Genomic DNA, 72,089 nt, shown 5'->3' on the forward strand with positions numbered 1-72,089 from the left:
CACACGTGTAGAGAAAGTACAGAGTAAAGGCAGCCCCAAGGTTTGTTTGTGTTTTTTTTTTTTTTTTTTTTAAACATGTTCTCTCGGGTTAAAATCCTCTCTCTGCTCCGCGCTCGCTGTCTTAAGTGCACTGATGGTTCACAGCAGAACGTAACGTCTCGTGCCTCCGTTCAGGAATCTCCCTCCCTCGCAGTCTGTAGCGAGTTAACTCCGCGCGCGCGCACACACACACACACACACACACAGAGCTCCTTCGGTAAACTGCCCATTTTAAACGGCTTCGTATAAGACGGCCACTGTTTTAATCGGCCGTCTTATACAAAATTTGAACGTCCAAATGACGGCAGGACGGCTCGCTGCCTAAAACTACGAATTGAGAGGAAAAACAAAGACTTAAATAAAATAAATGGCTCGTCAACTACTAAATTAGTTGTTAACGATTTCAATCGTCAACGTAGTCGTGACGTCGTGGCAGCCCTACTTAAAACCGAAATGCATCCGCAGCGGTGCCGTGGTACGTGGCTTTGGAACCAGAACCTCCTCACGCTCCGTGTGATTTGTGATTTGCCCGGTACGCCAGATAACCAGTCCAGCCCTGGCGTTACCGGCATCACTGGTGGTCAGCACCTGTGTGGGCACAGACAACCCCTGACTCCTCGCCGTATTGCGCTCTGGGATTCTTCTGCACGCAACTCCAGTAACAGTGGCCTTGGTATTCAAAATCGGTTTATGAGGCAATTGTCGACATTTCCAAGTTAATCCTCACGTGCCCTGATTGCACCATTTTCAAAGTCCTCTGACGCTAATGCAGCCCACTGTTAGTGCCATTTTACGCATCACTTTGTGCATGCTTTAATATCCGTGCATATAATTGCAAACACGTGGGTGTGGCACAATAGGCCTCATGTTATCAACGTTGTGTACGGCGATATTTGAGTGTATATGGGGTGTACGCCAAAGTGGCTGCGCTACTTGGCATTTATCAATGTGGTCGTTGGCGTCCGCGCTGAAAATATACACCAGGTCGAGAGGTGGTGTAAATTATATGCCAAAATGAACCAGCACTGGAATACACATAAAAATGAAAATGATCAACATGATAAACAGTGCCATCATACAACTCAATGCATATGTTACATAAATAACACTTTCTTGATTATCCTACATAATAATTAATACAAATCCCGCTTTTGCGGGATTGTTGGTCTATCGAGCACGATCCGTGGTCACAGCGCTGACCGCAAAGAAAGCGCTGCTCGCCTTTTTCTCCAGACTTCAAGCCTGCAGCCAGAGCAGCACTGAGCTTAACTTTATGTGGTGTGATCGTTTTAGACTATGAAATTGATAATTACAACTGTAGTGTTGTCATTCCCTTCGCCCGTGCTGCAATCAGGTTTTGTCGTCTCCATTCGTTTAACATAAAATAAATAAATAAATTTTAAAAATAAAGAAATCTGAAAAATTAGGCGTCTTATTAATTGAGCGATCAAATATCCACATGTCAAGAATTATTGACATTATTGAGATTATTATTGACTTTTGATGTATCTGAACATGAGTGTGGAGATGGGTGTAGGCCTTGTTTTTGTGCATATGCACGCTTTGTATATGAGACCCCAGATCTGGTTCACACGTCAGGTGATAGTGAGTGCCAGTCTGCACCTCACTTTCAAATGAGCGTGATTGGGACACATTTTATTATGATAAAAATTAAGTTCCTTTGGCTGCTTGCTTGTTTGCTCTCAGGGTCGCCATAGCAAATCCGAGGTGGATCTGCATGTTGAATTAGCACAGGATGCCCTTCCTAACACAACTCCACATTACGTGGAGAAATGTGGTATGGGTGGATTTGAACCGGGTAATCTTCCGCACTGAAACTAAGTGCACTAATCACTTGCCACTACCCCTTTTGATAAAATGTAAAATATACATTAAATGGGATTTCAATGTTAAATTTAGACAGCTACAAAATCTGTAATCTAGATCAGATCTTGATCAAGCTTTGTCAGTCGATAAAGGATATTATTATATGGTGCAATCTGATTGGCTGATTTCCGGTCTGATATTTTCTGATATCAGACCTTTACCATGACAAGCGGTCCGGCTTGTGTATCCGATTTGCGACTTTGTTTACAATTTTCACTGCATGAAATAAACCTAAACAAAAAGTGAACAATGAAAATGGAAGAATTAACCCATTTATGCTGTTTTTTTGTAAGTGGAAAAAATTGTATTAGTACCTTTGAGATTTTTTATTGTTAGTAGAAAATGACAGTGATACAATTCGGCAACAATTGTTGCCAGTGGGGCAGAACGGGTTAACAGCAAACAAGCTCGAAGCGGAAGATGAAAACACAGTTTCTGTCAGTCAAAGACAGATTGAAAACTTTGTTACAAACCAGAACGCTAAAAACACAATTAGAAAAACGAAGTCAGACATGAACGTATTCCATAAATGTCTAAACAGCATCAGAAAAAACATACAGATTGAAACCTTACCAGCTAACGACTTTGACCATCTGTTACCAAGTTCTTCATGGAGGTGAAGAAAGTGAACGGGTGTGACTACGAGCCCAAAACCATCAGCAGCTTTTATATTCAGGCAATACCAGACATTGGTGTCTTTATAAAATAAACAAATTATTAACCTCACTTACTGGGTCTGTACAAGAAAATATCAGACCTCAGTGTTTTTTTCACATAATGTCAATACTTCGGTGGTCTCAAATATGAAAGAAATGTGAACTTTTTTGACACAGTTTATACATTTATTCAATGTCAAAGATAGGGATTTTTCCAAATTTCAGTTTTTTTTTCTGACTTTGACCTTGAAAATTGAATTAGTTCTTGCCTATCACAATATGAATCTTCAGTAAAAAATTCATAGTGATATATGAAAAATTGTGGCTCCAGGTGTTTCACAAACAAACAAGGGTGAAAACATAACCTCCAACTTTGTTGGCAGTGGTAACAATGAGAATCTGTAATATATATTAATAAATCATTCTGGTTGGACTCTTGCATGGTGGCAAGTTTGGGAAGACATCACCTGTCTTTATACAACAAAAGAGTGGCACATTTAATCAGTGAATGTCCTCAAGAATGAAGCATAAGCAAGGAAAACAACAATAATAATAATAAAAATACAGACCAAATAAACCAGTCAAATAAGCCATGACTGAAAAAAAAACCCAACAACAACAAAAAAACATGATTTACACTGTGCACAAAAGGAAATTCGATCTTGTTCTGTGGGGTCATGGCACTAAAACAATCACCTGTTTCTTCTACAAGCCTTTATTATTTGTTTTTGTCTTCTGCAGAAAGTGACAAACTGCACATTCCTTCCATATAAGTGACTCACCTGCCGTCTGACAGGAAAAACTGGGCACACCTTCGGGCCCAATGTACCAAGGAGGAAACAGGGAATCTTTGTCATCTTAAGATGTTTTTACAGCACATTGTCATAGTCACTGAAGAGCTGCACCAGACCACTAAGAAAATTATTAGTTCAGAAGATGGCTGATGTTTGCTTGATTTTGTTCCACATCACCGTTTTCTTTTTGTTAATAGAAATAGGACATTCTCAGGAAACAAATCCAAGGTCGGCAGGTGCATCTGCTCCTGGACATGTCATCATCGGAGGGATCTTTCCTGTTCATCAAGCTGTGGAAAAAAGCATGATGTTTGAACCCCATGTCTGGCCATGTGTCAGGTGAGTTCAAACCACATGATCTTTTTAAATGTGTTTTTTAATGATTAAAAATATATTAAATAAAAAAAATCATGATTTGTTGTATCATATTTTTTTTTAACATTGTGCAATTTAATATCACAGTGAAAACAAATCTCCACTACTCAATCTAAATAAGATATAGCTATACATTTGTGCTCAAGCGTTTACATACCCTGGCAGAATTTTTGATTTTTTTTTTTGGCCAGTTTTCAGAGAATATGAATGACAACACAAAACTTTTTTTTCCACTCATGGTTGGTGGTTGGGTGGTTAGTGGTTAATCCTCACGTTCCCTGAACACATGCTCACATCTGATTGCACCATTTTCAAAGTCCTCTGACGCTAACGCAGGCACTGTTAGTGACATTTTACGCATCACTTTGTGCATGCATATATCCATGCATATAATTGCAAACACGTGGGTGTGGCACAATACTGTGCCACAAGTGGAAACACAACTGTGTTTACACTTTTTAAATCATAATGACAACAGAAACTACCCAAATGACCTTGATCAAAAGTTTGCATACTCCAGGTCTTAATACAGTGTATTGTCTCCTTTAACATCAATGACAGTTTGGAGTCTTTTGTGGTAGTTATGGATGAGGCTGTTTATTTTCTCTGATGGTGAAGCTGCCCATTCTTCTTGGCAAAAAGCCTCCAGTTCCTGTAAATTCCTGGACTGTCTTGCACACACTGCATGTTTGAGATCTCCCCAGAGTTGCTCAATGATATTGAGGTGAGGATACTGAGCTGGGCACTTTATTCTGCTGTAGCCAATGACAGGTTGACTTGGCCTTGTGTTTTGACTCATTGTCATGTTGGAATATCCAAGTATGTCCCATGCGTGGCTTCCAGGCTGATGAGTGCAAATTTTCCTCCAGTATTTTCTGAAAACATGCTGCATTCATACTGTCATCAATTCTGATCAAGTTTCCTGTGCCTTTGTTGCTCACACATCCCCAAAACATCAGTGATCCACCTCCGTGCTTCATAGTAGGAAGGGTGTACCTTTCATCATAGGCTCAAATGTAACATGAATCAAATGTAACATGAAGACAAAAAACTTCAATTTTGGTCTCATCACTCCAAATTTGTTCTCTGTGCTGTTTGGCGCACGTGTGTGCGTTCGATGCCAATTGCTCCTCAATATTTACATGTTCTCCATTTGGGAAAAACCAGCATGTACAGTACTACGTATTTGTGTATGTTACCAGTACGTAAATGGTTAAAAAAATTCTGTGTAACATCTTTCTGTGTACTGTAAATATCTCATGTTACAACGTGGACATCTTACAGACAAGTGATGCCTATGTGTGTACAATTTTTTTTGTTGTAGGTACTGCTTATATTCAGGCACACTCAATAGTACGGAAATTATGGTAACCACAACAAGAAGTGTGAAAAAGCTGACAGCTGATAACACAGAGAAGCTTCTTTTCATCAAAAAGAATCTGCCTGTCACATTTTCAAAACAGGCTTAGTCCTCACAGACAGAAGTGAAGTTACTGATGGACAGTTTCAATTGTGTTCCTGTAATCTATGACTCAGAAACCAGAAATGTCAGTGCAGCACTGGATGAAAGATGCAAGGGTCTGTCAGGAGTGCAGAAACTCACTGACCTTTTACACACACACACACACACACACACACACACACACACACACACACACACACACACACACACACACACACACACACACACACACACACACACACACACACACACAAGATTACAAGAAAATGGATCACATGTGAGGATGGTAAATGGATCACATGTGAGGATGGTAACCATTTGTAGCGCTTCAAACCTGTTTGTGTCAACTTGTGTGCATGTTATCAGGCCAAAATCACTGGGGTATGTAAACTTTTCATCAGGGTCATTTGGTTAGTTTCTGTTGTCATTATGATTTAAAAAGAGTAAACAGTTGTTTGACAATAAATGACTTCACGCAACCACTAACCATGAGTGAAAGAAAAGTTTTAGTGTTATTCATATTCTCTGAAAAATGGCCAAAAAAAAAAAAATCAAAAATTCTGCCAGGGTATGAAAACGTTTGAGCACAACTGTAAAAAGTGAATGTCTGTGGGTAGGGATGAGTATTGATAAGATTTTAGCGATATCGATGCCATTATCGATTCTGCTTATCAATTCTGCTTATTGTTCAGATTCCTTATTGATTCCTTTATCGATACCTCTTGTGAATTTTCTGTGTACTAAAAGTAGGCTTTACAGGTTTTCTATGTCAACAACTTTTTATTGAGTCAAAGTAAATAAATATGAAATTTGTCACTGGATCCTTGATCTCTAGACGTAAATAAAAGTAAATAAAATCTGTAGTTTTTGTCAAAAGCATTTCCTTTCAGACGTTCTGGCATGAATGTCTCTCTGTACCTCTGAGCTGAGTCGGCTGCTGCATGTCAGCGCAGGACGTCTCATTTTGGGAGGAAAAAACCTTTTGATCAATTGCAGTTTGTTTTTATTACAATGTTTGGAAAGAGGTTTCATTTGAATTAAACTGTGTTTTGCTTTGAATTTATTAATTCTGACTGGACTCTATTGTTGTAACTTGACTCAGCAGAGAGCCGCGCAGCGTTTGTTGCTGTGTGAACAGAACGAAGGACGATTCTCGTTTCTTTCTCACAAGACAGGAGTCCCAGTTAGTGACTTTAATCTGCACAAAAGTGACTCATGAGTGACTAATTTTGGGATGAAAGTGGTGAAAATCAACAAAAAAAAGCCGAAACCCAAAATTAGCCCCCAACACCACCCACACGAAAATGTTTCAATTCCAGAAGCTCTGAAATGTAATCTGGGACTATTCCAGACAATAAACTGCAGTGAGTGCAGCATCCATTTAGTGAGAAAAAAAAACTTTCCTTATTCAAATTCATTCCAGTAGTATTCTGCTCTTACTAGGATGCAGCAGTTTTCTAGCTTGTCAGATAGTTCTGGAGGAAATCACTGAATAAATTAACAAAGTGAAAATATGGTTTGACCGAAACCAATTGTCATTAAACTTAAATAAAACAGGGATGAAGTGAAGGTGTAAGAGTCACTAGATGTTCACAGGAGAAGAGCCGCACTGCAGAAACAGCTGATTACAGACCCTGCATGGGTTCTGTAATCAACGTAGAGACATGATCATTTTCCCGACAAACACCCCCAAAAACAACGGCTGCTCTGAAGGACCGATAAGGGAACCGTTAAGCAAAAAGGCTATTGATGTCGGTGGATCGAATCATTTCTTAACGATACCTGAAAAGAACCGTTTCTCGATACCCAACCCTATCTGTGGGCGTGGGTTAGGGGCAGATTGTTGATAAGGGCGATTTGGGCAATGCCCTGCCAGATGGGAAAAGGAGGGATTTTTTTTCTGTCTGAGTCTACCCCTGTTACTGTGGCTATCAGTGTTCCAGACTGTCTGATCTGCCTCTGAATGTCATTGTCCAGTCAGGTCCCATCCATTCTGTTGTATTTTCAGTCACGTTAAAATTAGCTGCACCACATCTCTTCCAGATTCTCATGTAAAATCAATATTTTTCACAAACCTGAGCTTTCAATGCAATCTCTACATTTTCTGGGTGTGCAAAGGGGTGGAGGAGTGGGGAGGGGTCACAGGAGTTTCACTCTGCTGGACGTTTCTTACTGTTACCAAGTCATTTGTTATTATCATCATTTATTTTGTGTTATTATGGCTGACAAAATAATGTTAATTTACATTCACTACAGCACCTATGATGCATTCATTTTTAAAAATTGTGATTAATCGTACTTTGCTCTGTTTTGTTTAAATTTCACTGACTTGGTCTGTAGATAAAGTGTTTTCGAGAGCAGTAACTGGGTTAGATGTCTGTGCCTTTGGACACTTTTTTTGCACGGATCAGAAGGATTTAATTTTTTTTCTAATATCCATCCATACATTTTCTTCCGCTTTATCCGGAGTTGGGTCGTGGAGGCAGCAGCTCAAGCAAAGTCGCCCAGACCTCCCGATCCACACACATCCCCCCCAGCTCCTCCAGGGGAACCCCGAGGTGTTCCCAAGCCAGCCGAGAGATGTAGTCCCTCTAGCATGTCTTGGGTCTTCCCTGGGGCTTCCTCCCAATGGGACGTGCCCGGAACACCTGTCCAGCGAGGCATCTGGAAAAGATGCCCGAGCCACCTCAGCTGGCTCCTTTCAATGTGGAGGAGCAGCGGCTTGACTCCGAGGTCCTCCTGAATGACCGAGCTCCTCACCCTATCTCTAAGGGAGCACCCAGCCACCCTGCGGAGGAAACTCATCTTGGCCGCTTGTACTCGCGATCTCATTCTTTCAGTCATGAGCCAAATCTCATGACCATAGGTGAGGGTTGGAATGTAGATTGATCGGTAAATCGAGAGCTTTGCTCCCCTACTCAGCTCTCTCTTCACCACGACGGTCCGATATAGCGACCACATCACTGCAGATGCTGCACTGATCCGTCTGTCGATCTCATGCTCCATCCGTCCCTCGCTCGTGAACAAGACCCCGAGATACTTAAACTCCTCCACTTGAGGCAAGGACACGCCACCGACCTGAAGAGGGCAAAACACCTTTTTCCGGTCGAAAACCATGGCCTCGGATTTGGAGGTGCTGATTTTCATCACGGACGCTTCACACTCGGCTGCAAACCGCCCCAGTGCACGCTGAAGGTCCTGATTTGATGAAGCCAACAGAACCACATCGTCTGCAAACAGCAGAGATGAGATTCTGTGGTTCCCAAACCGGACCCCCTCTACACCCTGGCTGCGCCTAGAAATTCTGTCCATAAAGGTAATGAACAGAACAAAGGGCAGCCCTGGCGGAGGCCAACGTGCACTGGAAACAGGTTTGAATTACTACCGGCAATGCGAACCAAGCTCCTGCTGCAGTCGTACAGGTCCCATCCATTCTGTTGTATTTTCAATCACGTTGAAATTAGCTCCACCACATCTCTTCCAGATTCTCATGTAAAATCAATATTTTTCACAAACCTGAGCTTTCAATGCAATCTCTACATTTTCTGGGTGTGCAAAGGGGTGGGGGAGTGTGGGGGGGGTCACAGGAAGGTGGCAAGTCTCCTGGGGTGAGGGCCTTTCCTAAGCAAGGTCCTTAGCAAAGGGCCCTGGACCCCGTACTCCCGGAACACCCCCCACAGGGTGCCCCGAGGGACATGGTTGAACGCCTTCTCCGGATCCACAAAGCACATGTGGACTGGTTGGGTGAACTCCCATGAACCCTCGAGCACCCAATGGAGGGTGTAGATCTGGTCCAGTGTGCCGTGACCAGGATGAAAACCACACTGAATTCTGAATCCGAGGTTTGTCTATCGGTCGAATTCTCCTCTCCAGTACTCTGGAATAGACTTTACCGGGGAGGCTGAGGAGTGTGATCCCCCTATAGTTGGAACACACCCTCCGGTCCCCCTTCTTAAACAAAGGGACCACCACCCTGGTCTGCCAATCCAGAGACACTGTCCCCGACCGCCACGCGACGTTGCAGAAGCATGTCAACCAAGACAATCCCACAATATCCAGAGACTTAAGGTTCTCAGGATGGATTTCATCCACCCCAGGAGACTTGCCACCAAGGAGCTTTCTGACCACGTTGGTGACTTCGGCCTGGGTAATGGATGAGTCCGCCTCTGAGTCCCCAGTCTCTGCTTCCCCTTCAGAAGACTTGATGATGGGACTGAGGAGATGCTTGAAGTATTCCACCGCCCGACAACATCCCCAGTCAGGGTGAACAGCTCCCCACCTGCACCGTAGACAGTGCTGGTGGAGAGCTGCTTCTGCCCCCTGAGGCGTTGGACAGTTTGCCAGAATTTCTTCAAGGCAGAACATAGTCCTCCTCCATGGCCTCCCTGAACTCCTCCCAGACCTGAGTTTTTGCCTCTGCGACCGCACAGGCACAATTGGTCTGCCGGTACCTGTCAGCTGCCTCCAGAGGGTCCCACTTACCAACAAAGACAAGTAGGACTCCTTCTTCAGGTTCGGCATCCCTTACTTCTGGCATCCACCACCGGGTTTGGGGATTGCCGCCACGACAGGCACCAGAGACCTGGTGAACATGGTCCACTCGGACTCCATGTCTCCAGCCTCCCCCGGGATCTGGGAGAAGCTCTCCCGGAGGTGGGAGTTGAAGACATCGCTGACACAGGGTTCCGCCAGTCGTTCCCAGCAGACCCTCATGATACATTTGGGCCTGCCAGGTCTGACCGGCTTCCTCCCCTCCCAGAGGATCCAACTCACCACCAGGTGGTGATCGGAAACCCCCAGGAGAACAATGGAGTCTCCAGTCAGCGCACTATCTAGTACCCCTCCCAGGGACTCCAAGAAGGTCAAGTAGTCTGCACTGCCGCTCGGCCCGTAGGCCGAGAGAACAGTGAGAGACCTGTCCCCGACACAAAGGCGCAGGAACACGACCCTCTCATTCACCGGGGTGAACTCCAACACATGGTGACTGAGCTGGGGAGTAATAAGCAATGCTACCCCAGCTCTCTGCCTCTTCCTGTGGGCAAAAGTGGAGCGTTCAGCCCCTCTCCAGGAGTTGGGTACCAGAGCCCAAGCTGTGCATGGAGGTGAGTCCGACTATCCCTAGTTGGTATCTCTCAACCTCCCGCACAAGCTCAGGCTCCTTCCCCCCACTGAGGTGACGTTCCACCCACATCCCAACAGCCAGGGGCTGTGAGCGTGGACTGGGCCATCGGGCCACCCGCCCTCAACTGCCACCCAATCCTCTCTGCATCTGACCCCCATGGCTCCCTCTGCAGGTGGTGAACCCACAGGAGGGCGGGCCCACGTCACTCTTTTGGGCTGAGCCCGACCACCAGGCCCTTGTGCGTGAGCCCCAACCCCAGGCCTGGCTCCAGGGTGGGGCCCCGGCTCCGCCATACCGGGTGACATCTTGGTCCTTGATTTCGTACTGGTCATGGGAGCTTCTGAACTGCCCTTAGTCTGACCCGTCACCTAGGACTTGTTTGCCTTAGGAGACCCTACCAGGGGCACAAAGCCCCTGACAACATAGCTCCTAGGATCATCCGGGTATGCAAACTCACCCACCATGATGAGGTGGCAGTTCTAAGGGGACCTTTTTGTAATAGCAGTAAGAAAATCAGGCGATTAACGCAGCCACATCGCACAGGTTAGTTTACGTGGTTAAACCAGTCTTATTAATGTTTCCTCCTGCTGAATGAGACATGGAGGAAAGTAGACATTAAATACTTTTCACACCAATGCTAACTTGCTTTAATAGCTGTCATTGTTTTAGCTCAAATGTGAGCGTTTGTTCATTTACCACCTGAGCTCTGACAAGCTGACAGATCACTCACTTAATGTTTGTTTCATGATGCTTTTCATTCAGATTTTAATGTTCAATGGACAGATTTAAAAATGAAATGGTCTTGGTGTCAACAACATAATTACTAAGGGGTCATATTGTGCAAAAATCACATTTTACATAACATCTCCAAAGTTCTACAATTCTGTTTTCACAGATGCTCTCCTGATCACAGCTCGTTTAACACCTCTGTGACATATGTAACAAACAAATAACCCTCACTTTACCTGAGAATATTATACAGACCTACACAAATCTATCAAGAATCAGAGACACTAGGGACACTAAGGTGATGGACCCCTTTGCAGAGTGACAAACACTGCGATAAAGTAAACTGGATTTAAAGAGACCTGCTAAAGCCACAGGGAGCAATAATCTAAAAAAAAAAAAAAAAAAAAAAAAAACTAGAAGCACGCAGAGAGTGCAAACTTCTGCCAAGGCCATGGGGTCACTGACGCCATAACATCTACACGCCGTGGAATCATTGAACCTAAAAAAGTCTAACGATGTTTGCTCAGTAGTAAAAAAAAGTTTCATCTGCTGTGACTGGATAGCATGTATCCTTAGCGCTTGGCATCACAGTTTATTGCAACTTGCACCTTTCCCAGAGCTACTGTCATCTGAGCACTGATATTGATATTGCATGTGCTTATAGACAAAAACACATGAGACAAAATTCAATTTATTATTCAACTAAACTGCAAATATATGAATTTTTTAACATTTATGAAACACTTCTCTAAACAAGGCCATAGGGTCACTGACCCTAAAGAGATTCCCTCCTTGGCACAGTGATCTATTCAACAGTTCAGTGTTACAACCTAAACTATGATACATACACTTTTCTTTCCTTTATATTTGACACCTTGACCATGAAAACATTCCACTAGAACTTGGAATCACTTTTATGTCTTTATTAGTTCAAAAGTTATTGAATAAAAACGATTTTTCGGTAATGGCGGTTTTCTTCTGGATCTAGCTCCATAACATTTGAAGCTACATCAAATCTGATGACACCTTACTGAATCAGTACAGATTCAGCTACAAGTTGGTGTTAGTTGTGCATCACTAGCTTCATTTGTCACCTCACACTGACACATTTTCTATTTTCCCTATATTTTTTGCATATTCTGGATCACCAGATCCGGAATCCGGATCCGATCATCACCAAACTTTGTTGTTTGATAGAAAATTTGACTATGTTACACCCTAATTTTTTTCAAGCCTTTCTGCCTTGTTTTTGTGGAGTTAGAAACTAGAATGTCAAAATTCCCTCCATCACGCAATGGTGAAGAATCCTTTAAAAAATTCCTGGATCCGGCTCGTGATCCGGATCACCACTAAAATTTAATCACTTGTTCCTCTTGTCATTTCCAATCACTCCACAAAAATCATTAAAATCCGTTCAAAACCTTTTGAGTTATCCTGCTGACAGACAGACAGACAAACAAACAAATGCGACCGAAAACATAACCTCCTTGGCGGAGGTAAAAAAGAAAAACACAAAAGACCCCTGTACTAAAGACTTATCAAAAAGAAAAGTAAGAAAGGCTCCAGGACCTAACGGTGTCTCCCCCGTATGTCTGACAGCATGTGCTGATCAGCTGGCCCCCATCTTCACCCAGATTTTCAACAGATCTCTGGAGCTTTGCGTGGTCTCTGCTGCTTCAAATGCTCCACTATTTTCCCAGTCCCAAAGAAACCCTCCATAACAGGACTAAATGACTTCAGGCCTGTTGCCCTGACATCTGTAATCATGAAGTCTTTTGAAGGGTGGTGTTGAGCCACCTGACATCACAGGTCAGTTAAGGATGCAGCCAACATGGGACTGCATTACATCCTGTAGCACCTGCAGTCGGCAGAGACGTATGTGAGGATGCTGTTTGTGGATTCCAGCTTGGTGTTCAACACCATCATCCCTGTCATTCTCCACAAAAAACTCTCCAACCCCTCTGTGCCAGCTCCCACCTGTCAATGGATCTACAACCTCCTGATGGACAAGACACAGCAGGTGAGGCTGAGGAGCATCACATCCAGCACACGGACAATCAGCACTGGTGCCCCTCAGGGGTGTGTGCTCTCCCCACTGCTCTTCTTCCTCTATACAAACAACTGCACCTCAGGGAACCCCTCTGTTAAACTCCTGAAGTTTGTAGATGACACCACCATCACTGGACTCATCCAGGATGGTAATGAGGCCACATACAGACAGGAGGTGGAACAGTTGGTCCTTTGGTGTGGTCAGAACAACCTGGAGCTGAACCTGCTCAATCGACCATGATTGTAGACTTCAGGAAGAACCCACCATCACATGGACACTTTCTGGTTCCTGGGCTCCACCAACTCCCAACATCTGAAGTGGACAGAAAAAAGACACAGGTTTCCCTCTGCCTCCAAACATGAAAGGCTCAAACTGTGAGGTCTGCAGAAAAAAAAATCATTGGAGCCAGCCTGCACTCCATCCAGGACTTATACTGATCCAGGACTAGGAAGCGAGCTAGTAACATCTCTGCAGACCTCTCACACCCTGGACACACACTGTTTGAACTCCTCCCTTCTGGTCGTCGTTACAGAGCTCTGTACATTAGAACAACCAGACACAGGAACAGTTTCTTCCAACAGATCATCACACTGATGAACAATTTAACATGCCAAAAAACTCACTAATTCATAAACCTCATGTTCAACTTCGGTCTGTGTTGGGTTTGCACCCTGTTTTTAAAGAAATGAGAGGCACAAACACTGAAAAGAAACCAGTCAGAGAGAGACAAATATATATATATATTTTTTGCTCTGCGCAGAGGAGGAGAACAAGCAAAGCTCTCCTACAATCCCCTCCTGTGACCCAGCCTTTTATTTAGTTCATCAACATGAGAAAAAACAAACAAGGACAGTCGGGAGAGGTTACACATGAGTCATGTTTGCAAGAGGGTGATAGCAAAGCAAGGTAACGGCTGAAACCTTCCATTCCTGCAACATGAGCCTTGTGGCTCGTCAAAGCAGGATAAGGCAAAATGAAAAATAGTTTGCTCAATCATGAAGAATGCAGACAACAAGTCTTTCTTTCTAAAACCTCCTCTTCTCACAAAGAGGAAAAATAATAAGCATAAACTATAAGAAAATAAATAATAATATAAGCATAAACTAAAGAAAATAAATGATAATAAGAGCATGAACTATATAAAATCCTTGACATAATCCTCCCTGTTTATCGTTTATTTACATAAGTTTGTCATGTCCAAAACACACTTCAATAGAAAATTTGTCCACTTTAACCACTTGTCTTATTTACATTTTCAGCTAAAGCTTCATAGGCTAAGAGTGTGTTAACTCATCACGTCAACAGTTCAAGCATAATTCTCAACACAGTCATTATAGTTTTCTCCACTTGCCAACCATTGTTTTGATACAAGGGATCACACAACACATGCAAAGTCCAATCAGAATTAGGACTACAATAACTGGTGTCACCATTTTCAATAGTAACTGCCACCATGGTCCTGAAGTCAACCAGGACCAGGGATTCCACTGGTTCACGGCTAGGGTGTCTTTATGCATTGCATCACGAAGTTTATTCAGCTCTTCCAATGCGTCCTGCACATCTACTGAATGAATGGAGTCTGGGATGAAAGTACAGCATGTTGTGTTCAGCAGAACACAAACTCCTCCCTGTGAACCAGTAAGCAAGTCTAAAACCATGCGATTTTGCATCACCATGGTACGTAAAGCATCTATTTCAGTATTTTGAGCTGCTACTATTTTCTCAGTTACATTCATGAACAGACCCAATCGATAATTCAGAGTTTCAATCATTAATGAATTTCTTACCACTCCTATCCAGGGGAACAATGAATGTGCTATTTTATCTCCTACAGACCACAATTTTTGGTCCTTTGGTACATCCGAGCCCCACATGTGATCATGTGGTAACACATCTGGGTATATCGATCTCCTCCGTCTGGTGCTGCCATTCTTCTCTGTGGAGGTCCTTGGCACTACCACATATGTATGGTCACCTGGGTAGGTGCACACACACCACCCCAATTTGGTGGGAGACTCATGTACAGTCTGGAACCACAAAGCCAATAGATGTCATCATACACCGGAGTACCATTTACAGGTGGTAGCAAAAACGTACTAACATAAGCACATGATTCATCCGTTTCCCCATGGACAGGAGCCTGTATAATTACATCCCTGTCCAATGTGATGAAGATAAGTACCATCCACATAATATGTTTTGGTTAGGCTTAAATTATTTGATAAAACATAAGTTTGGGTACACAGACATTTCCTAATTTTACCTACAGTTCTATTCCCTGTCCCGTAAAAGCAAATTGGGAATGGCCGTTGTGATGACAATTTAACATGTGATGATATTTTTGCATTTCCCTTCAGTCTAGTCAATGGAGCAGCACTTGGGCACGCTTGTACGTCTTCTGTTGAAATCCCTATCATATAAGTGGTTGCACTGAGGCAAGTGGTGTTACATCTTGTCAGATTTGCTGAGAACTGTTGCCCCCGAAATACAGTTTGATTATGCATCCGTATGATAAGACATTCTGTCACCCTAGCAGGGTACGCTTTAGCTGTCAGTGCTGGGTGTGTTGATGATATAGGCATTTGCGAACAAACATAACAATTAGTAACATGTAATTCCATAGCCAATAAATGAACATATCTGTACCACATATTAGTATGGTATATATGAGGGTGTCCATCTGTCTCATTCACATTATGAATAAACCTCTTCTGACGTTGCTTCCGTTGTTCTCTGGCTCGGTCCACAGTGAGCTGCAATTCTTGGGTCAACCACCAGGCCAGGAATCCGAGGAGCATGAAACACACTAAGATCACAACGCAACCGGCTGCCCTACCAACAGTCCGGCAGCGGCGGCGCTGAGCACGCCGCTCCGGGGTCTGCTGTAGTTCAGTCATGATTGCTAGGATACAGTGTTGTTAACCAACCTCACCTAATAGTGCAAGGATCTCCCTGCTTCACTGGCGTTGAGACAATCTATTGCTAATTAAATAGACTCCCTTTGTAGCCAGACTTCCCCTTACACTGTGGAGGCAGCCAACACACGCTGTATCTTACGGTGACTTAGATGTATCCACGTTGATCTCTCCGCTATCTTTACTGCAGTTGGTGTTGTTAACAGCACTTAGTATGGACCGTCCCAACGAGGACTGGACCAGTTCTTCCTCTTAATCACTCTGTGAACACCCAGTCTCCTGGCTGGACTACTGAAAGGCCATCCTGTGGGAGATCAAAATTATTCGGCAGTAAATGTGTTTGAGTTATCTCTTTCTGTGTTAATGTCTTTTTCATAAAATCTGCTAATGTTTGTTCCTCATCTGCTGTTTTAGTATCCATGTCAAAAATTGGTAGACGATATGGTCGTCCATAAAGTATCTCAAATGGTGTTAAACCTGATGGTGTTGGTGTTATTCTCATATACAATTTTACTAGGTCCAAACATTCAATCCAGGTTCGTTTTGTCTCTTCCATACATTTCCTTAGTCTTATTTTTATTGTGCCATTTGTCCTTTCCACTAATCCTGCACTTTGTGGGTGGTAAGCACAATGATGTTTTAACTTAATTTTCATGTGTTCTGCTACTCTTTGTACAACTTCATTTACAAAATGTGTTCCATTATCACTGTACAATGTCTCTGGTATTCCATAATACGGAATAATTGTCTTACACAATGCTTTTGCTACTGTTAAAGCATCTGCTTTTTGTGATGGAACAATTTCTACCCATTTTGAAAAGGCATCAATTAATACTAGACAGTATTGATAAGGTCCACATCGATTTAGTTCAATAAAGTCCATATGAACAATTTGAAAAGGATACTGTGGTTTTGGGAATTGTCCTCTCTGGGGTCTTATATTTCCCTGTGGGTTGTGTTTCAATCAGGTAACATAGGCTTTACAAAAATTTTTTGAGTATAAATTAAATCCATAGGTAGTAAAGTATTGGTTTACCATAAATACCATCCCCCCTGTCGACACATGCGTTAACCCATGCGTCGCAATTGCGGCTGCTTTGAATAAGCTTTTGGGTAGGATGGGTTTGTTATGTACACAATAAAGTCCTTTGGGGTTTGGGGTTGCCCCATTTTTCAACCACAAATGTCGTTCCTGCGCTGGTGCCTGTTTTTGCATATCCAATAAAAGGTCAGAATCTATTAATGGTTCATTGTCTGTCTGAGCTGTGTAAATAGAAGAAGTGCCATATCGACCAGTTGCTGCTTCTTTCGCTATTTTGTCTACCAGGCAGTTTCCTCTGGAGACAAAATCTGTACCTCTGGTGTGGGCTGCGTATTTACATAATGCCAGGTGTGATGGTAATGTCACTGCTTCTAGCAAATTTGTGAGTAAGCCTGCATGTGTCACTGGTTTCCCTGTAGAGGTTATCATACCTCTTTGTTGCCATTGTTTTGCAAAGAACCAAATTGTTGAAAATGCATATTGACTATCTGTATAGACTGTCAGTTTCTGTCCTTTAGCCAAGATACAAGCTCTGGTTAATGCAATGAGTTCTGCAGCTTGGGCTGATTTAAAATGATCAATCTGTTTTGCTTCAATAACAGTATAACAACTGTTGCAGTTGAACAACAGCATAGCCTGTTAATGTCTGTCCTTTCTGATCTTTGAAACATGAGCCATCCACAAAGTAATGTAGCCCATCTGTAAATGGTTCGTCTGTTAAGTCTGGTCGAGGTAATTGTTGTTTCTGTGTGTCTGCCAAACAATCATGCGGTTCACCGTCTGTCTCAGTAGGTAGGAGCGTGGCGGGATTCAAGGTGTTGCATCTTTCAATGGTAATATATGGCTGAGACAATAGCATTGCTGTATATGCTATCTGTCTAGCAGGCGATAAGAATGTATCCAAACGTTTGGAATAATAGCCAACTGGTTTATTTTTATTACCATGTTGTTGTAGCAAGACTGCACACATGAATCCCTGTTTTGTGTCCACCATGAGAGTGAATGGCTTGGCATAATTGGGCAGAGATAATACTGTGGAACTCACAAGTTCTTGTTTAAGAGCTGTAAACTGTTCTTCAGCTTCTTTATTCCACTGTATTTTGTCACTCATAGTCATTGGTATAGAGTGTATTAAATCCTGCAATTTCTGCACCTTCTCTGCATAACATGGAATCCAGGCTCTGCAATAATTACAGATACCTAAGAAAGTCATCATTTCCTTTTTTGTTGATGGTTTAGGCGCTTTGAGAATAGCGTGCTTTCGATCGTCTTGTATTCGTTTCCCCTCAGCTGATAGGATATGGCCTAAATAAGTCACTTGTGGTTGCACAAACTGCAACTTTTGCTTTTTAATTTTACTTCCTGTTTCTGCCAAATGTTGCAAAAGCATCATAGTACATTTTGTACAGCTGTTTTTTGTCTTTCCTGCCACCAAAATGTCATCATACACCAAGATTTGTGAATCTTCTGGTGGAGTAAATGAAGATAAGCAACAATTTATTGCTTGTGTAAAAATGGTCGGACTGTCAGCAAAACCTTGAGGGAATCTTGTATATGTATATCTTTTCCCTTTAAATGTAAAAGCAAACCAAAATTGAGAGTCTGGATGAACAGGTACTGAGAAAAATGCATTACTGATGTCTATGACAGAGAAGTACATGTTTCCAGGACTTAATCTATTTAGCAGCGTATGTGGGTCTGGTACCAGAGGGGCACTAGTTTCTACTGCAGCATTTACTGCACGTAGGTCTTGTACCATTCGCCAATTCTGATTGTCTGCTTTTTTCACAGGATATATTGGAGTGTTACAGGATGTGTTATATGGCTGGGGGGGGGCCTGGCTGCCGGTTTGTTTGTCTGTTTGTTTTCCTCCCAGGTGGCGTGCATTTGGGACTGAGTGGCTGTGTTGCTGAGGCTGTCAGGACCTCACCCTGATCACCTGCGACTCGTCAGGACTCACAGCTGAGGTGCATCTGGATGGATTGGAGCATGTTGGCATTTAAGACTGGAGTGCACAGTGTGTATTTGCCAGAGACTCGACCTTGTGACCAGACGGGTGAGATCGTCATCTCGGGAGCCATCTCATCAGCAGCGGATGCTGAGAAACGTCCAGGTTTGATGCACAGTCTGTGAAAGAGGAGGGGGTGAGGTCTCACGCTCGTCAGCACACTTCCTGAGGTACGTTAGATTTTGTGACTAACAGTTATACAGTCAGTAAATGTGGTGTCCCTCACACCTTATTGTATTGAGCTGTTTGTTAGTCATGTATCAGCTTCCACTGCGGTGGAGTTTTGTGAACTGGATGTTCCATGCCCGCAGGTTGGAAGCTGATCAGCAATCAAGCCAGGAAGTGTTTGCTGTTTGTACACCTTTAAGTGTTCTGTGTGTAGAGTGTGGACTCACATAATGGTTCCTTCTTTCACAGACTCGGTTGTTTGCGGCCACCTGGGGGGTGTCGGCGGGGTCCTTGGGTCCGAAACAGCTTCTGGCTCCGGACCGTTAGCGCTGCTGGGAGTGCACCACGCCAGACCGCACCTTTCTGTTCTTACATTTTCACTGTTATGTATTAAATTCAGTTAGCCTTTGTACCGTGCTCTGCTTATTTCATACTGGGTCCTTCAAACGCTGGTCGGTTCTCCGAGCTGCGTCCGACACATAACAGGATGCATCTAAACATTCCCTGATGACTCCTGCTTCCAGTAATTCTGCAATAACCGGTTCAATTCCTTTTTCTGCTTCAGGTTTTAACGGATATTGTTTGATCCGTGGTCTCCAATCAGATCATGGCTTAATTTTGACTGGCGGAATATTTTTCAACAGTCCTACATCTGTGGGTGCATTCACCCAGAGATGAGGAGGCAGTTTGGCCAATAAAGTCTCATCTTCCTGTGTCAACAACACAGATGTTGTTAAATTTCAATCGTCCAGATCTACTTCATGTATCACCGGTGTCGTCCAAGCACTTACAAACATGTATTTCCGATACAAGCCTGTGGATGGACTGAAATCCCACACCGACACTGCATCTGCTTCGTGCCAATCAGTCGCTTCCTCAGCTATTTTAGAAATTCCTCCAAGGTCCTTCCAGGACTGAGTGTCTGCCCTTGTCAGTGAAATATGCGGCACAGCCTCAGGTTTTCCTCTGTACCATTTGTCTGCACTTTGGGTCAGCACTACACTACACACAGAGGTGGTTTTTCTGTCTGTGTATAGGTGTACTACTGTCTGTAATTCTGATGGAATTTTCAGAAATCCTGCTCCATACCTTTCATCCTTTTGTGGAATGAATAGCATAGTTATGTGTAGATCTTTTGGTGACATCATTACTACGTGTTCTCTGTTTTCACAGGTCATCAGACCTTCCTCCAATAATTGTTCAGTTTGTCTCAACTCCGACAGATCCAAAGAGTACTGCCAGGCCTGGGCCAAATTTGTATATACAGTAGCGGGCTGTCTCACAGCTCTCATACCACCTACTGTTGGCGTGACTCCTATAGATAAGGCAGTCATCAAATCTCGTCCCAGTAAATTTACTGGACAATGGGGCGAATAAACCACAGAGACACAAGCAGTTTGGTTCGTTTCAGGATCTTCAAAACTGACAAACTTCAATATTTTCTCTGAATTCACCTGTCCATTTGCAGATTTTACCCAAACGACTTCTTTTGCAAATTTAGTTCCGGGAGGTCTGTCTGTTATCACTGTCCTACATGCTCCTGTGTCACAGAGAAAATCCATGTCCTGTCCATTTACCTTTAGAGTCATCACAGGTTTTTCTTCCTCTTTATGGCCTCTACTCTCATCCGTGCTTCACTGAGCCATACTTTTGCACACTCTATTTCTCCTTCTTTTCTTGCTTTCCTGTTACCCTTTTTATTTGCTGCTGCTGCCGTAAGTTTTAACACCAAACCTTCACAATCTGGCATAACCAATTTACCTGAAAAGCCATATTTCTTTTTCCATTTAGTTATGTACTTCATATTTTCCGGATTGCGTTTGTGCATGTATTTTTCGTCGCCCTGAAATAGGGGCTTATTTTCTGTGCATGTGTTTCCCATGTTGTTCACCTATTCCCCTTCACTCTGCAAAGTTCAGGTCAAGCTTCTACCCCGTGGGGCGGACCTTCCTTGGAATCCCCCTCTTTGCAGACTCGTCGGGAATATGTGAGTGTGGTGCATATGGACTTAAAATGACCTACTTTGCAGACAATGGCTCCACTTTTATCCCCTGATAAAATGGGATATCAAGCTGTCCATGCTTCAGTCACTCACAGTCTCATTCTTTTATTATTACTAAGGAATACTCAGTCAAACAATACCACACATACAGTCCGACACTGTCACACACACACACACACACACACACACACACACACACACACACACACACACACACACACACACACACACACACACACACACACACACACACACACTCCCACAACCGCTCCAACTCTCACACATATACAAAATAAATTACAGATTTCATCAATGATTGCAATTACAGACAAGCCCTCATCTTAAAAAAAAAAAATAATAATAATAATAAATCATTTTATATCAAGACATAAATAACACAACAAAATCCTTACAACAAAACAAAAACAGAATTTTCTCTCATTCATACCACAAACACACTTAGTTTCACTTTTGAAATAATCAATTAATTCACGTCTCTCTAACTGCTTCTCCTGAAATTTATTCTTACTCCTCCTGTATTTCTCAGCCGGATGGGGACTCGAACCCCTCCGCCACCTGTGCCGGCAGGACCGGAGACTCTAACTCCCTCCCCCGCACTTTATTCCGGATGGGGACTCGAACCCCTCCGCCAAATGTGCCGGCAGGACCGGAGACTCTAACTCCCTCCCCCGCACTTTATTCTGGATGGGGACTCGAACCCCTCCTCAACATATTTTCCTCACAGGCAGGCAGTAATTACTTACGTTAATTTGTTGCGCCCCTCATTTGGTTCGGAGGCATCGTCAATCTACTGCGGCGAGCGGAGGTGGACGTCTATAGTCACCGGCCCGATGGAGAATTCACTCCTCAGGACTTTCCTTCGATCCCTCTAGTGGAATCGGCTGTGCACGGTCTACGGCGTGTCTCCCTCCGTTCGCTCGAGAAGATCTGTCGACGCCCCACGTTGGGCGCCAAGAAAAAACTGTTGGGTTTGCACCCTGTTTTTAAAGAAATGAGAGGCACAAACACTGAAAAGAAACCAGTCAGAGAGAGACAAATATATATATATTTTTTTTTTGCTCTGTGCAAAGGAGGAGAACAAGCAAAGCTCTCCTAAAATCCCCTCCTCTGACCCAGCCTTTTATTTAGTTCATCAACATGAGAAAAAACAAACAAGGACAGTCGGGAGAGGTTACACGAGTCATGTCTGCAAGAGGGTGATAGCAAAGCAAGGTAACGGCTGAAACCTTCCATTCCTGCAACATGAGCCTTGTGGCTCGTTAAAGCAGGATAAGGCAAAATGAAAAATAGTTTGCTCAATCATGAAGAATGCAGACAACAAGTCTTTCTTTCTAAAACCTCCTCTTCTCACAAAGAGGAAAAATAATAAGCATAAACTATAAGAAAATAAATAATAATTCCTGTAAAACACAACAGCACAGTAGATAACATTACAGACATAATATGTATATGGATTTACAGTGAATGAACCACGGCTAACTCCCATTAAGGGAACTGTTAAATCTACAAACAAGAGCTCTTTTTTTTTGTACATTTAACCGCTGTATTTTTTACAGGAATTCCCTGGTGACCACAGCTGCCAGCGTTTTCCTGTAAAAACAACAGTCTTTTATTACAGTGTATGATGGGTGATGTTACAGACTTCTGGCCCGATCAGCTGACAAAGATAACGAATTCCCTCGGCTGAGGATCTATATCTTTCATAGAGAATATCGTCCGGCTATGTCAGCGGATTCCGGTGGTCTTTAAAAACCCTCACCCTGCGAAGAGAGCCCCTCACAATTTGTGCTCCAATATCAAATGGATCATCCAGGTAGGCCGGCATTGTCTTCGTAGTGATGCAGGTGGATGGACGGTACTTATAAAGGGAATGGTTAAGCGAAAACCTCAAGCTAACCTAGAACATAACATGCTCGGAGCAGGTTTGGCACACAGCGTAAGTTGTCGTGGCAGCATACCTCGATCAAAACCTATCCACCTTTCGTAGTACGGGTTAACCGGGAAGTTGCTCCACACGTCATCAACTTACTCCCGAAGTTACCCTGATAAGCCAGTAACCCCGCTTTGTAGTACAGGCCCCTGGTGAAACAAGTGATATACAAACAATGAATCTCAGGTGATTTTAAACAAATGATTTGGAAACTAAGAAAAGCACACATACCGCTTTGGCCTGCTAGTGGACAAACCGGAAGCTTAAATGGCTCATTTATTTCTTCCTGTATAGCTTCTAAAACGAGAAACGTTTAGACGTTCTAAACGTCTTCCTCAACTGTTTTTTTTTTTTCCCTTACCGTCAAACAGGAAGCGACCTTTTTCAATTACTTGGACAAAACTAAATAAAGTAACAATTTTAATTTCACTAAGAAACAAAATATAACTGCCTCTTCAGTTATACAATATAAAAGAAATGTAAAAATAAACAAATATACACGAAAATAAATGCATCTGATAAGTAGTCTTAATGCATTTGTGGTGCAAAGGCTCCACCTAGTGGCGAAACATATTGTCCAGTGACAAATTTCAACTGCTGCCACACTCCCACCATCACACTAGTGCTTCAGTATGTGATCAAACAGAAATTAATGCAGCCATGAACTTAGCAAACATAAACAAATACACATTACTTAGACCTTACTCCGCTTCAAGTAAAATTACAGTCTTATGTATAGGCCTTTCTAATACAATAATACATAATTCTTATCTCGAGTAGAGTCACTGATGAGGAGCTTGACCTTTCTGACTCTGCCGTCATCTCCTGGTGTGACTTACACAACTTTGGCAAGCTTCCACTCGTTCCTTGGAACACAGTTCTCTTGTAGAAGAACAATGTCATTTATCCTCACATTTCTTCTGTTTTTATTCCATTTACTTCTCTGTTGCAGGTTTAACAGATATTCCTTCCACCATCTGGTCCAGAATACATTTGCCAAATACTGCACTCTTTTCCATCTTTTCTGCAGGTACAGATCTTCTTTGACGACTTCTCCAGGTGGTGGTAAGATAACTGCTGCTTTCATTGTCAAGATGTAGTTTGGTGTCAACGGCTCTGGTCCTACCAGGTTGTTGATGCATTCTGCAGTTAGCGGTCGACTGTTCACTATTGCCATGGCTTCATACATAAATGTTCTCCATGGTGAAGTGTCTAATCTTGAAGCTGACTGTTTGAGAATGGATCTTAGGACATTTCTTACTGTATGATTCTGTCTCTCCCAGACACCGTCCATGTGACTTGAAGCAGATGGGTTGAATACAAAACTTAAACCCAGTTCTTTCACTTTCTCTTGAGTTATTTGGGTTAAAAGCTCATTCCTTGCACCGATGAAATTCGTGCCTTGATCACAATGTAGTTGACTGATGTTGCCACGTATGCAATAAAGCAATGAAGTGCATTGAGGAAACAGTCTGTGCTAAGGTCATCCAGAACTTCTAAGTCAGGGGTAGGCAACCTGTTCCAGAAAGAGCCATGAGGGTGCAGGTTTTCTTTGCAGCCACTGACTCCACCAGGTGATTTCACTGATTAACTGATTCCATCTGCTCAAAGTGATATTAATCAGTAAAATCACCTGGTGGAGTCAGCGGCTGCAAAGAAAACCTGCACCCTCATGGCTCTTTCTGGAACAGGTTGCCTACCCCTGTTCTAAGTGGATAGCTGTCGAGCACATACTGTTACATGTAAACAACAGTCCATATCTCTTTACTTCCTTCCTCCCTTCTTTTACACAGAATGGTCCGAAGCAATCCATACCGCTGTATGTAAATGGACAGGTGGCTTCCAATCTTTCTGATGGCAGATTGCCCATTCTCTGTTCTTGATTATGTTTCCTGTATTTTCTGCATTTGACACATTTACATATGAATGATGACACTTCTGTACTGCAGCCAATTATCCATATGCCATTAGTGCGTATTTCATTGACTGTCATCCCCCGACCTTGATGATGTATCTTCTCATGGAAATGTTTGATGAGTAGACGTGAAACATGATGCTCCTTTGGCAGGATGACTAGGTGCTTGATGTTGGGATGGAGTGATGCTTTAGTTAGTCTGCCTCCCACCCTCAGAACACCGCAGTTGTCCAGGAAAGGAGCCGACTGGTTTAGTTTGGAGTCTGATGTCTTAACTTCCTTTTTACTTTTGAGGGACTGAATTTCTGTTCAAAATGCTTCACTTTGCACTGTGCGAATAATGAACTCCTCGGCTTCTTTCCTTTCTTCCAGGGAAGTGCTTTTGTTAGACATTTCTTTTGTGTTCTTTGCATACTTTGCACGTCTCTTTAATCTTGCAATAGCTTTCACAGTCTTTGTCCAATCTGACAATTTTTCTAGATGTTGTAAAATGGGTTTCTCTTCCTTAGCATTGACAGTGAAGACTCGTGTGACTTTGAGTTCTGGATTTTGAGAACTAATCTCTTTCACATGGAGATCTTCCATTTGTAGTTCCTTTTGCTTTAAGAAATTTGGTCCTGTGAACCAGTTTGACTCTACTAGTTCCTTTGTCATGACTCCACGTGATGCATGATCAGCAGGAATTTGTTCTGAGGCTATGTATCGCCATTGACTTGACCTGATTCTCTGTATTCTGTTGGCAACGAATACATGAAATCGTCTTGCGTCATTGTTGATATAACCAAGAACGACTTTGGAATTGGTCCAGTGGGAAAACCTTGATCTTGTGGGAAAACATGGAATTGGTGGAACAAGCGTTCTATGTCACACATGATAGCCACATGTGCTTTCCTAAAATGGCACAACACCCCTACGAGGGTGTTTGATTATCTCTGCTGGAGTTGTTATTTCTTTGACTTTGTTTGTACTCACAAAGTGGACTTCAGTTTTAAGCTTATGTGTGGGTTCTAAAGCCGGTAAGACTTGTTTAACAATAACACGATGGCTTACTTAAATTTCATCTTCATACACACCTTCAGAATTGCTGTAACCGATGATGCTACACCCAAGCTGGGATTTTTGTGCAAATGGCTGGTCTGCTTCACTACTGACCACTTCTAGAGGGAGTAAAGCTTGAGGACAATTATATCCAATCAACAGTCCAACTTCACAATTATGAGCATGGGAGCCATTTCTTTTGACAGATGGTTCAGATGAGACCAGTTCGCTGTACTTTTGCTTGATGGGATATGCGACCTATTGGCAGGAATATAATCTGTGGTATAGGTTGTAGGCAACTTGATTCTTGTTTCAGAGTACATGCCTCTTACTTGTAGATCTTTTAACTTGTGACTTGAAACAACCTTTGTTTTAGATGTCATTGTGGAAATTTGAAGTTTGACTGGCTCAGTTTTGGCATTAAGTGACTCAGCTGTGTCTTTCATAATGAAAGTCGTGTCGCTTTGAGTGTCCAGTAAAGCATACACAAGTCTTTCCTTCTCTGGTTCATCCACAGTCGAAACATACACTGGAATGACTGAGGGAGTACAACCTTTTGATCCTTGTACAACTCTGTTGGATGTAACTTAATGGATTCTTCTTCTTGTGTTTCAGACACCTTTACTGTATCCAGATTAATCTTTGATTGTTCTTGAATATTCCTTGATTTTTGTTCTTTTCCTCTTTTGTCTCTGTCTTGATGAAGACAACTTGGATGAGGCTTTTGACACTTGTCATACACACTTCTGGAGGTACAGTTTTTGGAGTTATGACCGGATTTAAGGCAGCCAAAGCACAGTTTTTCAGACTGCACAAATTTAACCCTGTCCTCAACTGACCTTTCCATAATCTTTCGACACGTGTGAAGAGTGTGACCAGGTTTCTTACAAAAGACACGTGATGTTCACCTGTAGTGCTGAATGTTTTAACATCCAACATGGTTTTTCTTCTTGACTTGTCTTTGAACAGATGCTTATCTGATCTTTATTGCGTGCAGAGAGGTGATAGGGTTGCATACAATTCTTGCTTCTTTGTTAAGGTGCGTTTACACATAAGCAAGACGCGTTACGAATGTCATTTTTTCTGTCATTCGTGACACATTCCTGACATTCTCAGTGTGACTTAACACATCTGAATATGTTTCTTAATAGTGCGTGTTGGTGCGTGATATTCGTGGAGCATGTTTTTGCCTGTCAAAAAATCTTCCATGAATGTCACACACCACCCTCATTTCGTCTCATGTCGTGGAGGACGCAACTGAGCGTATTGATCCGTCTTGATCAGTATTGATCCTTAATAGAACGTGACAATATTCGTAGTGGTTCCTGTGATGGTTCTTAGAGCCTAAACTGTCACGCGTTATTACGAAGTGAGACGGAAACTGTCAAGTTTTGACACGACTTGTAACGCGGCGTCACATTTCACTGCGCGCCACGACAAATCAGTTTTCTGTCACGTGCGCACAATTAAACTCGGCTCCAAATGTCGGTCCACAGTTCCTGCTGAAGCTCCTCAGGATGCTCCTGCAGGTGTTCCACCTGCTGTTGTAACCGATGAGCAGGAGAACGAGTCTGAACCAGAGGAGCGAGAGGAGACTCACGTGCAGCCAGACATCTCTGCACCTCCTCCAGTTCGGCGGAGGAAGAAGCGCGCGCACAATTAAACCCTGCGCTGCACAACATTGTTTGATTGCTCACACCAAGTCGGCTAAAAGTCAAATTTCAGTGCTCTTCAGCGCGCTCCTGCAGGTGTGCCACCTGCTGCATGTGCCTGATGTTTGGGGAAATGCACCAGACGAGAGCCACATGAAGCCACACATCTGGCTCTGTCCTCCTCCTCCTCTCTCTCCATGGCACAGAGCCCAACTACGCATGCAGTCACAAAGTTCTCTGAAATACTGGAGCGATCTGAATTCGGTTGGATGAATATGGGTGTGTGTGTGTGGAGACAATTCACCTTGTTCACAACGTGACAGAACTTAACGATGCACTGTTACGCGCGATAGCGCGTAACAATGCAGAACACTATTCTTGACTGTGCGTAATGGTTCCTGATAATTCTCCGGCAACATGTGCCATTAATCGTAACGTGTGGTAACAGGTTGCAGCAGTTCCTGAGGAAACCTGACGCCTCTGCCCCGAATCATCACATTCGTGATCAGCAGCCAAGAATGTGTTCTTTGTGGCATTCGTGACTTGTCGTCGTTATGTGCAAACGTCGCATTAAGAAATTTCACAAAATCAATCATTCAATCAATCAATCAATTTTTTTATATAGCCCAAATCACAACAAACAGTTGCCCCAAGGCGCTTTATATTGTAAGGCAAGGCTATACAATAATTATGTAAAACCCCAACGGTCAAAACGACCCCCTGTGAGCAAGCACTTGGCTACAGTGGGAAGGAAAAACTCCCTTTTAACAGGAAGAAACCTCCAGCAGAACCAGGCTCAGGGAGGGGCAGTCTTCTGCTGGGACTGGTTGGGGCTGAGGGAGAGAACCAGGAAAAAGACATGCTGTGGAGGGGAGCAGAGATCGATCACTAATGATTAAATGCAGAGTGGTGCATACAGAGCAAAAAGAGAAAGAAACATGGGAACCCCCCAGCAGTCTACGTCTATAGCAGCATAACTAAGGGATGGTTCAGGGTCACCTGATCCAGCCCTAACTATAAGCTTTAGCAAAAAGGAAAGTTTTAAGCCTAATCTTAAAAGTAGAGAACTAAATCAGAACTAAAATCAGGGAACATTCTGTTTTCATCTCTTCTGTTCCATCGTGCACTTAGCCAATCAGGTAGCTTTGCTGCTATTCTCTGATTTTTCCCACAATCATTTAAAACTTGCAAACCTTGCACATAGGGCATGGCTGACTCCACACTGCTCAGGACATCTGTGAACTCACGTAGGTCTTTACTGTCTTTGGATGTGATTTTAGGCCATGACTGAATCTTATCTCGATACGACTTGCCTATCACAAATGGATTTCCAAATCTGTTGTCAAGTATTTCCCAGGCATTACAATACGCTGTGTCTGTTCCAACATGAAAATGGCCTTCTATAGCCTTCTTAGCTGAACCGCCGACATATTTTCTTAGGAAGAAGAGCTTTTCTTGGATAGGCAGATTTTTACAGTCAACTAATGTAATGAAACATGTTGTTAAAAATAAGCATCATGTGATCATCTGTCCAAGCATCTACAGACTGATGTTTCAGCCTCCAAGTCATGTAGTAGTGCTTTAAAAGTGTTTAAAGACACCAGCTCCTGAAGTTGCAGGTCATTTTGTAAGTTGTTCCAGGTGAAGGGCGCGTCGAGTTTAAAAGCCTTCTTTCCCCGTTTTGTTCTGACCTTAGCAACAGACAGCCACAGCAGATCTTGGGAGCGCAGACTATAACTACCTGCGGCTTTTGTGCTGATAAAAAAAACTGGAGATACAAGGGAAGCAGGCCTAAAATACATTTGTAAATTAAAAGATGCCAGTGGCTTTTTCTTCGAGAAGACAGATCTGACCAACCAACAAGAGAATACAACAAACAATGATGAGTAAGAGATTTTAAGTTGGTGACAAACCTTAAGGCACCATGATAAACGGAATCTAAAACACGCAGGCTTTGAACAGAAGCATTCATGTAGATTACATCACCGTAATCCAACACAGACATAAAAGTAGATGGAACCAATCTCTTTTTGGCCTCAAATGACAGACAAGACTTGATTCTAAAGTATAAACCTGATTTCAATTTCAGTCTCTTTGCCAGCTGCTGGGTGTGAGGTGTCAAAGAGAGACTGTCATCAACTAAAATCCCAAGATACAGTGAGGAAAATAAGTATTTGAACACCCCGTGATTTTGCAAGTTCTTCCACTTAGAAATCATGGAGGGGTCTGAAATTTTCATCTTAGGTGCATGTTCACTGTGAGAGACATAATCTAAAAAAAAAAAAAAAAAAAAAAAAAATCCGGAAATCACAATGTATGATTTTTTAATAATTTTTATGTTACTGCTGCAAATAAGTGTTTGAACACCTTTTGAAAATCACTGTTAATATTTGGTACGGTAGCCTTTGTTTGCAATTACAGAGGTCAAATGTTTCCTGTAGTTTTTCACCAGGTTTTCACACACTGCAGCAGGGATTTTGGTCCACTCCTCCATACAGATCTTCTCTAGAATTTTCAGGTTTGGAGATTCAGCTCCCTCCAAAGATTTTCTATTGAGTTCAGGTCTGGAGACTGGCCAGGCCACTCCAGGACCTTGAAATGCTTCTTACGGAGCCCCTCCTTAGTTGCCCTGGCTGTGTGTTTGGGGTCATTGTCATGCTGGAAGACCTAGCCATGACCCATCTTCAGTGCTCTTACTGAGGGAAGGAGGTTGTTTGCCAAAATCTCGCAATACATGACCCCATCCATCATCCCTTCAATACAGTACAGTCGTCCTGTCCCCTTTGCAGAAGAGCACCCCCAGAGTATGATGTTTCCACCCCCATGCTTCACGGTTGGGATGGTTTTCTTGGGGTTGTTCTCATCCTCTAAACATGGTAAGTGGAGTTGATTCCAAAAAGCTCTATTCTTGTCTCATCTGACCACATGACCTTCTCCCATGCCTCCTCTGGATCATCCAGATGGTCACTGGTGAACTTCAAATGGGCCTGGACATGTGCTGGCTTGAGCAGGGGTACCTTGCTGCCCTGCAGGATTTTAAACCATGACAGCATCATGTGTTACTAATGTTAATCTTTGTGATTGTGGTCCCAGCTCTCTTCAGGTCATTGACCAGGTCCTCCTGTGTAATTTTGAGCTTTCTCAGAATCATCCTCACCCCACAAACTGAGATCTTGCATGGAATCCCAGACCGAAGGAGACTGACAGTCATCTTGTGTTTCTTCCACTTTCTAATAAATAATCATAACAGTTGTTGTCTTCTACCAAGCTGCTTGCCTGTTGTCCTGTAGTCTATCCCAGTCTTGTGCAGATCTACAGTTTTGTCCCTGGTGTCCTTAGACAGCTCTTTGGTCTTGGTTATGGTGGACAGGTTGAAGTGTGACTGATTGAGTGTGCGAAAAGGTGTCTTTTATACAGGTAACAAGTTCAAACAGGTGCAATTAATACAGGTAAAGAGTGCAGAATAAGAGGGCTTCTTAAAGAAAAATTAACAGGTCTGTGTGAGCCAGAATTCTTGCTGGTTGGTAGGGGGTCAAATACTTATGCTCCACTTTCAGCTGATGGTGTCCTATAACATCCAACAACAGTTATATGTAGAGATTTTGAAACCTCAAGATCCAGTGCTAAAAACTCAAACTGCTTGCTTACTGCCTTAGAAAGTAGTACATTCACCTTAAATTTCTTCTTAGAAAAGATTGCAACACCCCCACCTCTTTTGAGGCAGTCAGTCCTATACATGTTATAACCATCAATATGGATATCATTGTCAGAAATGGACTTGCTGAGCCAAGTTTGAGATAAGACAATGACATCTACATCAGTTGAATGTGCCCAAATGCGAACCATGTCCATTTTAGCAATCAGACTGCGAAAAGTGTTCAAATGAAACAAACCAAGACCCGATCTTAATTTAAAATCAGCTGGGGTGTCAAAAGTTGTTGCAGACTCTGGACCTGGGTTGGGCTGGACATTCCCAGAAATCAACAGTAATAAAGCAACAAAACACCTTATCTTATCTTGCCAGTTCTAACACTCTGTATTGAGTCCGTACTACCGGGTACAATCATCCCCCTGTAAACTGCATCCAGCTAAGGAAGCACCGGACAGGATTTTTCATTCCCGTGGGAGCCCACGCCGGAACTGCATAAAGTCAATAAGCAGAGTGTGACGAGAAGCAAGAACAGCAGCACACAATTCATCCCCATCTCCATTTCGAATGGGAATAAGTCCATATCACACCGAGAAAGGAGGCAGCAAAAACGAGCTCAAAACTGAACCCAGGTCAGCTGCAAAGTAATCCAGTCCAGGAATTTTCACTCGAGTTGGGTGACAATGATGAGTAAACAGGAAGAGAGGCCGGTGCGCAGCAGTACTGTGGATAAATTGGATTAAATCAGGATTAACCTGAACAAAACAACACGAGAAATTTAGAGACCATTAAAAACAGAAGAAAGCACTTCCCTTCACGGTGAGGAGATTAGGCCCATCAGAAGCAACCAGCACGTCCACCAGAGTCGATCCCTTTGAGCTTTTCAAAAAGGTTTTTGTTTCTACCCATGTTTCTGTATTGAAAACACGGCTCACCGGAAGTCCTAAGACAAAACGGAAATGCCTCTGTTGTTAAAGTGGGCGGGGCTGAATAAGGTAAATAGCTAGAGGTGGAAATCTTTGTGTTGTATACTGCCATCTAATGGAGGTATTGCTGTATGTCAACTAACAACAAATTGATACAATCGTCTTGCTTAATATATTTTACTGAATGGGTCACCTTAATCATTATCAGAAAAATTGCCCCTCTGAGAAATTTTTCAGGAGCCGCCACTGGTGGGGGTGCAGGGGGTGCGAAAACTTTAACTCAAACCCATCATACCTGCTGTTCTAACAGGTTTGGTCCAAAAGGACTTGCAAAGGCTGTGGCTATGATTAATGCCATAGAGACCATGAATAAATCCCCTCTGCTGGCTGACATTAACATCACTCTGGGCTACCAAATTCATGACTCCTGTGGTGATGTCACCACTGGACTAAGAGCCACAGCAGACCTCATCCAACAGGCCATCTGCAACAGAAGAACCAACATCTCCTCTTGTGAGCAGCCAGTCATAGCTGTGGTCGGAGCTTCATACTCTGAGATTTCCATCGCAATTGCCAGGCAGCTGACACTTCCAATGATCCCTCAAGTAAGTGAGAATTTTAGTACGATGGTTGTATGTCTGCATTTGTGGTGAGCAGTGTGGGCACAGATAACCAAAAAATTTACTTTGATAACAGATAATCAGATAACTTAAAAGTTATCTTTGATAAAGATAAACTGATAAACCATTGGAATTTACAGATAACTGATAACCAGTAAATTCCAGTATTGTCTTTGGTACACTTGCAACTACTAACAAGCATTCAGTACTTAAGGTGGGCTTACACTGTGCGAGTTTTGGCCCTTTTTCAGATGATTTTTCATTCGTGTGAGAATTTTTTGTATCGCACCGAGTTTCAGGTTAATCGTGCATCCTGCATCCTGTAGTATACATGGAGTAACTGTTGTGAAAGTGTGAGAGCAAGGACCCACAACAGGGGGCGCAAATGAACGGACAATGGATAAAGCCAAATACAACACTTTACTGTTGTGAAAGTGCACAACAACAACAGATTACAATATTAGATAAGCTCAAATACAAAATGTCATGTGGGCAGGCTCGAAGATAGGAGACGTCAGTCCGAAGTCGAACCGGAACCACACGGTTTCCTCCGCCACCGAACCCCGGGAATACTGGAGCCGCCAAGTCCCGAACTCCCAGGTGGCCACTGCCTCCTCGTGTCGGATCTGGTACTGCTGGCGATATCTCGGCAATGAGGTGGAGATGCCGTCTTGCTGATATACCACTGTCGATCCGATGATTGATGACAGCTGTCGCCGGTGATAAGTGACAGCTGTCACCCCGGCTGCTCCTGTGAGGCGGCAGTGCCCTCTGGTGCCTGGAGCCCGCACTCCAGGCAGGGCGCCCTCTGGTGGTGGTGGGCCAGCAGTACCTCCTCTTCAGCGGCCCACACAACAGGACCCCCCCCCTCAACGGGCGCCTCCTGGCGCCCGACCAGGCTTGTCCGGGTGGCGGCGGTAGAAGTCGGCCAGGAGGGCCGGGTCCAGGATGAAGCTCTTCTTCACCCAGGAGCGTTCTTCGGGGCCATACCCCTCCCAGTCCACCAAATACTGGAAGCCCCGGCCCATCCGTCGGACATTCAAAAGCCGGCGCACTGTCCAAGCCGGCTCGCCATCGATGATCCGGGCAGGAGGTGGTGTCGGACCCGGAGTGCAGAGGGGTGAGGTGTGATGCGGCTTGATCCTTGAAACGTGGAACACGAGATGGATCCGCAGTGAGGCCGGAAGCTGAAGCCTCACTGCGGCGGGACTGATGACCTTGAGGATTTTGAATGGACCTATGTACCGTTCCTGTAATTTTGGGGAGGCCACTTGCAGTGGAATGTCCTTGGTTGACAACCACACTTCCTGCCCAGGACGATACGTAGGAGCCGGGGTCCGCCGCCGGTCTGCATGGGCCTTTGTCCTCATCCGGGCCCTCAGCAAAGCAGAACGGGCGGCACGCCACACCCGACGGCACTTCCGTAGGTGGGCCTGGACCGAGAGGCACACCGACCTCTCCCTCAACCACCGGGAACAACGAGGGCTGATACCCCAGACACACCTCAAAAGGGGAGAGGCCGGTGGCGGACGACACTTGGCTGTTGTGGGCATACTCGATCCAGGCCAGATGGGTACTCCAGGCCGCCGGGTGCGCGGCTGTCACGCAACGCAGGGTCTGCTCCATCTCTTGATTGGCCCGTTCTGCTTGCCCGTTGGTTTGGGGATGATACCCGGATGAGAGACTGACTGTGGCCCCCAGTTCCCGGCAGAAGCTCCTCCAGACGTGCGAGGAGAACTGGGGACCGCGATCGGAGACAATGTCTGTTGGAATCCCATGCAGCCGGACGACGTGGTGGACCAGGAGGTCCGCTGTCTCCTGGGCTGTTGGGAGCTTCGGGAGGGCCACGAAGTGGGCCGCCTTGGAGAATCGGTCCACTATCGTGAGAATGGTGGTGTTGCCCTGGGACGGCGGGAGGCCCGTGACAAAATCCAGGCCGATGTGGGACCAGGGGCGATGAGGCACGGGCAGCGGCTGTAACAATCCCGAAGCCTTGCGATGGTCGGCCTTGCCCCTGGCGCAGGTGGCACAGGCCTGGATATAATCCCGGACGTCGGCCTCTAGGGATGCCCACCAGAAGCGCTGCCGGACCACTGCCACGGTTCTTCGCACCCCAGGATGACAGGAGAGCTTAGAGCCGTGACAGAAGTCCAGGACTGCAGCCCTAGCTTCTGATGGGACGTAAAGTCTGTTCTTCGGTCCAGTTCCGGGGTCCGGGCTTCGTGCCAGGGCCTCCCGGATGGTTCTCTCTACGTCCCAGGTGAGGGTGGCCACGATAGTGGACTCCGGGATGATGGGTTCCGGTGGATCCGACAACTCCGTTTTGACTTCGTCTTCATGTACCCGGGACAAAGCATCCGATCTCTGGTTTTTGGTCCCGGGACGGTAGGTGATCCGGAAGTCAAAACGGCCGAAGAACAGTGACCAGCGGGCTTGCCTGGGATTCAGCCGCTTGGCGGTCCTGATATACTCCAGGTTCCGGTGGTCAGTGAAAACCGTGACTGGCACGGACGTTCCCTCCAACAGATGTCTCCACTCTTCAAGAGCCTCTTTCACCGCAAGGAGTTCTCGATTGCCGACGTCATAGTTCCGTTCGGCCGGGGTCAACCTGCGGGAAAAATAGGCACACGGGTGAAGGACCTTATCAGTCTTCCCGCTCTGGGATAGCACAGCTCCTATCCCTGAGTCCGAGGCGTCCACTTCAACCACTAACTGGCGGCTAGGATTGGGCTGCACCAGAACGGGTGCAGACGAGAAGCGCCGTTTCAACTCCTTGAACGCGGCATCGCAACGATCCGGCCAGGTGAAGGGGACTTTTGGTGAGGTCAGGGCTGTCAGGGGGCTAACTACCTGACTGTAGCCCTTAATGAACCTCCTGTAAAAATTAGCAAAGCCGAGGAACTGTTGCAGCGTCCTACGGCTTGTGGGTTGGGGCCAGTCTCTCACCGCCGCAACCTTGGCCGGATCAGGAGCGACGGAGTTGGAGGAGATGATAAATCCCAGGAAGGACAAAGACGTGCGGTGGAACTCACACTTCTCGCCCTTCACAAACAGCCGGTTCTCCAACAACCGCTGCAGGACCTGACGTACATGTCGGACATGGGTCTCAGGATCCGGAGAAAAGATGAGTATATCGTCTAGGTACACGAAGACGAATCGGTGCAGGAAATCCCGCAAGACAACATTAACCAAAGCTTGGAACGTCGCGGGGGCGTTTGTGAGGCCGAACGGCATGACCAGGTACTCAAAGTGACCTAAGGGGGTGTTAAATGCCGTCTTCCACTCGTCTCCCTTCCGGATCCGAACCAGGTGATACGCATTTCTAAGATCTAGCTTGGTGAATATTCGGGCTCCATGCAGGGGCGTGAACACCGAATCCAACAGGGGCAACGGGTATCGATTACGAACCGTGATTTCGTTCAGTCCCCTGTAATCAGTGCATGGACGAAGTCCGCCATCTTTTTTGCCCACAAAAAAGAAACCTGCACCCATCGGGGAGGTGGAATTCCGGATCAACCCGGCGGCTAAAGAGTCCCGGATGTAGGTCTCCATTGATTCGCGCTCAGGCCGTGAGAGGTTGTACAGCCTGCTGGACGGGAACTCACCGCCTGGAACCAAATCAATGGTACAATCGTACGGACGGTGGGGGGGGAAGGGTGAGCGCCAGATCCTTGCTGAACACATCCACAAGGTCGTGGTACTCCACCGGCACCGTCCCTAGATTGGGTGGGACTCTGACCTCCTCCTTAGCCTGGGAACCGGGAGGTACCGAGGAACCTAAACATACCCGATGGCAGGTCTCGCTCCACTGAACCACTACCCCAGATGGCCAATCGATCCGGGGATTGTGTTTCAACATCCAAGGAAACCCCAAAATCACACGGGAGGTAGTTGGAGTCACAAAAAACTCGATCTCCTCCTGGTGATTTCCTGACACCACCAGAGTTACAGGTGGTGTCCTATGTGTGATTGGAGGGAGGAGGGAGCCATCTAGTGCCCGTACCTGCACAGGCGAGGTAAGAGCCACCAGAGGGAGCCCTATCTCCCTGGCCCATCTGCTGTCTAACAGATTCCCTTCAGAGCCCGTGTCCACCAGTGCTGGGGCCTTCAGGGTTAAATCCTCATACAGGATTGTAACTGGGAGTCATGTGGCAATGTGGGTGTGTCCCACGTGAATGTCTCGGCCCACCCCTAGCCCAGTTTCTAGGGGCGGGCGTTGGCGTTTAACCGCTCGGGGCAGTCTCTAACCTGATGCTCTATCGAGCCACAAACAAAATATGCTCTGCGGGCCAGCCTCCTCTGTCTATCTGGTGCCCTAAATGTGGCCCTGCTCGTGTCCATAGCTTCGTCAGCAGGGGGAGCTGTCGCCATACGGAGCGCAGGGGCCGTGGAGCGTGGGGAGGGCGGAACGTGGTCGGAACCGGAAGGGAGAGGGACGACGCGTGCCCGGCCACGCAATGCGTCTCGTTCCCGACGGCGTTCTTCTAACCGATTGTCTAATCGTATGACGAGATCGATAAGCCCATCTAAATCCCGCGGTTCGTCCTTAGCCACCAGGTGCTCCTTTAGAACCAGTGACAGTCCGTTTACAAAGGCGGCGCGGAGGGCAGTGCTATTCCAGCCGGACCTTGCAGCCGCGATGCGGAAGTCGACTGCATAAGCAGCTGCACTCCGGCGCCCCTGTCTCATTGACAGCAGCACGGCTGAAGCGGTCTCACCTCTATTTGGGTGATCGAACACTGTTCTGAACTCCCTCACAAACCCATCATACACCTGAAGGAGCCGTGAATTCTGCTCCCAGAGCGCTGTAGCCCAAGCGCGTGCCTCACCACGAAGCAAATTTATGACATAAGCTATTTTGCTAGCATCAGTCGCGTACATGACGGGACGTTGTGCGAAGACGAGCGAACACTGCATAAGGAAATCAGCGCACGTCTCCACACAACCGTCGTACGGCTCTGGCGGGCTTATGTATGCTTCCGGGGATGGTGGGAGGGGTCGTTGAACGACCTGTGGAACGTCTTTGTTTCGCACAGGGTCGACAGGAGGGAGAGCCGCAGCATCGCCCTGAGGGCACGCTTCCACCTGTGAGAGAGCCTCCACCCTGCGGTTAAGGAGGATGTTCTGCTCGGTCATTAAATCCATCCGAGCCGTGAAAGCGGTGAGGATTCGCTGCAACTCACCGATCATTCCTCCTGCGGCCGCCTGTGCGCCCTGTTCTTCCATTGGCCGTTCAACAGCCGGTTGCCACCCCTCGGGATCCATGACGTTGGCCGAGATATCCTGTTGTGAAAGTGTGAGAGCACGGACCCACAACAGGGGGCGCAAATGAACGGACAATGGATAAAGCCAAATACAACACTTTACTGTTGTGAAAGTGCACAACAACAACAGATTACAATATTAGATAAGCTCAAATACAAAATGTCATGTGGGCAGGCTCGAAGATAGGAGACGTCAGTCCGAAGTCGAACCGGAACCACACGGTTTCCTCCGCCACCGAACCCCGGGAATACTGGAGCCGCCAAGTCCCGAACTCCCAGGTGGCCACTGCCTCCTCGTGTCGGATCTGGTACTGCTGGCGATATCTCGGCAATGAGGTGGAGATGCCGTCTTGCTGATATACCACTGTCGATCCGATGATTGATGACAGCTGTCGCCGGTGATAAGTGACAGCTGTCACCCCGGCTGCTCCTGTGAGGCGGCAGTGCCCTCTGGTGCCTGGAGCCCGCACTCCAGGCAGGGCGCCCTCTGGTGGTGGTGGGCCAGCAGTACCTCCTCTTCAGCGGCCCACACAACAGTAACGAGCTGCGTTTAACATCTCACGAGTCACGACCACCTCCTGATCGCCGATCATATGGTTGAATGAAAATCAAACCTGTTTGATATTATTCTGGTCGGCCATCGTGAGGGTATCCTGCTGCTGAAGAGCTACAAGCATCCAACCTCTCGCACTGTGCATGTGCAAACACTGCAGAGCTGTCTTGTAATGGTTTTTTGTTGTTTTGTTTCTAAACTTTGATGTCTCCCATCGAGAGTTTTTGTAAGTTTGAAAAAAAGCTTATGTTCTGCTTCTGGAAACACGAGTCTGATGTGTGGTTTTTGAACGTACAATGTGTGTGAGACCATAAATTGGGCACTCTGAACTTCTACACCGTGCGGTTCTGTGGTACAGTTTGAACTGAAACCGAGTACAGTGATTAAAAATATCACACAGTGTCTGCCCAGCTTCAGGACGACTACTGTCATGAACACTACTGGCCAGTAGATGGCAGTACAGACCGTGAAAACTTGCCAAACAAAATTCCAGATAATCCGTGTCTGCTACATTTAAGATGCGTAGAATTTAATAAACGCAATAACAACGTCTATAAACTCAGAGAATATATTCACAAGAGTTTTAGGCACTAGAGTTTAATGCTGTTGTCCGTGGAGCCTAAACAGAGTGTCTGAAATGCATTTGTCCTGTTGTGAACGTACTGAGATTACCCTATCCTACCCATAATGTACTGCTGGGCACAGCATGTGCTCACTAAAACCTTAAAAATTATCGCATTACTTTAAAACTAAAACATATATCTGATATTTTCACTTCAGACATGACATTAATTTAAATAACCTGTCCAAAATTAGTTTGGTTAAAAGTTGAACCATAAGTTAAAAATATATGCCTCTGGATGACTTGGGTGATAGTGCCAGTGTATCAGTATGGTGTTAAAGGAAATTCTTTTTTTTGTGACCAGTTCTTCTTTGTCTGCAGAAGATAGAGCAGTTTCTCCTAGAAGCAGCTCTCTTCTGTTTGCAGAGGGTAGAACTACACATCTGCTATGTAACTTTTAACAGGTAGGTGCTCAACTGATTTTAAAAAAATTACTGGATGAAAATTTATCGGAAGATAATTAGTCCGATAATGTTTTTAAAGTTATCTAAAAAGATAATCCGATAATGAAAACATTATCTTTGATAATTATCTGTTATTGGATTATCAGAACTGTGCCCACCACTGGTGGTGAGGGATTCTGACACAATGCTACAGCATGGGTTTGTATATTGGCAGTGCTGCACATCACATGGAATCTTTCTGGATTATCATAATATTAAAGTGTTCACTAAAAATAGCAGTAGCATGGTGACTTAATGATTAGCACTGTTGTCTCACAGCACGAAGGTTGTGGTATCTCTTCCTACCTGTGGCCTCGCTATGTGTAGTTTGTATGTTCTTATGCAGGTAAGGTTAACTGGAAACTTTAAATTGACCTGAGGTCCGTGTGTGGGTGTGAATGTGTTTGTCTGTCTACATGGGGCCCTGTGACAGACTGGTGTCCTGTCCACGCTGTACCACGCCTCAGGCCCTTTGACTACTGGGATAGGCTCCAGCACTGTTTGTGCTGCTCACAATGTAAAAAGAAAGTCTGCAAAACCCATTTAAATTTTTTATGATCTTTTGGATGTACAGTGTGTGTGTGTGTGTGTGTATACACTGAACACAACACTTTTGTTTTTACTCCCATTTTTCATGAGCTGAACTCAAAGATCTAAACCATTTTCTATACACACAAAAGTCAGATTTCTGTCAAATACTGTTCACAAATCTGTTAGTCAGCACTTATCCTTTACCAAGACAATCCATCCCACCTCACAGGTGTAGCATATTAAGATGCTAATAAGACAGCATGATTATTGCACAGGTGTGCCTTAGGCTGGCCACAGTAAAAGGCTACTCTGAAATGTGCAGTCTTGCTGAATTTTGAATATATATATTTTGTATTCTCCTAGCTCAGGGGTCACTAACCCTGTTCCTGAAGAGCCCCTGGCCTGCAGGTTTTCCACATCTACCTACTCAAGTCACACCTGATTTTTTTAAAAGTGATGTCTTCCAGCTCTTGATTGGCTGAGCACACCTGATAGAGTTAATTGCCTAGAAGTGGAACAGGAATACGTTAAATACCCTTTCTCATGATTGGATTCGCCTGTGTAAGGAGGTCAAGGGTCAATGAGCTTACCAAACCAATTTTGTGTTCCAATAATTAGTGCTAAATGTATTCAAATCAATAAAATGACAAGGGTGTCCAAATTTATGCACCTGCCTAATTTTGTTTAAATAATTATTGCACACTTTCTGTAAATACTAGAAACCTCATTTCACTTCTCAAATATCAGTCTGCTATATGATATATTTAACTGAAATTTCTGATCCAGGCAACCAATGATTTATAAAGGAAAACATGAAAATTATCAGGTGTGTCAAAACATTTACATACAACACTATATCACACCCACACCCACACGTAAAATAGCCAGGTGGCCTCTGTGTGTGTGCGTGTGTATAGCTTTGATCACGCAAAAACAGGAGAGAGCTGACGTTTGCCATTTGGTATACTTATGTATTTTGGGCCAAAGATGAACTGCACAAAAACCAAACGTTGATAGGAGTAATATTTTTGGAGAAGCTACATGTATTAGCTAACAACACTGAACAATGGACATTGATATTTATATTCTGGACTCACAAGCTAATCCAGCAGATGGCTGTAAATCAAATAATTTATGTATTAAAAGCATGTATAGGTGTGATTTATTTAGTACAATCAATGTAAGTACATAATTTAATTGTAAATACGTTAAAAATACATGGATGACACAAGAAACTGAAAACACTTATTTCCATTGTGGTCCATTTAAAAATCAAATGACAAAACAGAAGTGAAACTAAAATAATAATAATCATCATCATCATCATCATAATGGTGCCTAGTTCAAAAACTAACATAAAGCAGCTTTAATTTGTGAACAGCACAGAGCTGTGTCAAGCATTTTTGCACTGTGGGACAGAGAATAAAAGAAACCTTTTTTCATTAATTGTTTTTGAATGTATTATAGCTCTTGTCATCCATGTTGGATGAATTTAGTCTGTAAATTCATATGTGTATGATTTTCTATAGTAAGTTTAATGTAAGTACATAACTGAACTGTAAATATGTTAGAAATGCATGGATGACACAAGAAAGTGAAAACAGTTATTTCCATTGTGGTCCATTTAAAAATGAAATTAAAAAATTGAAGTAAAAATAAATCGATAATGATCATAATAATACTGATAGCAATAATGATAATAATAATAACTAGGACTGCAAGCAGTCATATACGGGCCCTCGTTCTGCGCAACCGCCTACCCAGGCCAGTGGGTGCCCTTGTGACCACATGTGGGCATGTGCATGCAGGGGTAACCACTCATCACACAGTAAAAATTTTAAACAAATCACACAATGCATCAAGGAGTTATGACATGTTGATTGTTCATCCACTAGGGGGCGCTCAGTGTACAAACAGAGGGGCTGAGTGTGTTCAGGGGCCAACCGTCATCATACATGTGAAGTTTCAAGTCAATCAGGCAAAGCATGAAGGAGTTATCATGACTTGATGTTCCATGGCAAAGGGTCAAAATGGCGGCACCATAGCGGCCACACCCTTCAACATAGAGAAAACCTTTCGATAACTTTTGGTCAGTATCATCTTTGGATGCTGTCAAAGAAATTTGAAGTGCATTGGACAAAATCCCTAGGAGGAGTTCGTTCAAATACAACATGTGGAAATCATTGCAAAATGAGAAGAAAATGCAAAATGGCCGACTTCCTGTTTGGAGAAGACTCATGGTGCAAGAGACTTTTTTGTACGTCTATGCAAGTACCAATTTTCGTCTCCCTACTCCAAAAAAACCCCTATGGGGAGGGGGTTTTGGAAAGTTTCAAGGGGGCGCTATTGAGGCATTTTGCCCCGCCCATGGGCGATGCCCCTATGAATTGTAAGAGGTTGTCGTGCTTGACCTGTGTTTCAATTTTCATGATATGACAAAATTAAAGCCGTCAAAAGGAAGAACGTAATTTCATGGCGAATGCGCAATATTCGGCACGCCGCCACACGGATGCCGTTACTGGTAACTTCACGGCGATCATCGCCTACGTTCACCAAGTTGATCTGCATGTTTTAGAAGCGGAAGGAAGTTGATGGGGTTAACTATGTGACTTCAGTATCTGTTTAAGTATAATGTTCATATGGCGAAGGGTCAAAATGGCGGCACCATAGCGGCCGCACGCTTTGACATACAGAAAAGCTTTTGAAAACTTTTGGTCAGTATCGTCTCTGGGTGATCTGGAAGAAATTTGAAGTGCACTGGACAAAATCCCTAGGAGGAGTTCGTTCAAATACAACATGTGGAAATCACGCCAAAATGAGAAGAAAATTCAAAATGGCCGACTTCCTGTTTGGAGTAGACCCATGGTGCAAGAGACTTTTTTGTACGTCTATGCAAGTCACACATGTGTACCAATTTTCATCTCCCTACTCCCAAAAAACCCCTATGGGGAGGGGTTTTTGAAAGATTCAAGGGTCGTCAAAGTTTGACGACCCCTAGCAGCCACGCCTTTTGACTTAATTTGAATCTTTTGATAACTTTTGATCACCATTGTGGTGTGATGATTTTGACCAAATTTGAAGTCGATCGGATGAAATCCCTAGGACGAGTTTGTTCAAATGTAAGTAGTGGAAATGGCCAAAAATGGCAAAAATTTGCTCAAAATCGAAACTTAAAATCAAAATGGCCGACTTCCTGTCGATATTTCACCATGACAGTAAGAGACTTTTTCGTGCGTCCTGGCATGGTAAATATGTGTACCGAATTTCGTGAGGCTACGACGAAAAAAGCCCAATGCGGAGGGGTTTTTGAAAATTTCTAGGGGGCGCTATTTCGCAATTTTTCTGCGACCATGTGCGAGGCCCCCAAAATATCGAATTTCGGATCCGGCCAGACGACATTGGAAAGTTTGGTGAGTTTTTGAGCATGGGAAGAGGCCAAAATTTCGATTTCAAGAGTGAGAATAATAATAATAATAATAATAATAACTAGGACTGCAAGCAGTCATATACGGGCCCTCGTTCTGCGCAACCGCCTACCCAGGCCAGTAGGTGCCCTTGTGACCACATGTGGGCATGTGCATGCAGGGGTAACCACTCATCACACAGTTAAAATTTTAAACAAATCACACAATGCATCAAGGAGTTATGACATGTTGATTGTTCATCCACTAGGGGGCGCTCAGTGTACAAACAGAGGGGCTGGGTGTGTTCAGGGGCCAACCATCATCATACATGTAAAGTTTCAAGTCAATCGGGCAAAGCATGAAGGAGTTATCATGGACTTGATGTTCTATGGCAAAGGGTCACCATAGCGGCCACACCCATCAACATAGAGAAAAGCTTTCGATAACTTTTGGTCGGTATCATCTTTGGATGCTGTCAAAGAAATTTGAAGTGCATTGGACAAAATCCCTAGGAGGAGTTCGTTCAAATACAACATGTGGAAATCACGCCAAAATGAGAAGAAAATTCAAAATGGCCGACTTCCTCTTTGGAGTAGACTCATGGTGCAAGAGACTTTTTTGTACGTCTATGCAAGTCACACGTGTACCAATTTTCATCTCCCTACTCCAAAAAAACCCCTACGGGGAGGGGTTTTTGAAATTTTCAAGGGGGCGCTATTGAGGCACTTTGACCCGCCCATGGGCGAGGCCCCTATGAATTGTAGGAGGTTGTCATGCTTGACCTGTGTATCAATTTTCATGATGATATGACAAAATTAAAGCCGTCAAAAGGAAGAACGTAATTTCATGGCGAAGGGGCGATATTCGGTACGCCACCACACAGAAGCCGCTACTTGTAAGTTCACAGCGATCATCGCCTATGTTCACCAAGTTGTTCTGCATGTTTTAGAAGTGGAAGGAAGTTGATGGTGTTAAGTATGTGAAATCAGTACCTGTTTAAGTATAATGTTCAATGGCGAAGGGTCAAAATGGCGGCGCCACAGCGGCCACACCCTTTGACATAAAGAAAAGCTTTCGATAAGTTTTGGTCAGTATCATCTCTGGGTGATGTGGAAGAAATTTGAAGTGCACTTGACAAAATCCCTAGGAGGAGTTCGTTCAAATACAACATGTGGAAATCACGGCAAAATGAGAAGAAAATGCAAAATGGCCGACTTCCTGTTTGGAGTAGACTCATGGTGCAAGAGACTTTTTTGTACATCTATGCAAGTCACACATGTGTACCAATTTTCATCTCCCTACTCCAAAATTTTCAAGGGGGCGCTATTGAGGCACTTTGACCCGCCCATGGGCGAGGCCCCTATGAATTGTAGGAGGTTGTCATGGTTGACCTGTGTATCAATTTTCATGATGATATCACAAAATTAAAGCCGTCAAAAGGAAGAACGTAATTTCATGGCGAATGGGCAATATTCGGCACGCCACCACACGGACGCCGTTACTCGTAACTTCACGGCGTTCATCGCCTAGTTTCACCAATTTGTTCTGCATGTTTTAGAAGTGGAATGAAGTTGATTGGGTTAAGTATGTGACATCAGGACCTCTTAAAGTAAAAATCGGACATTTCCCACCACCACCGGGGGGCGCTATGGCGCAGGTGGGAACTTAAGATATGTAGATGTTCAGGGCGGAGCCCTCATCATGTCCAGCAAGTTTGAAGGATCTACGATGAAGTATGTGGGCGTGACAGCCGTTCGAAGTGAAATGGCGTGCTCCGAAAAGCTCGCCAAAGTTTGACGACCCCTAGCACCCACGCCTTTTGACTTAATTAGAATCTTTTGATAACTTTAGATCACCATTGTGTTGTGATGATTTTGACCAAATATGAAGACGATCGGATGAAATCCCTAGGACGAGTTTGTTCAAATGTAAGTTGTGGAAATGGGCAAAAATATGCTCAAAATCGAAACTTAAAATCAAAATGGCCAACTTCCTGTCAATATTTCACCATGACAGTAAGAGACTTTTTCGTGCATCCTGGCATGGTAAATATGTGTACCGAATTTCGTGAGGCTACGACGAAAAAAGCCCAATGCGGAGGGGTTTTTGAAAATTTCTAGGGGGCACTATTTCGCGATTTTTCTGCGACCATGTGCGACGCCCCCAAAATATCGAATTTCGGATCTGGCCAGACGACTTTGGAAAGTTTGTTGAGTTTTTGAGCATGGGAAGAGGCCGAAATTTCGATTTCAAAAGTGGCAAGAATAATACTAATACTAATAATAATAAACAGCAAAATTACACTAGGGTCCTCGTAGGACGTTGCCTACTCAGGCCCTAATAATAATAATAATAATAATAATAACAACAATAATAACAATAGTGTGTATATGATAAAAATGAACCTAAACAATTTATAAATACATTAACAAAGTAACTAACATAAAAAAAACACCATTAAAAGGAAATAAAAGGGTTGAGTTTTTCTTTGAAAAAAACTGCTGAGGTCTAAGGTTCTAAAAACATTCCAGACTCACACGCCATTCCAACTCATTATAACTCATTATAGGAACTTTGCTCAATTTATTACCACCCTTGAAAAATGTCAGCTACCTATTTTATAAACACTACCCTATCTAATATATATATATATACGAGGGCTGTCAATAAAGTAACGGTCCTTTTTATTTTTTTCAAAAACTATATGGATTTCATTCATATGTTTTTACGTCAGACATGCTTGAACCCTCGTGCGCATGCGTGAGTTTTTCCACGCCTGTCGGTGATGTCATTCGCCTGTGAGCACTCCTTGTGGGAGGAGTCGTCCAGCCCCTCGTCGGAATTCCTTTGTCTGAGAAGTTGCTGAGAGACTGGCGCTTTGTTTGATCAAAATTTTTTCTAAACCTGTGAGACACATCGAAGTGGACATGGTTCGAAAAATTAAGCTGGTTTTCAGTGAAAATTTTAACAGCTGATGAGAGATTTTGAGGTGATTCTGTCGCTTTAAGGACTTTTCACGGTGCGAGACGTCGCTCAGCGCTCTCAGGCAGCGTCATCAGCCTGTTTCAAGCTGAAAACCTCCACATTTCAGGCTCTATTGATCCAGGATGTCGTGAGAGAACAGAGAAGTTTCAGAAGAAGTCGGTTTCAGCATTTTATCCGGATATTCCACTGTTAAAGGAGATTTTTTTAATGAAAGACGTGCGGACGGATCCGCGCGTCGGGACGCAGCCGACGCGGTGCGGCGGCACAGGAAAAACACCTCCGTGTTGATAACCATTTGTAAAATCCAGGCGGCTTTTGATGGCTTTCAGTGGAGTGAGTATATGAGAAATTGTTTAACAGGCAGGACATGTTCCAACTTGTCCTTAAGGCTTTCAACAGAGGTGTTTTTCCTGTGGCGGAGCGTCGCGGCGGCTGCGAGCCGACGCGCGGACCCGTCCGCACGTCTTTCATTAAAAAAATCTCCTTTAACAGTGGAATATCCGGATAAAATGCTGAAACCGACTTCTTCTGAAACTTCTCTGTTCTCTCACGACGTCCTGGATCAACAGAGCCTGAAATGTGGAGGTTTTAAGCTTGAAACAGGCTGACGACGGCGCCTGAGAGCGCTGCGCGACGTCTCGCACTGTGGGAAGTCCTTAAAGCGACAGAATCACCTCAAAATCTCTCATCAGCCGTTAAAATTTTCACTGAAAACCAGCTTAATTTTTCGAACCGTGTCCACTTCGATGTGTCTCACAGGTTTAGAAAAAATTTTGATCAAACAACGCGCCAGTCTCTCAGCAACTTCTCAGACAAAGGAATTCCGACGAGGGGCTGGACGACTCCTCCCACAAGGAGTGCTCACAGGCGAATGACGTCACCGACAGGCGTGGAAAAACTCACGCATGCGCACGAGGGTTCAAGCATGTCTGACGTAAAAACATATGAATGAAATCCATATAGTTTTTGAAAAAAATAAAAAGGACCGTAACTTTATTGACAGCCCTCGTATATATATATATATATATATATATATATATATATATATATATATATATATATATATATATATATATATATATACACGTGGTCTATTAGATAATAAACCGACCCTTTTATTATTTTTTTTAACTATATGGATTTGAATGACGTGCAATTACACCAATCATGGTTGAACCTTCGTGCGCATGCGTGAGTTTTTTCACGCGTCGGTGATGTCATTTCCCTGTGGGCAGACCTTGAGTGAGATGTGGTCCCGCCCTCTCGGCTGAATTCCTTTGTTTCACACGCTGCTCGAGACGGCGCGCGTTGCTTTATCAACATTTTTTCCGGACCTGTGAGGAATATCCGAGTGGACACTATTCGAGAAATTAAGCTGGTTTTCGGTGAAAAGTTTAATGGCTGATAAGAGATTATGGGGTGTTTCTGTCGCTGTAAGGACTTCCCACAGAGCAGGACGTCGTGCAGCGCTTCCCGGCGCCGTCATCGGCCTGTTTCGACCTGAAAACATCCTAATTTAAGGCTTAATTCACCCAGGACGTCGTGAGAGAACAGAGAAGATTCAGAAGAGGCCGGCATGAGGACTTTATGCAGACATTCCACTGTTTAAGGACATTTTTTAATGAAAGACGTGCTCGCAAATTCGCCGAGTCGTTTCCGTGACGACTCGGCAAATCTGTGTGCGCCGCGACAGGAAAAACACCTCCATGTTGAAAACCATTTGTAAAATTCAGGCGGCTTTTGATGGCTTTCAACAAGTGAGTAACTGAGAAATTGTTTAACAGGTTGGGCATGTTCCAACTTGCCCATTAAGGTTTCCAATGGAGGTGTTTTTACTGTTGCGACCCCCCACGGTCGGGTCCGGCCCGACACGCGACTCTGCCCGCACGTTATTTCATTACAAAATGTCCGTTAACAATGGAATGCCCGAATAAACTCCTCATGCCGACTTCTTCTTAAAGTTCTCTGTTCTTTGACGACTTACTGGATCAACAGAGCCTGAAATGTGGAAGTTTTCAACTTGAAACGGCGAGACGCTGCCGCCTCGAAGCGCAGATTGCCATCAGGCGCCGTGGACCGTCCTTAAAGCGACACTACCGGACCAAAATCTCTCATCAGCCGTTAAAATTTTTACCGAAAACCAGCTGAATTTATCGAATGGTGTCCACTCAGTTGTGCCTTACAGTTTTGAAAAAATTTTTATCAAACAAAGCAGCAGTCTCTGAGCCATTCCTAAACAATGAAAAAACGACGAGAGGGTGGGCCACTCCTCACTCAAAGACTGCCCACAGGCGAATGACGTAACCGACAGGCGTGAAAAAACTCTTGCATGCCCACGAGGGTTCAAGCATGTCTGATGTAATCACACGTGATTCAAATCCATATGGTTTTTGAAAAAAATAAGGTCAGATACTTTTCTAATAGACCTCGTGTATATATATATACACACACACACACACTGTACAGTGCTGTGACAGCATTTGTGCATTCTTGAGCTTTTACATGTTTGAATTTATACGTGTTGAGGAGGATTCTTTTTTTTAAAGAAGACATGAAAGTTCAGCTACAGTTTGCCAGAAGGCACAACAGAAATGCAAGCCTAGAGCTGATCTGTTTTGTTGAAAGAAAATTTCAGGTGAAGTTAGACAGATCTGGGTCACTAATGTCCGTAGCTCCCACAGGACCTCATCCAAGGGGAAATTTGAACAGTGGAGACAGTGTTCAAAGTCTGTGGTGGCTTTTTTTTTTTTTTCGCCTCAACAGCAATCCCACGTAGGGCTGCTGATCAGTCCATGTGAAATCAGGGGTTTGGTTTACGTCATGTGTTTTTTCCGCCACTGATGAAGAAGAATATGTTTTTTTCCCCCTTGCCAACAGAAGAGGAATGAGGAAAGTTGTGCACACACGCAGTGTCTCCACAATCAAATACGTGAGTTTATGATCAATGTAGGTTTGGTTTAGAATGTGCATTTAATACCAAATCATAAAGGGACAGTCATGTTTTCTTTCCACTTGTAAACTGCTGCAGGCAGAGAAAAGAAAAGAGGGAGAGAAGTCTCCTTCACGTGCATGTTGGAGGAGCACGCGTGTCGCGGTGGAGCGGCATGGTGCAAAGCAACGCCGTGATGAAGCCTCACAGGACATGTTGGGGCATGTCCAGCTCATGCTCAATTTATCGGATAATCACACTACTGAAAAGCAACCGACAGCCGTCTGAAATCCACCTGAAAGCCGTCCTGTGAGACCAACACGGAGGTGGTTTTGTGCCGAGTAATGAATGGCTCCGTGGCGCGTCCCTCCGCTTTTCTTTCCATGAAAAAAACTCCTGTATCAGTGGAATGTGCCGAAAAAGTGCTGATGTCCACGCCTTCTGCCTTTTTGTGAAAGTCAGACAAAGTCCCGGATCAACAAAGCCTTCACGTTGGAAATGATCTGGTTGTTTCAGCAGGGTGTGAGCCTGTCGATCGGCGCTGGGAGCGCGGCGCGCTTTCAGCAGTTGTGGGCCATCCTTAAAGCAGCAGTAACACTCCTTAATCTCTGTAATCCCCACAAAATCGTCCCTGAAAGCCATATTAATTTTCCGAACGGTGTCCACCTGGAGGTCTCTCACAGTTGGAAAAAAAGTGATGCAGCAAAGCTCCAAATCGTTCAGACATTTATTCGCAATAAAAAAAACGATGAGAGGGGTGGGCCAGTGCTCACACAAAGCCTGCTCACAGGCGAATGACGCAACCGACAGGAGTGAAAAAACTCACGCATGCGCACGAAGGTTCAAGCTTGGCTGATGCAATCACACGTGATTCAAATCCATATAGTTTTTGAAAAAAATAAAAAGGTTGGATACTTTTCTAACAGACCTCGTATAATGCACTTTGTTTTACCGATATGAAGTGATAATTTGTTGGACTCACCACCATATCTAAAAGCTGTCCCAAATGATCCCCACATGTAATCTCCAAAAATTCTGTGTTTGTCTTACTAATATGAACCCACTGACACCTGTTTTGTAATAGCTGGCCCAGTCACAGCCCAGTCTCACGTTTTTTTTTTCGTGCTCCCATCACAAAATGATTCAAATTTTCATGACGGGTTTTTTTTTTTTTTTAACTCACTATTACTAACCCTACTAACTCAGCCTCATGGGGTGTGCAGCCAATACATTCTGAGTGCCGGTCCCAAGCCCGGATAAATGAGGAGAGTTGCGTCAGGAATGGCATCCGGCGTAAAACAAGCCAACCCAACTATGCAGACTAAGAATCGAATTTCCATACTGGATTGGTCGAGGCCCGGGTTAACAATGTCCGCCACCGGTGCTGTTGCCCAACAGGGTGCCGGTGGGAATTGGGCTACTGCTGGGCGAATATGACGAAGAAGAGGAAGAGAACGTTTCCACAAACAGCGGGAGAAGAAGAAAACTAGAAGGGTGGAAATGAGAGTAGTGACTTTGAATGTTGGTAGTGTGACTGGTAAAGGGAGAGATCTGGCTGATATGATGGAGAGGAGAAAGGTATTGTGTGTGCAAGAGACCAAGTGGAAGGGAAGTAAGAGCAGGAGCATCGGCGGTGGGTACAAGTTGTTGTACCATGGTGAGGACAGGAAGAGAAATGGTGTTGGGGTCATTTTAAAGGAAAAGTATGTTAAAAGTGTGTCGGCGGTTCAGCGAGTGTCTGACAGGGTGATGAGTGTGAAGCTGGAAATTGAAGGGGTGATGATGAATATCATCAGTGCATATGCCCCACGGGTAGGTTGTGAGATGAAGAAGAAAGAAGATTTCTGGAGTGTGTTAGATGAGGTGGTGGAGAGTGTGCCCAAGCATAAAAGAGTGGTGATAGGAGCAGACTTCAATGGGTATGTTGGTGAAGGGAACAGAGGTGATGAGGAAGTAATGGGTAGATATGGTATCAAGGATAGGAATGGGGAAGGACAGATGGTAGCTGATTTTGCAAAAAGGATGGAAATGGCTGTGGTGAATACCTACTTTAAGAAAAGGGAGGAGCACAGGGTAACATATAAGAGTGGAGGAAGGTGCACACAGGTGGACTACATTCTTTATAGGAGATGCAAACTAAAAGAAATCAGAGACTGTAAGGTGGTGGCAGGAGAGAGTGTCGTTAGACAGCATAGGATGGTTGTTTGTAGGATGACTTTAGAGGTAAAGAAAAAGAAGAGAGTGAGAGCTCAACAAAGGATCAGATGGTGGAAGCTGAAGGAGGAAGACTGTTGTGTGAAATTTAGCGAGCAGGTGAGAGAAGCACTGGTTGGAGGGGAAACAATTTTGGACAACTGGAAAAGTACTGCAGATGTGGTGAGGGAGACAGCTAGGACAGTACTGGGTATGACATCTGGACAGTGGAAGGAAGACAAGGAGACTTGGTGGTGGAATGAAAAGGTCCAGGAAAGCATAAGGAAAAAGAGGTTCGTGAAAAAGTTTTGGGATAGTTTGAGAAATGAAGAAAGTAGACAGGAGTACAAGGAGATGCGGCGTAAGGCGAAAAGAGAAGTGGCAAAAGTGAAGGAAAAGGCATATTGTGAGCTGTACAAGAAGTTGAATAGTAAGGAAGGAGAAAAGGACTTGTACCGATTGGCCAAACAAAGGGACAGAGCTGGAAAGGATGTGCAGCAGGTTAGGGTGGTAAAAGATGCACATGGTAATGTGCTGACAAGTGAGAAGTGTGTGCTGAGAAGGTGGAAGGAATATTTTGAAGAGCTGATGAATGAAGAAATTGAGTGAGAGAAAATGCTGGATGATGTGGTGAGAGTAAGTCAGGAAGTACAAGAGATTAGTAAGGAAGAAGTGAGGGCTGCTATGAAGAGGATGAAGAGTAGAAAGGCAGTTTGTCCAGATGACATTCCAGTGGAGGCATGGAAATGTCTAGGACAGATGGCAATGGAGTTTCTAACCAGATTGTTTAATAAAATCTTGGAAAGTGAGAGGATGTCTGTGGAGTTGAGATGAAGTGTGCTGGTTCCTATTTTCAAGAACAAGGGTGATGTGCAGAGCTGCAGTAACTACAGAGGCATAAAGTTGATCAGCATGAAGTTATGGGAAAGAGTAGTAGAAGCTAAGCTTAGAAAACAGGTGAAGATCTGTGAGCAGCAATATGGTTTCATGCCGAGAAAGAGCACTACAGATACAGTGTTTGCTCTGAGAATGCTGTTGGAGAAGTACAGAGAAGGCCAGAAAGAGTTACATTGTGTGTTTGTGGACTTAGAAAAAGCTTATGACAGGGTGCCAAGAGAAGAGCTGTGGTATTGTACAAGAGGGTCTGGAGTGACAGAGAAGTATGTTAGGGTAGTGCAGGACATGTATAAGAATAGTGTGACAGTGGTGAGATGTGCAGTAGGAATGAAAGACTCATTCAAGGTGGGGGTGGGATTACACCAAGGATCAGCTCTGAGTCCTTTCTTGTTTGCAGTGGTGATGGACAGGTTGACGGATGAGATCAGACAGGAGTCCTCATGGACTATGATGTTTGCAGATGACATTGTGATCTGCAGTGGGAGTAGAGAGCAAGTTGAGTCTAGTCTGGAGAGGTGGAGCTATGCTTTGGAGAGAAGGGGAATGAAAGTCAGTAGAAGCAAGACTGAGTACATGTGTGTGAATGGGAGGGAGCCCAGTGGAATAGTGCAGTTACAAGGAGTAGAAGTGGTGAAAGTAGATGAGTTTAAATATTTGGGGTCAACTGTTCAAAGTAATGGAGAGTGTGGTAGAGAGTTGAAGAAGAGAGTGCAGGCAGGGTGGAGTGGGTGGAGAAAGGTGGCACGAGTGATTTGTGACCGAAGAATATCAGCAAGAGTGAAGGAGAAAGTTTAGAAGTGAGACCAGCTATGTTGTACGGCTTAGAGACGGTAGCACTAAAAAAGACAGAAGGCAGAGCTCAAGGTGGCAGAGATGAAGATGTTGAGATTCTCTTTGGGAGTGATGAGAATGAACAAGATTAGGAATGAACATATCAGAGGGACAGCTCAGGTGGGACGGTTTGGAGATAAAGTCAGAGAGGCGAAATTGAGATGGTTTGGACATGTGCAGAGGAGGGACCCAGGGTATAAGGAGAAGGATGCTGAGGATGGAGCCACCAGGCAGGAGGAGAAGAGGGAGGACAAAGAGGAGGTTTATGGATGTGCTGAGGGAGGACATGCAGGTGGTTGGTGTGACAGAGGAAGATAAAGAGGACAGGGTGAGATGGAAACGATTGATCTGCTGTGGCGACCCCTAATGGGAACAGCCGAAAGACATTGAAGATTACTAAGCCTACTCCTACCCCCAACCCTAACATAACCACCCCCATACTTCACTTTTATTTTCGTCATGGAATGCATTAGAACGAATTCATGTTGCCGTGACGAAAATGTGGTGCTTTTCTTGACAATATCACAAACCAATAGATTAATGTATAGGGTACATTGAGGTAATATGGACCCCCTAAGCTTCATGCTGGCTAAAGGAGAGACAACTGGTCAATCTTAATTTCAAAATGGTTGCTCCAATAGACAGCCGAACCAGTTATACTGTCACTCAGTTTGGGATGTGCAACATCAGAAATAAATGGTCCAGAGGGGTCAACGGAAATGGCCTGTTGGGGTCCATATTCCCTACAATGTTGGAAATATGGAGCCCCTTGTGGGCCAGTATGGACCATGGGTTCATACTGCACCACAAGGGGCTCTATATTTCCAACACTGATGGGGGAATATGGACACAATGTCCACCTACCAATCTGAGTGACATTATACCCAGTTTAATGGTACAACTGCTTGGCCCATATTGTTCATATTTGAATATGAATACCACGACTCAAGCAGTTGTTCCATTACACTGTTATCCATGAAGTGATGTTATCCATTACCAAACACTTGCAATACACAATTAAAATGTATAAATTTTGTTACAAAGAAAAATTAACATTTTCAAAATCATTTATTCTGTATTTTAGTCCAAAACATTTGGATTACCAATCCCACACACTGTCAATAGGATTTTAGTCTTTCATTGCCCCATATATTTGGGTTCTCACTTCAACACAAAGACAAATTGTAAACAGTGGGATTTCCACTCCTTCACACTCCCAATTGGATCTTAGTCTTACAGCACGCCATACATTTGGGTTTGCACTTCAGCACAAAGACAAATTGAAAACAGTTGCAACACGAGAAAGGAAACTGATTAGAAGGTAAAATTCAATTAATACATGCAACACAGCATGAAATTGTAGGGCACAGTTAGGCCAACATTATTCCAAAACGATGAACTTTTTCAAAGTTATAATGTCATATCCTGTGCCAGCATGATGACCTTAGCGACACTCATCACAAACGAGTTTTCCAAAACCTTCATAGTCAGTTTCGTTTTCATGTGCCCACTGTTAAAGCAGTTAATGGGACAATTTCTTCGTTTTGGAGTAGGTTTCGTTGCTTGCTTTTTGGTAGAATGGCTAGAACTTTTCCCCTTGCAGACTGCAGCTCTTTGTAGACTTACAAGGTGAAGAGCTTTCTGTGTTTTGCTTTTGAATGGTAGGATTAGGATTATTTACTTGCTTATTGCTTCTTGTAGCCATGCGAGTTGAAGATCTTGCAGCATTTTGGTTTTGGAAAGTAGGATTAGGATTATTTCCTTGCTTGCTTCTCGTAGCCATACGAATTGAAGAGCTTGCAGCATTTTGGTTTTGGAAAGTAGGTTTAGGATTTTTTTTCCTTTTTTGCTTCTTTTAGACTTGCGAGTTAAAGAAAACTCTGCAGTTTGGTTCTGACCAGTAGGATTGGGGGTGTTTCCTTGCTTAGTGCTTCTTGTAGACATAGTACAAGTTGAAGGACCTTTTCCCCTTTGCTGTCGGTGTTGTTTATTTTGTTTATTTAACTCTTTCGTCAACTCTTTTTCTTTTTGTACCCTTTCTTCGTTGATCAGACGTCTCTTATAGGGAGAGGCTGTGATTATTTCTGCATTCTCGGTCTTTCGTTTTCGTTTCTTTTTAGTTTCACAGACACGTGGTGACATTCTGTTTAGCATGTCTGCGAAGCTCATTTCCTCTCCACCATTGGTGTCTTGGTCTGCAGGAAGGAAGCATTTGGAAGCATTTGCAATTGTGCTTGTGTGTTAGTTTTTAAAGATGTGAAAATTTTAAATTCTTAGTGGATTTAATGTGCATGAGTTTGACCCTGATTCCAAACCAGTAAGATAACCTTGGCTATGAAAGAAAGAAAGAAAGAAAATCATGTCAACATCTGTGTACCTTGAAGGAAAGAATGTGTCTTGTGTGCCACACAGGCATATATTTATTTCAAATAGGCCTACACAGAAAGCCCTCTGTATAGACAAACATTTAGGCTGAAGGATCATAGGCCAAGGCCTATATGCAGTTTGTATTTTGCCATTAGTCTACTGTATGGAGAATATGGACATCCACCCTGGGAATTATGGACACTTATTATTGTGCCTATTATCGTGCGTATTATCAACCTTTTGATCATGCTAATATGGACCTGGGTCCATATTAGCATGATCAAAAGGTCCATATTCCCCACACCATGCCTGCCAATAATATCAGCCTACCCTTAAACCATCAAGTGAGAGGACAATTTCTACATGTTTTGTTACTGTACACAACTCTCCTCTGTATTCGGCCCTGGCCATGTCTCCTCTAGCAAACAAGGGGTCAGCAGCACATACATAAAATTGTGTTACACTGAATCGTAAAAAATGAGGTGCAAAGTTTGAAATGATGCACTTACCATGAATTAGTACTCTCAACTGCCATACCTACAGGCTTTTACAACCCCTGGCAAAAATTATGGAATCACCGGCCTCGGAGGATGTTCATTCAGTTGTTTAATTTTGTAGAAAAAAAAGCAGATCACAGACATGACACAAAACTAAAGTCATTTCAAATGGCAACTTTCTGGCTTTAAGAAACACTATAAGAAATCAGGAAAAAAATTGTGGCAGTCAGTAATGGTTACTTTTTTAGACCAAGCAGAGGGAAAAAATATGGAATCACTCAATTCTGAGGAAAAAATTATGGAATCATGAAAAACAAAAGAACGCTCCAACACATCACTAGTATTTTGTTGCACCACCTCTGGCTTTTATAACAGCTTGCAGTCTCTGAGGCATGGACTTAATGAGTGACAAACAGTACTCTTCATCAATCTGGCTCCAACTTTCTCTGATTGCTGTTGCCAGATCAGCTTTGCAGGTTGGAGCCTTGTCATGGACCATTTTCTTCAACTTCCACCAAAGATTTTAAATTGGATTAAGATCCGGACTATTTGCAGGCCATGAAATTGACCCTAAGTGTCTTTTTGCAAGGAATGTTTTCACAGTTTTTGCTCTATGGCAAGATGCATTATCATCTTTAAAAATGATTTCATCATCCCCAAACATCCTTTCAATTGATGGGATAAGAAAAGTGTCCAAAATGTCAACGTAAACTTGTGCATTTATTGATGATGTAATGACAGCTTTCTCCCCAGTGCCTTTACCTGACATGCAGCCCCATATCATCAATGACTGTGGAAATTTACATGTTCTCTTCAGGCAGTCATCTTTATAAATCTCATTGGAACAGCACCAAACAAAGGTTCCAGCATCATCACCTTGCCCAATGCAGATTCGAGATTCATCACTGAATATGACTTTCATCCAGTCATCCACAGTCCACGATTGCTTTTCCTTAGCCCATTGTAACCTTGTTTTTTTCTGTTTAGGTGTTAATGATGGCTTTTGTTTAGCTTTTCTGTATGTAAATCCCATTTCCTTTAGGCGGTTTCTTACAATTCGGTCACAGAAGTTGACTCCAGTTTCCTCCCATTCATTCCTCATTTGTTTAAATTTTCTTAAATCCTCCAAACCGTGACTATCCAGGGTTGGGACCAGGAAGCAGAGTTGTAGTCTTACACACCTCTCTGCAGCTTCTCTCCCCCTGCCATCCCCTCATTACCCCATCCCCGTAGAGACGGTGCCTGCTCCCAGACTACCAATAACCAGCAAAAATCTATTTAAGCATAAAAATTCAAAAAGAAAAAATAATATAGCACCTTCAACTGCACCACAGACTAAAACAGTTAAATGTGGTCTATTAAACATTAGGTCTCTCTCTTCTAAGTCCCTGTTGGTAAATGATATAATAATTGATCAACATATTGATTTATTCTGCCTTACAGAAACCTGGTTACAGCAGGATGAATATGTTAGTTTAAATGAGTCAACACCCCCGAGTCACACTAACTGTCAGAATGCTCGTAGCACGGGCCGAGGCGGAGGATTAGCAGCAATCTTCCATTCCAGCTTATTAATTAATCAAAAACCCAGACAGAGCTTTAATTCATTTGAAAGCTTGACTCTTAGTCTTGTCCATCCAAATTGGAAGTCCCAAAAACCAGTTTTATTTGTTATTATCTATCGTCCACCTGGTCATTACTGTGAGTTTCTCTGTGAATTTTCAGACCTTTTGTCTGACTTAGTGCTTAGCTCAGATAAGATAATTATAGTGGGCGATTTTAACATCCACACAGATGCTGAGAATGACAGCCTCAACACTGCATTTAATCTATTATTAGACTCTATTGGCTTTGCTCAAAAAGTAAATGAGTCCACCTGACTTATGGTATGGAAATAGAAGACTTAACAGTATTCCCTGAAAACTCCCTTCTGTCTGATCATTTCTTAATAACATTTACATTTACTCTGATGGACTACCCAGCAGTGGGGAATAAGTTTCATTACACTAGAAGTCTTTCAGAAAGCGCTGTAACTAGGTTTAAGGATATGATTCCTTCTTTATGTTCTCTAATGCCATATACCAACACAGTGCAGAGTAGCTACCTAAACTCTGTAAGTGAGATAGAGTATCTCGTCAATAGTTTTACATCCTCATTGAAGACAACTTTGGATGCTGTAGCTCCTCTGAAAAAGAGAGCTTTAAATCAGAAGTGCCTGACTCCATGGTATAACTCACAAACTCGTAGCTTAAAGCAGATAACCCGTAAGTTGGAGAGGAAATGGCATCTCACGAATTTAGAAGATCTTCACTTAGCCTGGAAAAAGAGTCTGTTGCTCTATAAAAAAGCCCTCCGTAAAGCTAGGACATCTTTCTACTCATCACTAATTGAAGAAAATAAGAACAACCCCAGGTTTCTTTTCAGCACTGTAGCCAGGCTGACAAAGAGTCAGAGCTCTATTGAGCTGAGTATTCCATTAACTTTAACTAGTAATGACTTCATGACTTTCTTTGCTAACAAAATTTTAACTATTAGAGAAAAAATTACTCATAACCATCCCAAAGACGTATCGTTATCTTTGGCTGCTTTCAGTGATGCCGGTATTTGGTTAGACTCTTTCTCTCCGATTGTTCTGTCTGAGTTATTTTCATTAGTTACTTCATCCAAACCATCAACATGTTTATTAGACCCCATTCCTACCAGGCTGCTCAAGGAAGCCCTACCATTATTTAATGCTTCGATCTTAAATATGATCAATCTATCTTTGTTAGCTGGCTATGTACCACAGGCATTTAAGGTGGCAGTAATTAAACCATTACTTAAAAAGCCATCACTTGACCCAGCTATCTTAGCTAATTATAGGCCAATCTCCAACCTTCCTTTTCTCTCAAAAATTCTTGAAAGGGTAGTTGTAAAACAGCTAACTGATCATCTGCAGAGGAATGGTCTATTTGAAGAGTTTCAGTCAGGTTTTAGAATTCATCATAGTACAGAAACAGCATTAGTGAAGGTTAAAAATGATCTTCTTATGGCCTCGGACAGTGGTCTCATCTCTGTGCTTGTTCTGTTAGACCTCAGTGCTGCTTTTGATACTGTTGACCATAAAATTTTATTACAGAGATTAGAGCATGCCATAGGTATTAAAGGCACTGCGCTGCGGTGGTTTGAATCATATTTGTCTAAGAGATTACAATTTGTTCATGTAAATGGGGAATCTTCTTCACAGACTAAAGTTAATTATGGAGTTCCACAAGGTTCTGTGCTAGGACCAATTTTATTCACTTTATACATGCTTCCCTTAGGCAGTATTATTAGACGGTATTGCTTAAATTTTCATTGTTACGCAGATGATACCCAGCTTTATCTATCCATGAAGCCAGAGGACACACACCAATTAGCTAAACTGCAGGATTGTCTTACAGACATAAAGACATGGATGACCTCTAATTTCCTGCTTTTAAACTCAGATAAAACTGAAGTTATTGTACTTGGCCCCACAAATCTTAGAAACATGGTGTCTAACCAGATCCTTACTCTGGATGGCATTACCCTGACCTCTAGTAATACTGTGAGAAATCTTGGAGTCATTTTTGATCAGGATATGTCATTCAAAGCGCATATTAAACAAATATGTAGGACTGCTTTTTTGCATTTACGCAATATCTCTAAAATCAGAAAGGTCTTGTCTCAGAGTGATGCTGAAAAACTAATTCATGCATTTATTTCCTCTAGGCTTGACTATTGTAATTCATTATTATCAGGTTGTCCTAAAAGTTCCCTAAAAAGCCTTCAGTTAATTCAAAATGCTGCAGCTAGAGTACTGACGGGGACTAGAAGGAGAGAGCATATCTCACCCATATTGGCCTCTCTTCATTGGCTTCCTGTTAATTCTAGAATAGAATTTAAAATTCTTCTTCTTACTTATAAGGTTTTGAATAATCAGGTCCCATCTTATCTTAGGGACCTCGTAGTACCATATCACCCCAATAGAGCGCTTCGCTCTCAGACTGCAGGCTTACTTGTAGTTCCTAGGGTTTGTAAGAGTAGAATGGGAGGCAGAGCCTTCAGCTTTCAGGCTCCTCTCCTGTGGAACCAGCTCCCAATTCAGATCAGGGAGACAGACACCCTCTCTACTTTTAAGATTAGGCTTAAAACTTTCCTTTTTGCTAAAGCTTATAGTTAGGGCTGGATCAGGTGACCCTGAACCATCCCTTAGTTATGCTGCTATAGACGTAGACTGCTGGGGGGTTCCCATGATGCATTGTTTCTTTCTCTTTTTGCTCTGTATGCACCACTCTGCATTTAATCCCCTCCACAGCATGTCTTTTTCCTGGTTCTCTCCCTCAGCCACAACCAGTCCCAGCAGAAGACTGCCCCTCCCTGAGCCTGGTTCTGCTGGAGGTTTCTTCCTGTTAAAAGGGAGTTTTTCCTTCCCACTGTAGCCAAGTGCTTGCTCACAGGGGGTCGTTTTGACCGTTGGGGTTTTACATAATTATTGTATGGCCTTGCCTTACAATATAAAGTGCCTTGGGGCAACTGTTTGTTGTGATTTGGTGCTATATAAAAAAATTTGATTGATTGATTGATTGATCATTTGTTTTGTTGTGCATTTTCGATTTTTGAGACATATTGCTTTAAGTTTTCTGTCTTGACGCTTTGATGTCTTCCTTGGTCTACCAGTATGTTTGCCTTTAACAACCTTCCCATGTTGTTTGTATTTGGTCCAGAGTTTAGACACAGCTGACTGTGAACAACCAACATCTTTTGCAACATTGCGTGATGATTTACCCTCTTTTAAGAGTTTGATAATCCTCTCCTTTGTTTCAATTGACATCTCTCGTGTTGGAGCCATGATTCATGTCAGTCCACTTGGTGCAACAGCTCTCCAAGGTGTGATCACTCCTTTGTAGATGCAGACTAACGAGCAGATCTGATTTGATGCAGGTGTTAGTTTTGGGTATGAAAATTTACAGGGTGATTCCATAATTTATTCCTCAGAATTGAGTGAGTCCATATTTTTTTCCCCTCTGCTTGGTCTAAAAAAGTAACCGTTACTGACTGCCACAATTTTTTTTCTTGATTTCTTATAGTGTTTCTTAAAGCCAGAAAGTTGCCATTTGAAATTACTTTAGTTTTGTGTCATGTCTGTGATCTGCTTTTTTTCTACAAAACTAAACAACTGAATGAACATCCTCCGAGGCCGGTGATTCCATAATTTTTGCCAGGGGTTGTATATGTTGGCCATATTTGCTTGTGGTGTGAAATGGACATGAGGTTTGGCGCATTGCATCATGGATAATAGGGGAAGGTCCATATTAGGGTTATGACTACAAAACTTTTTTCAAAACTTTCATTTTCCTGATGTTGCATTTGATGAACTTTTACCCATAGATTGCTTTTTTGAAGTTTATTTCATTGGATCTTGAAAAAAACTCCCGCACCTAGCACCGCATCACTTTTAAAAATACATGAGTTTACACAATACGATTTTAAAAATAACGTAACAAGAAAAGAATTAACAAGTATCAAGAAATAACAAAAAAATATACAAACAAATATTGCTAAAATATATTAATAAACAATAATTAAAAGAAATAAAAAAATAAAGGTAAAATAGATAAAATTGAACATGCCATTCAACAAAGTCTGCTGCCAAACTAGTGTCTAAACACTCTTTGTCAACCAGAAAAGTCTGGCTTAAGATGGAGTTAGTGTCCCAACACCATCACAGTCTGTCTGACGTCGAACAATCAGAGATGCAGAACAAGTTAAGAACCGCCTCATGGAACTGATCTCTGAAGAGAAATTTTGTTTGCAGTTTGATGGTAAGAACATTGACAATAAGGAGTACCAAGTTGTGTACTTGAAAAATGACAGAACATTACAACTTGGCATTTTGGCTTGTGACAGTAGAACCACTGCAGACATCTATATACCAAGATAGGACCTGCTTGATGAGTACAATGCATGGAACACTATTCAGATGATCATCTCTGACACAACAGCAGTCAATACTGGTCACAAAAATTGTGTTGTAGCCAGGCTTCAGAGAACATTTCGACACAAGGGAGTCGATGAACCTCAATACATCGGGTGCCAGCACCACATTCTTGATCTTGTTCTGAGACATGTGTTGGACTTCTTTTCTCCTATACGGTCATGGTCACCTAACATTAACTACGAGTTTATTGATGAGATTTTGGAACAGTATGATGATTTGCAAAATGCACACATGGGCACAGAAGTGATACCAGACTATGAGAACCTTGGCTGGAGAGATGATTTTAAATTCCTTTTTGAGCTTTGTGAAGCATACAAGTTTTACAAAACAGAGGAAAAATGGCCTCACATCAAATGGCACAAGCTGCCAACACTTCACAGTGCCAGGTGGAACTCGCGAGGAATTTTTTTACACTTATTTCATTATTCCTTCTTCCAAATTGGCGAGAACAGCTGAGGATAACTTGCGATTTCATTGCAACTACATGGTCGCGGGCCTGGTTTTCTAACCAACACTATTCAGAGACGGATTATGAAGACCTGCTGTTAGCAATATCCAAACTTAAGTGTCCCAAAGATGTGAAATCTTCTCTACTCACTGGAAAAAGGAGCTATCAGTCCTTGATGTGCCTCGCTCCAACATAGTAGCTGAGAGAGCTGTAAGGTTGATGGAGGAGGTTTGTTCTACTTGCAGAACAGACAAATATCTTAACAGCAAAATTATTAACACTAATACACAAATCTGAAACACTATTAAAAATACTACAAATGCTATATGTACTCATTTTCATGTATTCCTCATGTGTATTATATGTAAAACTGATATGTTATAATAAAAAGTGTTTGAGCCGCTAGGTATTTTAATGTGAAATATGAAGCTGTCTTAGGTGCGGGAGGTTTTTTCAAGGTCGGGCAAAACCAAAGTCATTTTTGTGAGTTTTAGGTAAAAGTTCAGCATTGATAACCCCAAGCTAATAAATCTGAGATTTGTCATAACCCTAGTCCATATTCCCAGAGGGTTCATATTACCCTAACCGACCATATTTCATGCTGCTGAATCACAACATGCTGTGAGACTGGGTTGCCAATCATGTGCCAATCCCATAATACCATACTTCTGTAACTTATTACAGGTATGGTCTATGACCTCAAATGTATGAATAAAAAATACTCCTACTGTATTTTTCCAATTGAATTTTTATTTGTTCAACAAAGTCCACACACACACACAGACACATCCATCCATCCATTTTCTTCCGCTTTATCCGGAGTCGGGTCGCGGGGGCAGCAGCTCAAGCAAAGCCGCCAAGACCTCCCGATCCACACACACCTCCCCCAGCTCCTCCGGGGGAACCCCAAGGTGTTCCCAAGCCGGCAGAGAGATGTAGTCCCTCCAGCGTGTCCTGGGTCTTCCCCGGGGCCTCCTCCCAATGGGACGTGCCCGGAACACCTCTCCAGCGAGGCGTCCAAGGGGCATCCGGATAAGATGCCTGAGCCACCTCAACTGACTCCTTTCGACATGGAGGAGCAGCGGCTCGAATCCGAACTCCTCCCGAGTGACCGAGCTCCTCACCCTATCTCTAAGGGAGCGCCCAGCCACACAAAATCTCATCTTTTAAGAGTGCAATGTTTATGGTCAATAACTGCTGCCATGCTTTTCACTTTATAAAAAATGGTCACAACCGCACTTAACTGCCTACCTGTATTTATTATTGTTTATCGTGATAAACCATAATAATATCCTTTGTAGCACCTTTGGTCTTGGAGGAACGTTGTTTCGTTTCACTGTGTATATGGTTGAAATCACAATAAAAACTACTTGACTTGAAGTCCCTTAAAGCTAATCAGGTGGTTTGATTTTTCCTGAATCCATATTACTGTTCACAAAGTTTTTGGTGTTTAGCCTGAAATAATTTAACCTCTTTGCACATATCTTTTCCAAAATTTTAGAAAATTGTGGTAACAGTGAGATTGGCCTATAGTTTGAAAAGACATGCTTGTCACCAGACTTGAACAGTGGTATCAGTTTTAGCTGTTCTGAATTTTTTAGCTGTTCTGAATTTTGAAGGAAATTTCCCAAACAGTGACAGATTACAAATATAAAGTTAAGGGTTTAACAATACAATCAATAATATTCTTTATCAAAAACGTATCAAAATTATGACTGTAGTTGATTTTTTTTTTTACCTTTTTCTGCATAGCAGATCGAATTTCATCAGCATATTCAGGTAAGAACTCTGCTGTTACATTGAGTAATACCTGCGCAATTTAATCATCTGAATCCATGTGGCTGGGAGTTTCAGATCCACTGTGTGTGCGTGACTTCTTCACAGAAGACAGAAGGGTTTTCGATTCTCTGATAAAATAGGATAAATAGATCAACACAAATCACAAATGTTTACAAGAATACCAGTCACAGGTGCATACAGAAAATTTGATTTGCTGTGAGGGATTTCTCAAATTACTTTAAAAAGAAACTTTCAAAATCTGAATAGGGAAAACAAGTGCAATGCAATGCATTCAGGGCTGGTGTATTGAATAATTATAGGTCGATATCAAATCTGTCATTCTGATCTAAAATTCTGGAAAAAGTGGTTTCACAGCAGCTTGTGCACCATCTTACTGAGAATGATCTTTTTGAGCCACTGCAGTCTGCCTTTAGAAAACATCACTCCACAAGGACAGCGCTGACTAGAGTAGTGAATGATTTTCTGCCCGCAACGGATTCGGACACCACTATGGTTTTGGTGCTTTTAGATCTTAGTGCTGCATTTGATACTATACTGTGGATTATTGTGTTTTACTTGATATGCTGGAAAATCATATTGGGATTACCTGAAGTGTCCTTGCTTGGTTGACGTCATACCTGTCCAGTCATTCTCACTGTGTGTATAATAACACTACCTCTGGCCTTGATGACATGAAATTTGGGGTTCTACAGGGGTCTGTGTTAGGCCCCTTGCTTTTCTCCCTTTATATAGCGCCGCTTGGGCATATTCTGCGGCATTATGGGATTGCCTTTCATTGCTATATTGATGATACTCAATTGTACATGCTGATAACTGCTGTTAATCTTATCCATAAAAAACCTTAGAAGATTGCCTTGTATCAGTGAGAAGTTGGTTGTCTAGTAACTTCCTACTCTTAAACTCTGGTAAGACTGAAATTATGGTTCTTGGTCTAGCCAGACATCGGCATCAATTTGACCAGCTGGCGCTTAGTTTGAATTTGTGTGTTATACATCATATGGACAAAGTGAGGAATCTTGGGGTACTTTTGGATCCTACATTGTCCTTTGACTTCCACATTAGCGATATCACGAGCACTGCCTTCTTCCATCTGCAAAACATAGTGAAGATTCGTCCCAGCCTGTCTATGGCTGACACTGAGACTCTGATACATGTATGTATCTCTTCTATATTGGATTTCTGCATTGCTTTATTTTCTGGTCTGCCGCTGTCCAGCATTAGGGGTCTTCAATTAGTGCAGAATGCTGCTGCCAGACTTTTGACACAAAGTAGAAAGTTTGACCACATTACACTCATTCTGGCATCCCTTCATTGGCTTCTGGTTTCTGCCAGATCAGATTTTAAAGTCTTGTTGCTGGTCTATAAAATTGTTCATGGACTGGCTCCTTCCTACCTGGCGGACTTGGTCAAGCCCTACGTACCGGCGCAGCCCTTGTGTTCACAAGGAGCAGGGCTTCTGTGTGTTCTGAGGGTGAATAAAAAGTCTGTGGGGTCTAGAGGCTTCTCTTACCGTGGCCCTGCTCTCTGGAATGATCTACCTGGAGCTATAAGGCAGTCCGACACGGTGGAGACTTTTAAATCAAGATTGAAGGCCCACTTTTTTTAGACTGTCTTATCGTTAATTTATTATGTTTTTAATGTTTGCTTTGTAATTTCTTTTTATTCTACTTATGTTTTACCTTTTTACTGTGCCCTTTTTGATTTTAATTCACTTTGTGCTGCTATGAACTGTGTTGTGTGACGTGCCTTGAGGCGACTCTGCCGTGAGATGGCGCTATATAAATTAATAAAACTGAAATTGTTTCTTTTAGTTACTGGTATCTAAAAAGCAACATTGAAACTTTTTTAATTAAGATTAAATTTTGGATAATTTGTGCCTTTAATTCATTTAAGTATTCTTTGAATTTGATTAAGAAATTGAATAAGAAATGTGCAATATAAAGTTGCTTGGAAAATTGTTTCAATTAAATTATTGGCTTTAGGCAAAATGCAATTTGACTTCACTGCTGAAAGCAGAATTCATTTAAATAGGAAATTTATTTGAAAAAATTAAAAAACCTCAAAAATGAGAATCAGATAATTACCATATAACAGAGTACAATTAATTGAATTTAAAAATGCATTTATAAATTTGTATTTCCAATTTAGAATTAGGAGTGTACCACCTTAATTAGTTAAAAGTGACTAAAATCGTTAAAACAGTGCAATAAGTGTAGTCAATCAACGTTAGTTATTTGCAGCATTAAACTGACCAAAGTGTTTACAAGGTTAATGTTAGGCCCAATCTCAATTCTCTTTTGTACCCCTTCCCCTTGGCCCCACCCCTATGCCTACCCCTTTAAAACAAGGGGTAAGTTACTATATTCTTCAGAACGACATTATACGCAACATGCATCCAGCAGCATACACGTTGCTGTCACAGACAACTGCCTGTAAAGTTTTTTTGGTAAGTTATAACTTTGTAAACAGCGTAATTTGTAATGAAAGCCGCTTCATTTGTGCGGCTCTTTTGGCGCCATGTTTGTTTCTGTGGAGAAATCGGTAAGCTCGTCCTACCCTCTGCCTCCCCCTCCGACTCGCTCCAAAAAGAGAATTGAGACACCCCTCTGTCTCTCGTGCCCACGCAAAACGGAGGGGAAGAATTGAGATTCAGCCTTATGGCCCTTTCATATTGAACGCTTCATAACACCTACCAACGCTTTAACGCGTCTGACGTGACATCAGACGCTTTGCTTCGGAAGCGGCAAGGAGGCGGAGATTACTATGTCACACTCTGGCTGTTTCCACAACCTGAAAAAAGTTCAGCGATTGCCATTTTGAATTTGCGTCGCCTGAACCACAAAAAAAAAGCTTTAAAAAACCCCCAGTAAAACGATTCTCCCATCACTCTGCTGGGAGAAGCTTTTTTTCAGCTACTTTTCAGAGTGACGCCGACCGAGGGAGGACTGACGACTTGGTGGATATCGATCGAACCGCGACAGCGGGCCGACCTGCATGGAAAAGACGGCCTTCAGGCATCATCTCTGGGCAGAGCGAGGCAGGCAGCCGGGGGGATGGAGCAAACCCACTCAGTCCGAAATCTCCCACTTTTTGGTCCCAGTTTGACCAACGGAGTTTAGTTCTGCAGCTCTGAGGTGAGAATAATGTAAAAATGAAACGTAACATTTGCTGAACTGCTGTGAAGGTTTATTGATCGGCTAACGTTAGCGTAGCTTTTTAGCACAGTTGATCTGAGTGAACGCTTTAATTTGTAAATGGTTGTCTTTTTTATTTTTACCAAATAAAGCTACAGCTTTTTTCAGAGACCACAAAAGCTCAACTTTAAATAACTTATTTTTGGGGGGCGTTTTTTCCATTGTTTTTTCCCCTTCCCCCCCCCTTTTTTATATATAAACTTACCGTATTTTCTGCACCATAAGCGCACCGGATTATAAGGCGCGCCCTCAATTAGTGGGTACTTAACACTGACAAAAGGCGCACGCTAAAACATATAGTCTACAAAAAAAAAAAAAAAAAAAAAGGTCATGGAAGCAAAACGGTGAGTGTATTTTAACTTTTTAACAACTTTGAACTATTCAACAATATGGTACTCACATTATTTTTTTTATTATGGTTCTGTCACACATCCATCGAAGTCCTCATCTTCTGTGTCTGAATTGAACAGCTGGGAAATTTCTCCATCAAACACGCCAGGTTCCCCCTCATCTTCCCTCTCATCATCGCTGTCGTTTTTGCCTTCAGGCGAATGGTGACTGTAGAGACGCTTCTCCCGGCTGTTCTTTGTTCAATGACCCAATTGCTCGAGTTGGTCTTCTAGCTGTGGCCAACTTTGTTTCCGCGGAAACTCCGTTTGGTCCTTTTAACTTGGCGCAGTTCATTTTCTTGTTTCCTCTCGCAGCTGCTCTATTCCCATGAACAACCGCGTAACTGATAGCCTGCAGTTTGAATTGTGCCTCGTAAGCATGTCTCTTCGCTGACGCCATTTTCGGGGGTCCTTAGACAAACAAATGTTGTTTTGCAGGATACCTGTAGTATATGGTAACTACCGGAGGAGTGGCGGAGGTAAGTGTACGTACCACGGACTCACGGACTCTTCTCTGATTGGTTTATCGCTGGCAGCGTACGTACTTTACGTATTACGTAATGTTCTCCGATTGGTTTATCGCTGCCAGGGTACGTACTCTACGCTGCCAGCGTACGTACTTTACGTATTACGTAATGTTCTCCAAATGGTTTATCGCTGCCAGGGTACGTAGTCTACGCTGCCAGCATATGTACTTTACGTATTACGTAATGTTCTCCGATTGGTTTATTGCTGCCAGGGTACGTACTCTACGCTGCCAGCGTACGTACTTTACGTATTACGTAATGTTCTCCGATTGGTTTATCGCTGCCAGGGTACGTACTCTATGCTACCAGCGTACGTACTTTACGTATTACGTCCCTGTGTCAGCGGGAAATGGTCCGATATTCCGACGGTCAAAGTCCGTTGGTCGTTTTTACAGATTTTGGAATTCAGTGCGCACATAAGGCGCACCGGATTATAGGGCGCACGGCTGATTTTTTTTGTGAAAATTTAAGGCTTTTAGGTGCGCCTTATGGTGCGGAAAATACGGTAGTGTTTCTTTATATTTAAAGAAATATTTTTATTTGTCCCAATCAGGAACATTTGTTGTGCAGACAACCAAACTTCCATTGATGAGCTGAACACCACGAAGTCCGGTCAAAAGAAAACATCTCTGCTCTTCAGAATAGGACAAAAGTGTCTTCAGCAACACCACCAGAGTTCAAAGCTGCAGAAGAGACCTTCATCTGGTCCCGAGAATCCAGCAGAACATCACCTGCTTCTAAATAAAAGGCTCTTTGAACAGCAACTATTTTATTATTTTTTAAAAAGCTGTTTCATTTTATATTTTAACAATAAATGAACGGATCATTAAAAATGTCCACGAAATCAAAGTCCAAAGACATTTGCACAGGTAGAAGCTCCCCACGTATTGTGTTCAAATTCATATTTTAGAAATGACTCTGTCCTGATAACATTAAAGGCAATTACATATTTTGGCGAAATTACAAGTTGAAATAACTAAAAAAAAATTCATCATGAGGTTTATGTCACAGACATCCTACTTTACAGTCACACTGCAGTCATTGTTAAATTATTTCCTGTTGCATTTATAATAAACATTTGTATTTATTTACAGTGTTTGTTTTTCTGGTTGAAATGAGATATAAATAATCTACCAGACTTAAAAAAATGTACAAATTTCTGTTATTTTGTCTAAAAATAAATGTCCGAGGTTCCTTATGTTAAACAAGAAATTATCTAATCTGAAATAACAGGTGGTTTTAATTTAATTTATTGATTTATTTAGCTATTTTAATTACAAGTGTTCTAAACTTTTTTTTAACAGTAATCAGAAATTTTGAGGTAACAACAACAAAACATTTCCAAGGATTTTTCTTCAGAAAACTGCTCTATAAATGAACAGTCCTGTGACACATTAATGTTTTGTACAAATCAGTGGTTTCTGCCACTAGTCCGCCGTGTTTTGGTCCAACACATTGTTCCTATTGGACAGCGCGAAGATACGTCACAGCTCAGTGCATCGAAAGTTGGATTGGGTTGAACTTTGACCGCGTCAGCCTGCCGACAAGTGGCAATGCGCACTCCCGTCAAAAGCATCGCTTTAGCTTGGCTTTTGACGCAACGCTTCTGTCTCATTGAAAATAATGCTTTTTAGACCGATTTTTGAAGCATTTTATGCTTCCGACGCGTTCAGTGTGAAAGGCCCATTAGTCTTTTGGAGCCAGAATGGATCTGATGCAGTCCACCGCAAGGCTTGGAGAATCAGGAGGGAGGAGTTCAACCCCCAGAGAAGTTCCTGTTTGTTATCAGTGTTTTGTCTTTGAAGGGAGCTTTTAGCTTTCTGCTTTAAAGAGGAAATAAACTTGGAAAACAGTTTTTTATGTCTGTGTGGACTGCTGTTGCTTAAATCACTGCAGCTTCCACAATACACCTCAACAGGAACTCTTAAATTTGTGATGTCCTGCAGTTTCGAGTGAGTGTTAGCAGAGACTAGGCTAGGCTAACAACCCATGTGCTACCGCTAAATTTAATCTTTTGCGTGGGGTAAGTTGACAAATTGGCAAACAACGTTGTCGTTTCTGTACTCTGTTTTTTGGAATTTGTTTGATCAATTTGAATTTATACCAGCAGCTAACATTTTAGCTGCTAGGCTAATTCTTAGCACAGTGTTTTTGAAAACAAATGTCTGGATGCAACAGTCCACATTGAGTGATTGATTATTTATTTCGAGCTTTACAAAATACGCATTTCTTTCACATTTACATTTACCCACATTGGGTTAAAAAGAACAGGAAATACATATGTACATACATACATACACACACACGCATTTAGCCCGAAAAGGGGTGGGAAGAAGACAAGCTTATTTAATCCCACCCCCAAACATCCATACATTATTACCACTACATTAAACATACACGTTAAAAACAAACAATTGGTAAGTACAAACTCACCGGTCTGTTAATGGCAAACATTTAACATATAACACAATCAATGTGAAATTGTCAAAAATATGTCCTTTTCAATAGAAAATATGGAATGTACCACAGTGAGAGAGAGGTTGTGACATCCTATAAATGAGGGCATTGCACTTTGTTAAATCAATGTAAAACTGTCAAAAATATGTCCTTTTCCATAGAAAATATTATGGAGTGCATCACAGTTGAGATTAAAATGGAAAAAAGTAAAAAGCATAATTGTAAATTTTGTTTTTTTCAAGCTCCTTGTTCAGACATTAATATTTTTGAGGATAAAGTGATAGAAATGTATAACACAATTAAACCCAATAAGCTTCTATTTATTTGTGATTGACTATTGATTTAAAAATCTATACTGAAGTCTCCACAAACAAATGTGACAAGCCCAAAATTTGATCATTCTCTGTTGTTGATTGAGAAAAGATAAGCCCTCATGAGATGTTAAAAATCCCACTATGTGAATGAAACAAGCCACAAATTTTATTTTATGAATGAATAAATTAAGCGCTTATTAATTATTAGCTAATGCATGCAAATTTATTAAGGCCTTTGACGACAGTGCTTATAGTGCGACTTTCCACATAATTACTGTTCATCCGGATCCAAGTTTATTTCTGCAACTTTTTACAGAACTAACCACTGTTTCCGAAATACAAAAATAACTGATTAACTGCATGTTTTCCAGTTAAAACTTATTTTTATCCATATTTGTACACATTTAAATGTTTTTTGTTCAAACGAACTCCTGTTGTGCTCT

The 72,089-nt window shown here is 43.0% G+C and overlaps 1 protein-coding gene across 1 annotated transcript; it reads left to right on the forward strand.

Annotated features, from left to right (window-relative positions):
* The first annotated feature begins 2,482 nt into the window (after positions 1 to 2,482).
* On the forward strand, positions 2,483 to 33,052 carry LOC117505948 (G-protein coupled receptor family C group 6 member A-like). Its single transcript, XM_034165484.1, has 3 exons — positions 2,483 to 3,715; positions 32,691 to 32,985; positions 33,038 to 33,052. The coding sequence occupies exons 1-3, from the start codon at positions 3,519 to 3,521 to the stop codon at positions 33,050 to 33,052; spliced, it is 507 nt and encodes a 168-aa protein (XP_034021375.1). The 5' UTR covers positions 2,483 to 3,518.
* The last annotated feature ends 39,037 nt before the right edge of the window (positions 33,053 to 72,089 follow it).

Source organism: Thalassophryne amazonica, unplaced genomic scaffold, assembly GCF_902500255.1.
Source record: "Thalassophryne amazonica unplaced genomic scaffold, fThaAma1.1, whole genome shotgun sequence".
Taxonomy (NCBI): domain Eukaryota; kingdom Metazoa; phylum Chordata; class Actinopteri; order Batrachoidiformes; family Batrachoididae; genus Thalassophryne; species Thalassophryne amazonica.

Bases quoted from the DNA above. Each gene is read 5' to 3' on its own strand.
- LOC117505948 (XM_034165484.1), top strand. From the start codon at position 3,519: ATGGCTGATGTTTGCTTGATTTTGTTCCACATCACCGTTTTCTTTTTG. The intron at 3,716-32,690 runs GTGAGTTCAAAC...CTGTTCTAACAG, and splicing joins CATGTCTGGCCATGTGTCAG to GTTTGGTCCAAAAGGACTTG.